General features: G+C 42.8%; 2 protein-coding genes and 3 long non-coding RNA genes across 7 annotated transcripts in view; 2 read left to right on the top strand and 3 right to left on the bottom strand.

Annotated features, from left to right (window-relative positions):
• Positions 1-4,627: 4,627 nt before the first annotated feature.
• LOC120095016 (uncharacterized) lies at positions 4,628-6,357 on the bottom strand. The gene is made up of 2 exons (XR_015631406.1): positions 6,286-6,357; positions 4,628-4,909 (listed from the first exon to the last, which is right to left on the bottom strand). It is a non-coding gene; the product is annotated as an uncharacterized LOC120095016 (long non-coding RNA).
• A 206-nt stretch (positions 6,358-6,563) lies between these two features.
• On the top strand, positions 6,564-41,345 carry Gspt1 (G1 to S phase transition 1). 2 transcript variants are annotated; one of them, NM_001003978.2, is made up of 15 exons: positions 6,564-7,245; positions 20,469-20,507; positions 20,609-20,650; positions 21,657-21,887; positions 23,734-23,767; positions 25,638-25,715; positions 27,898-28,078; positions 29,443-29,597; positions 29,774-29,914; positions 32,557-32,650; positions 33,731-33,811; positions 36,868-37,041; positions 38,514-38,603; positions 39,053-39,221; positions 40,853-41,345. In NM_001003978.2, exons 1-15 carry the CDS (start codon positions 6,897-6,899, stop codon positions 40,903-40,905), a joined length of 1,911 nt encoding a protein of 636 aa, NP_001003978.1. In that variant the 5' UTR covers positions 6,564-6,896; the 3' UTR covers positions 40,906-41,345. The 2 variants fall into 2 exon arrangements, with proteins under 2 accessions (NP_001003978.1, NP_001416816.1); NM_001429887.1 differs by having other exon boundaries at positions 21,660-21,887.
• A 4,475-nt stretch (positions 41,346-45,820) lies between these two features.
• LOC148002747 (uncharacterized) lies at positions 45,821-52,450 on the bottom strand. Of its 2 annotated transcripts, none has more exons than XR_015631404.1 (3): positions 52,264-52,450; positions 49,440-49,579; positions 45,821-46,091 (listed from the first exon to the last, which is right to left on the bottom strand). It is a non-coding gene; the product is annotated as an uncharacterized LOC148002747 (long non-coding RNA). The 2 variants fall into 2 exon arrangements; XR_015631405.1 differs by lacking the exon at positions 52,264-52,450 and adding an exon at positions 50,382-51,315.
• A 5,600-nt stretch (positions 52,451-58,050) lies between these two features.
• Positions 58,051-68,945, bottom strand: LOC100911627 (uncharacterized). Its single transcript, NR_131094.1, has 2 exons — positions 68,562-68,945; positions 58,051-60,536 (listed from the first exon to the last, which is right to left on the bottom strand). It is a non-coding gene; the product is annotated as an uncharacterized LOC100911627 (long non-coding RNA).
• A 52-nt stretch (positions 68,946-68,997) lies between these two features.
• Rsl1d1 (ribosomal L1 domain containing 1) overlaps positions 68,998-70,784 on the top strand; it is an 11,885-nt gene continuing 10,098 nt past the window's right edge. The window contains exons 1-3 of the mRNA NM_001329198.1: positions 68,998-69,153; positions 69,862-69,998; positions 70,749-70,784. The exon at positions 70,749-70,784 is cut by the window's right edge and continues 100 nt beyond it. Coding sequence (NP_001316127.1) covers positions 69,049-69,153; positions 69,862-69,998; positions 70,749-70,784 — 278 coding nt within the window. The 5' untranslated portion in view covers positions 68,998-69,048. The remainder of the gene's footprint in view (positions 69,154-69,861; positions 69,999-70,748) is intronic.

The raw sequence follows: 70,784 nt of genomic DNA on the forward strand, positions 1-70,784 counted from the left end.
ACCAGGATTGCTTTGAATGCACAGAGATCTGTCTGTCTTTGCTTCCTGATGAGTGCTGAGATCAAAGGTATGCACAGCCATGCCTGGCAATGCTTCTTTTGTTTGTTTTTTGTTTTTCAAGATAGGGCTTCTGTATAGCTCTGGCTATTCTGCAACTCTCTTTGTAGACCAGGCTGGCCTTGAACTCACAGAGTCTCTGCTTCCCAAGTGCTGGGATTAGAGATGTGTGACACCAGGCCCAGCACTTGGCAATGCTTCTTTACAATAATAAATATACAACCTATGATTCATCAATTCTATTTCTACATAGATACTTCAAGAATTGAAAGCAGGGCTGAAGGTACGGCTCAGTAGGTTAAGGACACTTAACTGCTTTTCCAGAGAACCAGAGTTCGACTCTCAGAATCCATGCTGTGTGGCTTATAACCACCTTCATCTCCATCTCCGGGGGATCCAAGTCTCCAGCCTTTGCAGGCACCTGATATACTGGTAGGAATGGCTCTGATGCTAAGGTCCTGTTCCCCAATTGGTTCTTGATCTATCAGTAAAGAAGCCATGGGGGCAATTGCTGGGTGGAAGGAATAGGTGGGACTTCTTGGTCCCCACAGGCAAGACGGATGCAGGAGAGAGGGAGAATTCACCATGCTTTGGAGAGAGAAAAGTCAAGCAGCTACGTGAGATCTCAGATGGAGTGACCACTTCCACAGACAGAAGGAAGGTTGGAGGTGCTGAGTTGGGACTAAATGTAACTGAGCAACTAAAGTTGAGGGCAGGAGGGAGGTGTGGAGCTAAGAGTATAGATGAGGGCACACTTCTCCAGGCAGAGACAAGGAACGCCCAGCAACTGTGCCAAGAAGGCAAGTTGAACTTGAACAACTGTGTGTGTCTGTGTTTTTCATCCACAGATGCAATATTCTTTGGGTAGAGACTGGTAGCAGGGTCCATTCCTAGAGCTTAGGCAGGGGTTACAAAGCCACACGTAACACATACCCATACACAGACACACGTCAGGCAAGATGGTTAAGTGAATAAAGGCATTTGCCACCATTCCCGACCACTGAGTTTGATCCCTGAGACCCACTTAAAGGTAGGAGAGAACTGACTCTCAAAGGTATGCATGCATTCATATGTTTGCTCACAAACACGCTAAATAAGCAAACGGTAAAGTAAATTTATGTATAAAAAAAGATAACAATTGTTTTCAGTAAAGACAAATCTCATGATGGAGAAATGGCTCACCAGTTAAGAGCACTAACTGCTTTTCCAGAGGACCCAGGTTTGATTCCCAGCACCCACATGATGGCTCACAACTACCTGTAACTCTAGTTCCAGGTGATTCCATGTGTAAAGCCCTGGGTTTGATCCCCACTTTCACACAAGACAAATAAAAACCGAAAAGAACAATTCAGATAAATTTTTTTTTCTTTTTCTTATTTTCGGAGCTGGGGACTGAACCCAGGGCCTTGCGCTTGCTAGGCAAGCGCTCTACCACTGAGCTAAATCCCCAACCCCCCAGATAAATTTTTATATGCATATGTATATATGCATATTAATATGTATATGTATATTATTAAAAATTTAAAAGTATAGCCAACAAAATGACTGGATAAATAATGTGGTATATAAATGCAATAGGATTATCTTTTTTTAAAAAAGATATATTTATTATTTATATGAATACACTGTAGCTGTCTTCAGACACACCAGAAGAGGGCATCGGATCCCATTACAGATGGTTGTGAGCCACCATGTGGTTGCTGGGATTTGAACTCAGGACCTCTGGAAGAGCAGTCAGTGCTCTTTTTTTTCTTCTTTTCTCTTCTCTTCTTTCCTTTTTTCTTTTCTTTGCTTTTCTTTTTTTCGGAGCTGGGGACTGAACCCAGGACCTTGCGGTTGCTAGGCAAGCGCTCTACCACTGAGCTAAATCCCCAACCCCGCAGTCAGTGCTCTTAATGACTGAGCCATCTCTCCAGCCCTGGAAATCTCTTTCAAAAGAAAATGCTGACACATCTGACTTGCAGATGATCAGAAGGACCTCATGCTTGGTGAAGGTAAAGCCAGTCAGTAAAGATCAGTCCTGTCTGACTTCCCTTTCAGGAGATTCCTACAAGAGTCATTTGTACAGACAGCAAGCAGAAGGGCACTTGCCAGTGTGCTTGGAGAAGGGCTATGAGGTATTAATATGGTGAGACACCTTTCAGCAAAGATAGACCTGAAAGTCCTGATGTGGGATAACAGGGAAGGTTGCAGAACAATGCAAACAGTTGTCAGGATGTATGCAATTTAGTGGATAGAATACCTGTCCAACATTGCTTGATGGGAGATGCTGTAGGCCTGTAATACCAGCAATTGGGAGGTAGGGCAGGAGGACTGATGGTCATCTTCCTCTTCACTGAGTTTGAACTTGTTTTGGGATCAAAAAGGCAAAATAGTAGGTTTGTTTCTGATTGTAAAACATGAAACAAAGTATCAAGGGCTATAAAAAAAAAAAATGGCAACCTTGAGATTCCAGGCAAAGTATGAGCATTTGTGGTTCTCTGTGTTGTCCTTTATTTCTAACAGTCTCAATTCTGCCCCAAACAATTTTCCTTAGGAAAACCAATAAGACCCTTTGGTAAAGACTTGGGAAGCCAGGATGCAGCCTACTTTTATATGGGCTCCAAGTGTTCACAAAACATGTCTTTTTGCTAATATGAAAGTTTTCAACCTTTTTCACTTTGCATTTTGAAGTGCACCAGCCATACTACAGGCAAAACTACTTTAGAACTCCAGTGGACTTACTACCTAGTGCTCAAGAAGTCCATGTCAGGGACTTCCAGATCTGACTTGGGAGCAATGCACTTAACTAGATCATATTGCACTGGAGTTTATCCACTTAACTTCTTTTTGCTCAAAACCAAACCAAAACAATTTACCATATAGTTGAATTAAAAGAATACGTTTGGAAACCCTGACTTAGTTTTGAAATACAATGGTATTTTATGGAGAATAAAAAAGACCAAAAAAAAAAAATGGACTAGAGGTGCATGGCTCACTGGTAGAGTGTGTGCCTAGCATGTGCAAGATCCTAGGCTCAATGTTCTAGCATCAAATTGGGTGGGGGAGAGTAAAAGAATTGCTAGCAATGACAGCTGGTGAAATTTACAGAGGAAAATAGAAATTCTCTGTTGTAGTGCAGTTCAAGCCTTGAAGCAGCTTAGCTTTGCTAGGGAACAGGCCATTACACACATGCTAGCAAACAGCAGTGAGTCTTTGGAAAAACTGGCTCTTCAACCAGAGAGATGGCTCGGTGTATAAAGGTACTTGCCATACAAGTCTAATGCCCTGAGTTTGATCCCCCAAAACAAGATATTTTAGTCAATGTTCTATTGTTGTGAAGAGACACATGGTCATGACAGCTCTTATAAAGAAAAGCATTTAGTTGGGGCTGGCTTACAGTTCAGAGGATCTGTCCATTACCATCCTGGCAGGAGCATGGCAGCATGCAGGCAGACATGGCGCTGGAGAATACCTGAGAGTTCTACATCTGGACCCACAGGTACCAGGTAGAGTATGACACTGGGCCTGGCTTGAGCTTTTGAAACCTCAAAGCCCATCCCCAGTGACATACGTTCTCCAACAAGGCCGAACCACCTAAGCACTGTCAAATAGTGCCACTCCCTAATGACCAAGCATTCAAACATGTAAGCTTATGGGGCCATCCCTATTCAAACCACTACACCAAATGAAAAAAGCTGGATATGGAACTGGAGAGATGGCTCAGTGGTCAAGAGCAATGGTTGTTCTTCTAGAGTACTGGGGTTCAATTCCCATACCTACTTGGTGGCTCACAACATCTGTAGGTGTTGTAGGGGATCCAGTGCCCTCATCTGGCCTCTTTGTGCACAGACATATAAGCACTCAGACTCACACAAACAACAACAACAACAACAACAACAACAACAGAGCTTGATGTGGTGATATGATTCTGTAATCCCAGTGTTCCTACATCACATTCATCACAGAAGAATGGCACAGAAGCTTTCCAGTCAGCTAGTCTGGAGGACACGGCATTGCAAGACCAAGACCTTGCCTCAACAACAGGAAAGGGGAGAATAATTCTAAAGTTGTGCTGTGATCTCCATGTGTGTGCTGTCTCACTCACACGTGCGCTCTCGCACTCACACGTGCACTCGCGCATGCGCACACACACACACACACACACACACACACACACACACACACGTAAATGAGTTATTGCTCTGTACCTCAAAAGTCCTACATGCTTATGAAGGACAGTAGCATCGCTTCACACTTACTACTTGCATCTACTTGCCTAGCTTTATACTAGGTGGCACCAACCAAGACAACAGTCTTCAGGTTGCTCACTTTTAGCACAACAGGGGTGGTTGCTAACACTTTCTTATTTCCCTGTTGAAGCTTGTTCTGGTAGGCCAATGCCTCTGAAAACCAAAGCATGTCAGCATTGTGGTACATCTATAATTCCAACACAGGGGGTTACAGACATTGATCCCAGATTAAATAATAGCTAATCTTGAATCTTAGGGATCTTCCTGCTTTAGTCCTCCTTGTTTACAGAGTTGAATCAACATATTGGGCTCATCAAAGACTTTTCCGGACAACAGCTTTTAGTGATTTCTGACACTGTGTCTGTTTTTAATGGACACCATGAACAAAGAAGCTGCTCATTCCCCTGGCTGGGAAACGTTGGCGTTCTCACAGTGTGAGCACCCAGAGTCCTGGGCTTGCTGAGCTGGTTCAGGCTAGCTGCACGCAGATGCTGTGCTGTCTCTGGGCTGGGCTGGACGTCTCCTGGGAGGTATGGACTTATTACAGATTGAAAGATGGACACCATGATGCTGGACAGGTTCCAGCAGCTTAGACCAGAGGATCTTGAGTACAAGTCAGTCTGGTTCATACAAAGAGAACTTGTCTTAAAACACATGCAAGAAAAGAGTCATTTACAAAATACCAGTTAAAGTCGAGCATGGCGGTACACATGCAGAGTTCCAGCATTTGGAAAGTGAGATACAAGGATCAGAGTTCAGGGCCAGCCTGGGCTTCATTTGTTTCTGATTAACCAACCAACCAAAAACCTAACTAACCAACCATAAAAAAAAGGAAAAAAAAAACCTAGTTTGAAACCTTGCTTTAAAAAGTAAATGATGTGGTTGGGGATTTGGCTCAGTGGTAGAGCTCTTGCCTAGGAAGCGCAAGGTCCTGGGTTCGGTCCCCATCCCCGGGGGGGGGGGGGGGGGAAGTAAATGATAACTTTGTGGTTTACTTGTCTCCTTAGGCCAAATTCTCACTTGTTATCTCTATAATACAGATATATAAAGTCAGCATTCCAATTTAGATATCTTAGATCTAGATTTAAAAAAAAAAATAACCACTGAACACTTCAGACACACCAGAAGAGGGCATCAGATCTCTTTACAGATGGCTGTGAGCCACCATGTGGTTGCTGGGAATTGAACTCAGGACCTCTGGAAGAGCAGTCAGTGCTGTTAACTGCTGAGCCATCTCTCCAGCCTTTTTTTTTTTTTTTCCACTGAACACTTTTTAACATGTTATTTTGTAATTTCCAAGTAGGTTAGTTGCATTCTGTCTAGGCTCCTTTCAAAAGAAGTAAAATTAACAGTATATTTTTGTCTTGGTATCCATGGGTGAATTACAGAATTTAACAGGTATTTAGAACAGATCTTCCTACTTCGTGCAGTAATGAGTGTGAGATACACTCATTATTAAAGGACTGTGAAAAAAAAAAAAAAGGACTGTGAGAATAGCTGACAGATGCGGCCTTTCAAAAGGAAACCACTTTACCTAATGGCACCTAAGGAACTGGAAGCACCAAAATAACCCATTAGGGACCGCTGGGTACACTAAAAAATATGGCAATCGTGATTAATTTGTAAATCTCCTGGCAGGGATGAGGAAAGGTTAGAAAAAAAGTTTAAGGGAGGGCTTTTAATGACTGGTCAAACATGAGTCACTGAAAGTTTCCAGTTAAGGCTCCCTTTACCGGACATCACTGGCCCAGTTCTTTATGAGCCACACGCAGTTTCAGCTGTAACATCTCACGGTTTTACTGCCTCTTCCACAAATGAATACATAAAAGGAAAGACGCTTCCCACTGGCTTTGAAATGTAGGGCAAACTCTGGCGGGGCGGTGGAGAGAAAGAGAACAAGGTATATAGACTGGGAGACAGAGAAGGCAGAAAAGGCGCTGAAAAGGGAGAAAAAAACCTTTCCTCTAGGTTAGGCCTGCGAACTGTGTGTGCTCACAGGCTGGGATGGATCGTCGCTGCGGAAGGGCACGGCCCACAGCCCTGCCCGAGCTGAGTACAGCCTGCCCCTGCCCCCACTCAGCGACAGATGGGCCACCAGACCTCAGCCTCCTCGCGCTGCCTGCCGGGAGCTCCAGCCGCTTCCGGTGACGCTTGATCGCTGAACTCCGACTCCCGTCAGCCCCCGAGAAAACCGCACCAGGTCTACGGGAGTGCTGTCGGAACTTGTAGTTTAGCTATAGGCTGCGCTTCGTTGGCGGGAACGCAGGCAGACGCAGACGAGAACTACCGAGGCGAAGGTACGGGTGGTAGCAAGAGGTCAATTCTCGCTAGACGTGGGGTTGGCGGTGAGGCCGGCGGCGGTAGTTGGGGTTGGGTGGGAGGAGATCCTTTCCGCACACACGAGGAAGGTTGAGCCGCTGTCGCCCCGGTCGCGAGTGCTCAGTCTGGACTGTAGCTGCTGCCCAGGACGCCGGCGAGTGAGTCGTTGGTCTCCAGCTCCCCAGTCTTGCCACCTTCCCTGGGTCATTGCGGCCTGCTCCTCCCCGGTCGGCCGCCCCCGCCTCCATTTCCCGCCCTCTCTTCACCACACACACGGCCCCCCCGATCATGGATCCCAGCAGCGGAGGTGGTGGCGGAGGCGGCGGCGGCGGCGGCGGGAGCAGCAGCAGCAGTAGCGACTCTGCGCCCGACTGCTGGGACCAGACCGATATGGAGGCTCCCGGGCCGGGGCCTTGCGGCGGTGGCTCCATGGCCGCGGTGGCCGAGGCCCAGCGTGAGAACCTCAGCGCGGCTTTCAGCCGGCAACTCAACGTCAACGCCAAGCCCTTCGTCCCCAACGTCCACGCCGCGGAATTCGTGCCGTCTTTCCTGCGAGGTCCGGCCCAGCCGCCGCTATCCCCGGCTGGCGCGGCCGGCGGTGACCACGGAGCGGGCAGCAGCGCGGGAGGCCCTTCGGGTAAATTGCGGGGCTGGATATCCCCAAGGCATGAGCGGCGGGCTGGGGCCGGAGTTCCGCGGTGGGGTGGATGGAGAGGACGCGCGGCCAGGTCGGCCCGCACGTGGGGTGCTGACAGCGGCGCCGGCTGGTCTGGGTGGGGCGCCTCCAGTCTGGGAGCTGCCTGGCTTGGGGCGCTCGGGCCGGGAGGAGCAGAGATCAGGAGACCCGGGGACGCTTGCCCCGCCGCGGAAGGACGCGGTTCACCCCCTAGACATAGGAACCGTATGGGACCGGGCCAGCCCTGGGCCAGTCAGTGTGCCACGAGGCCCAGAAGTGGGGCCCGATAGGGCCTGAAGTTCGGCAGGAGGACGGTGTGAAAGCCTAGGGGTCGGGACAAGACTTGCTCTTCGCCTGGCCCAGGGAGCTGCCCCTACTGCAGTTTCTACTATTGGAACTGTAATTGCGTTTTAAATATCTGTGGTACTAAACCGACCTGAAGGAATCCCAAGATGCATTGCAGGCTTGTGATCCGCCAGAAACTGTTGGCTGTCAATACAAAGACCTTTTTTCACCCTTAACATTTTAAATACTTAAAAAGTTTTTTAAAATATCAGAAAGATTCCTCAGTAGTAACTGAGGAGGAAGTGGTAGGAAACCTCATTGATTTATGTGCGCTTTAAAGCAGGATTTAAAACTTTTCTTCAGAGTGGCACGTTTAGACCCTAGTTTGCGTTCGTGTATTAGTAGTCCAGTCTGTTACTTGAATACTTCTGATAACTTAATAGTTGTCACATGAAGTAGCTACTAGATGCACGTTTCTGTCGTGTCTTTAAACATCTTTTTACAAACCGGCTGTATATTTGGTAGTCTGCTTTCAGGTACTGATTTTGTAGCAGTGTTGCTGAGTGAACTTAAGTATTGCCTTCATGCTGATGGTTATTTGAGTAAATATGGCATTGTCTTTTTTCTTTTTTTCGGAGCTGGGGACCGAACCCAGGGCCTTGAGCTTCCTAGGCAAGCGCTCTACCACTGAGCTAAATCCCCAACCCCCACTGAGCCAAATCCCCAACCCCGCATTGTCTTAAAATAAAAGAAACAGGGAGGGAAAAGGCCGAGTCTGATTATTTAATGAGGACATTGGTGGGCCAGATAATTTAAGCTCATTTCAAGTGAGAATATATTGTTAATTTCTGTTTTAAGTTCTGGACTTAGGCCTGGTGTGGTGGTACGCTAACTAGTTAATGCCTATAGTCCTAGACCTCTGGAGGCTGAGATAGGGGGATAGGAAGAAAGAGAGAAAACGAATGGCATTAATCACTTCGCCTCGCTCTCCCAGGTGAGGCGCACTGTCTGCAACCCCGGGACTCAGGAAGTGAGGGCAGTGCAATCTTTAGGTGAAGGCTGCCCGGACTGTCCGGCAAAATCCTGCCCCACAAACAATAAGTAAATTCTTGGAATTTAGTTTCTTGGAAAACTTGCTTCACTTTGCTTTTTAGAAGTGAGAGGGTGTTAGAGTGTTTAGGGAAATGGTTTTGTGAGGAACGTATGTTTTGTTTTAGAGTGGCTTTTTGGAGGGGCAATGAACTTTGGGGCTTTATTGTGCCGGAGGGATTTGACATACTCACCTGCCCACCTTCAAACCTGGGGACTTGACTGTTTTATTGACTGGCATTTCTTTTATTTGTGTGCAGTTGATATTTTTCCTTTCAAACAAGGAAATCCAACTTTTAATTCTTTTAGACATTCAGCTACTTGTTAGCTTCCTTACAAATTGCTAAAAGTACTTGTTTCTACGTTATCTTATAGCTTCCATGTCTCAGCCATTTTCTTTCTGGGCTCTCCGTCCTTCCTCTGAACTACCAGCTTCGAGTGGACTGGAGCCTGGATTTACAGGCACTGACCAGATTTTAAAGGGATAGGCACCCACAAGGTCATGATTTGGAGTGGCCACTATGCCTAGTGGACTAGGCATTATGTGGTGTGCAGGAGTTTTTTTTATCTATAACTTGCTAGCTTGTGGTTTTACTAAGTTTGAGGATATGTTTGTCAGAAAGTTCCTTAATTATAGTATGTTTGACTTTTTTTTAACCAAAAATGGTCTTACTGATTTTACCAATTGTTTCTATAAAGTGTGTTTGTGTGTGTGTGTGTGTGTGTGTGTGTGTGTGTGTGTGTGTGTATTTCCTGCGCTCCCTCCCCCACAAGACAGTCTCACTATGTACGTATCTCGTATCTCTGGCTGTCCTGGAACTCAAACTCACAAGAGATCCACTGGACTGTCTTCTGAATGCTAGGATCGAGGGTCTGTGCCATCACCATCCAGCTTAAATTTTGTTGTATGACTGAAACAGTTGAGAAACTGAGGTCAGCATGGGCTAGAGTAAGAACTTACATTTTTAAGAAGAAAGAATAATAATACTGTAATATTCTGTGTGTGATATCTGAATGTTGCCTAAGTAGAATTCTAGAGCTATATGGGAAAAGTTTGGGATCTTTGGGTCCATAAATGCTGCCATCATTCTTACTAGGGGAAGCAGGAAAACAAACAGCAAGAGCATCTAGCCTGTAACTGGCTGAGGGGAATCCAGATGTTTTTGATGGTGAGGAAATGGTCCGTAAGATATGTGACCTGTTGTTTCCTTTGTTGTTATCCAGAATGTGGTGGAGAGCTGTGGAAGGGCGGTGATAAGGGGCTCTGGACTAACCTTTAAGGACATGTGTGCTAGATTCTCCTTTCTCCTGGAAACAGAATGATTTGCTTTTTGTTTTGTCTTGTTTTGTTTTGTTTCTTTGAAATACTGTGCTGCCTAGAGCAGCCAGCAGAGGAAGGGCTTTGGTGGCCTGAATCTTCACAGATGTGCCTGTGTCCAGCCATCTCAAGTCAGACTGGGGAACTGGTTCTTGACCCTGTTCTCTTTGAAAATGTAAAACACCAAATTCCAAACAATGGTTAAATAGAACTCATCTAAGCGTAATTAAGCATAATCTATTTAAATTCAGCTTTCTATAAAGCCAACTAAACTGGGCTAGTGATTATCAATGAAAATAGAAGTCTTAAAAATGACTGAAATTTTTACTTAAGTTTTAATAAATTCTCAAGGTTAAGCATCTATTATTACTTGGTTGACTTTTATTTTATTTTTATTTTATTTTTCTTGAAGATAAGGTCACATTCCCTAGGCTGGTCTCCCATTGCTACATAGCCAAGACTTTTCAGGTTCTCTCTTATTCTTTTTTTTTTCCTTTTTTTCGGAGCTGGGGACCGAACCCAGGGCCTTGCGCTTGCTAGGCAAGCGCTCTACCACTGACCTAAATCCCCAACCCCTCTTTGTGCCTCTACCTCCCAAGTACTGAGATTACAGGCTTGCATCACCACAGACAGTTACACGCTGTGTATGATGTTGGGACTCAGGCATACAAACTTAGATCTTGAGTCTTGTTTTGGACTCTTTTTGTTTTTTAAAGATAGGTCTCACTATATAGGGCAGGCTGTCTTCTTAGTCTTCCACCTCCCAGAACAGTCACTGATGCTTGCTAATGCCTGGCTGGCTTTCTGGTCCCAGAATAGTTTTAAAAGTTACTTTAGGAAAGAAGATTGGAGGCTATCCAAAATCGAAGTAGTAGTTATTTGTGTAGAAACGTTTATACTTTACTTATGTTAACCAGTTCCTGTTGAAGACTGAATAGATAGTCTTATTTAATGGTGCTGATGGTGAAACCCTGAGCCTTTTGTACATGCTAGGCTAGGATTCTACCGTCTAGCCACATCTTCCCCCAGACTAAGATGGGGTGTAGGTGTGGGTAAGTGTGTGTTGCCTGTGTGGGGTTCATGGAAACTAGAGGGAGACGCAGAGTGTCTTAACTTTATTACTCTCGGCCATACTCCCTAAAGATAGGATCTTTTATGAGCCCGGAGCTAGGCTGGCAGTCAAAAAACCCAGCAATGTTCTTGTCTCTGTACCCTACAGCACATAGGTTACATGCACCTGTACCCATAGTGCTACACTACCTTTTAAAGTGAGTGCTAGGCATTTGAACTCAGGTCTTTTTTGTTTGTTTTCTGTTTTTCGGTTCTTTTTTTTTTTTTTTTTTTTTCTTTTTTTTTCAGAGCTGGGGACCGAACCCAGGGCCTTGCGCTTCCTAGGCAAGCGCTCTACCACTGAGCTAAATCCCCAACCCCGTTTTCTGTTTTTCAAGACAGACCAGACTGGCCTCACTTAGAGACCCACCTACATTTGCCTCCCAAGTTCTGGGACTAAAAGGTGTATGTGTACTCCCGGGCTCCCCCTGAGGATGGAGATATCTCTGTCTGTCTGTCTGTCTGTCTGTCTGTCTGTCTGTCTCAAGCCTTCCATATCCTGAACCATCCTTCTGCTTGCCCTGCCTCCCAAGCTATGTGTTTTCTTTGGACTTTGTTTCACAATTTCAATGCCTACAGGAGTAAATGTGTGAGCCTCTCACAGGCCTCCCTGGAATGCTGAGCAGAGAGGACAGTGGGGAGAGCATGCATCACTAGATGCCTCAAGGAAGGAGGAGTGTTAGATCTGGTTCTCAGGTCAGTTCGAGGGGCGGCTTGAATGGAGGATTTAGGGAGCACTGCCTAGTATTAGGATGAGCAGCTGTGTAAACAGGAATTTGCCTGGAAAAAGCCTTTGGAGGGTGTTTTATTTGGTGATATCAATAAACAGTTTATTGCACTGCTGTGTTCTTTATATTTCACCTTGTTGAAATTGCACTCCGTGGACAGAGCAGGCAATGGCTTAGTAGGTAAAAGAACGTGCCAGGCAAGCCTGCCGGCCTGAGCTCCATTCCTGGAACCCATATAGATTAGTGAAAGAGAGAACCAACTCCACACACAGACCTATGCCCTATGACCTTCCTACACACACACACACACACACACACACACACACACACACACACACACACACACAGTAATGGCAATAAACAATTTTGAAAATAAAATCTTGCCTAGTAAACAAAAGGCCCTGAGTTAGATTTAGATCCTTGGCACTGTAAGGAGACAATGTCCAAATTCCTCCAGACAGGGAAATGCTGTAGAAAACAAATACAAGTCTCGATTTGCTTTTGTCTGTCAGGGAAGAAATAGCTTAAAGCTGCTAAAAATAGAATTATCTTTCTGGTTGAAGAGAAAGGAATGAAAAAACTTTAAACTTTTGGGGTGAGTTAACATATTAGAATGGAATTTTTTGAAGTGGAATTTTTTGTTCAGATATCCATTCTAGAAGTGTATGTAGGATGCTTGGTAAGGCACTGAAAGGAGGCCCTCGTAGGAGCTTAGTATAGTGAATTACGGTCTTTGAAAGAGTCTAAAAGGAGCCAATTAAGTTTACAGTAGTGGAAGGCTGCAAATGTGCAAAGACGTTCAAAGGATGTGGAGATGGGGGAAGACTCAGGATTCCTCAGTAAATGCTTTCAACCTTGTCACTCCAGTCATTAACAACTAAAGGCATCTGGTTTCTGCCAGGGGTCCTTTATGAATGCCTTGTTTTTGTTCTAAGGCTGGGTGTCACTGCATTTCCTAGGTTGGACTGGATTTCACCTCTTCATGCCTCAGCCTCCCAAGTGGTAGGATTACTTTTAACTTTTCCAGGAATTTGGCAAAGTAGAACATTATTCTTCTTACTACTTGGTTCATTCTCAATTAAACATCATTGGGTTTGGGGACCTAAATGTTTTGTTGTTGTTTTCTGTAGATTTTAAGAAGGTCTGGAGCTTCAGTAGATGTAGTTTGCATATTCATAAATAGCTTTGTTCTAAAGAGGACTCATTACTGCTCCCCATTGTAATTCTTCTCCAAATGGAAAAGAAGCAGTCAGAGTTCTCTAAGCATTGCCATCACTGTAGTTTAGGACTGGTTATGTGTGCTTCTTAAATAGGTACCAACTACATGATTGTCTTTTACTTGAAGGAAAGAAAAAAGCAAGTGTGTTTTACTGAGCACTCTGTGTCTATCTTTGGGTAGTTCATTTCAGTGGTAGGACAATATTTTCTATTTTTGTATATTATTGACACTATCTGAAATGGCTTTGGTATGTATTTTAATATACTTTTGTTTTTGAAGTAGATGAGAGATGAGACATAAATCGTAAATACGACCTTAGGATTACATAAAATGTTGTGGAGTTTTTGTTGTGCTACAGAAAACCATATCAGGTTGATGTGTGGTGTTGCTTTAATGATATACTGAATGTCACAGCTAGAAATGACTCCAGCCAAAGGACAACCTAGTTTTGGATAAAGAACTTGAAGCATAAGCATGCTAAGTGGTGGGTTGGGGATTTAGCTCAGTGGTAGAGCGCTTAGGCCCTGGGTTTGGTCCCCAGCTCTGAAAAAAAGAAAAAAAAAAAAGCATGCTAAGTGGTTGTGTGACTCCTAGAGTTAATGAAACAGTTGACTCTGGAATCTTGATTTGCTAGATGAGCTGATAGTTTAGGTCTCTTTCTACCATGCCATGCTTTTGAACAGTGGAAGAAGGAAATGCCTTAAGTACAGGACTGAAATGCTTGTAGGCTATGGAGCAGTTACTGCAGCTTACCACTTAGCCTTCATAGTACTTTTTAGATGCTTGGATACTACTAACCCGTTTTATAGATGCAGGAGTTTCAGGTTAGAAAAGCTGAACACCTTAGTAAGATTATGCCCACACTAAATGGAGGAGTGGGCTCTGGTTTCAAAGCTTATTTTAATGACAGCAGCTCCTAACCAACAGGAAAGCTCCTTGTAACCAGTTTCCCAAACTGGCCCTTCAGATGTGTTGTTGACACCATCATCTATCTCAGGAGCAGCAGCAGCAGCATGCCAGGCTCGGCTCTAGGTTCAAGAGTTGCCTCTTCTTGGTGTAGATGGCTTTGAACCGCTTCATTGCCTTTATACCTTTGTTCTCTTCCTCCCCTTCTTTCTTCACTGACCTTGAGTCTTTCCCTGGAGTCTCGGGTTCGAGTGATCCGTGCTTGTACTTCACATTCTGACACCTTGGGTCCAGGCGCTTCAGACTGCATTGGTTTGTCTACGGGCTCTTGCTGTGGCAGCCTTGTTGCCCTGAACTCAGCAGGATTTCCAGACCGACCTCAGATTCAGTGATCCTCCTCCTCCTGAGTGAGCACAGGCATGCTACAGTATGTACCTGCCTTTTCATGTTCAGAACATTCGACGTGTTCAAGGCAAACCACTGGCATTTTTATATGCTCAACAGACTTTCTTCTGTTGTCTCCTTACACTGTTTTCCAGTATTGCTTGTGGGAGAAAGAAAGAGATCTCAACATGGAATTTTGGTGAGAGAGTTTGGTCTCCTGGGTGCTTCTGAAAACCTCACTAAGAAAGCTGGCACATTCAAAATGGTTTTTACTGTAGTCAATCGTAGTGAAAATTCAGTGAATCCATGGTGTTGGGGGAGGAAAAGTACAGAAAATCAGTATGAAACTAGGTCTGGAAGTACATGCCTATAGTCCAGGCAGGAAGATTGCCACCAGGGCAAAGCTAGCCTGGGCTACATTGTAAGTTCAAGGTCAATCTGAACTCCAAAGTGAGACCTTATCTTTAAAAAAAAAAAAAAAAAAGGAAGTGAGCCAAGTGTCACCTCAGCTCAGTAGGTCAAAACAAAATAAAGCACTTGCTACATAAACATGACAACCTGAGTTTGACTCCTAGAACCAATGTTAAATCAGGACGTGGTGCTATGTATCCAATGGCAAAATGAGAGGCCAAGACCAAAGAGTCACCCCAAAACTCATGGGCCTGGAGAGCTTGGGGTACATAGTGCAACAGATGCAAGAGAAACCCTGCCCCCAATAACATGCAAGGCAAGAATCAACTCTTAAACACATTGTTCTTTGGTCTCCATGGGTATTGCCACTATAGCATCTGCTTGTGCATTCTCGGTTTTACACATACACATTAGATACACACAAAATCAACCAATTAATACATACATATAGGCAGATTTCTGTGAGCTCAAGGCCAGGCAGAGTTAAGAAAGTTGGGGGTGGAAGAGAGAGAAAGTTAAGTTAATTCATTAAAGATTAAATGTTCTGGTCTGGAGAGATGGCTCAGTGGTTAAGAGCACTGACTTCTTTTCCAGAGGTTCTGAGTTCAGTTCCAGTCAACTACATGGTGACTCACAACCATCTATAATGGGATTTGATGCCCTTTTCTGGTGTCTGAAGAGAGAGAGTAATGGCATATTCACATATATAAAATAAATAAATAGGGCTGGAGAGATGGCTCAGCGGTTAAGAGCACTGACTACTCTTCCAGAGGTCCTGAGTTCAATTCCCAGCAACCACATGGTGGCTCACAAGCATCAGTAAAGAGATCTGATCCCCTCTTCTGGTGTATCTGAAGACAGCTACAGTGTACTTATATATAATAAATGAATAAATCTTAAAAACATAAATAAATTAATCTTTTTAAAAAAAATTAAATGTTCTGGCCGGCTGATGATGATGCACACTTTTAATCTCAGCACTCAGGAGGCAAAGGCAGGCAGATAGATCTCTGAGTTCAAAGATAGCCTGGGCTGCACCCAGAAACCCTGTCTCAGAAAAACCATGCTATACCAAAGCAGTATTAATTTAAATAGCAAATTCATTAAATGTGTGGACTATGAACTTTAATGTGCTTTAATCCAGAACCTCCTGAGTGCAATGTATTGCCATTGAGACACTCACACCCCAGCCCTTTTGGTTGTTGTTTTGGGGGTGGTATATAACTAGCACTATCTTAATTATAAACTGTTTTCACTACCTGGAAAGGAAACCTGTTTTCTTTAAGTGATAAGCACTACTTGCTAGTCCTTTCTTTTCCAGTCTGTATTAGTGAAGTCATACAATATGTAACCCTGGGATTTTTTGTTTGTTTGTTTTTAAGGCACCTTTTTTTGTGTGTAGCCTTGGCTGTCCTCTGTGGACCATACTATCCTCAAACTCAGAGATCCATCTGCCTCTGCCTCCCAAGTGCTGGGCTTAAAGGCCACCCTTCCCTGATGGTTTTTAAATATGGCTTATTTTTTTTGTGTTAAGTCTGACACAAGGTCTTTTAAAAGTCTTGTTACATAGCCTTGGCTGGTCTGGCCATTTTTTTTTATTTTTTTTTTTCTCGGAGCTGGGGACCGAACCCAGGGCCTTCCGCTTGCTAGGCAAGTGCTCTACCACTGAGCTAAATCCCCAACCCCTTTAATTTTGTTTTATTTATTGCATTTATTGGTGGGTGCAGTCCATGGCGTATGTGTGACAATCAGAGGACAACTTTTGGGAGTTGGTCGTCTTCCTTCTGCCATCTGAGTCCTGGGGACTGAACTTAGACAGTGTGGTTGGTGGCAAAAGCCTTTACCCATTGAGCCATCTCACCACCAAGATCTTTCCACAGTTTCTTTAAAGACTTGTTTTTATTTATTTATTTTTAAAGATTTATTTATTTTATATAAGTACACCATAGCTGACTTCAGATACACAAGAAGAGGGCATCAGATCTCATTACAGATGGCTGTGAGCCACCATGTGGTTGCTGGGATTTGAACTCAGAACCTCTGGAAGAGCAGTCGGTGCTCTTAACCACTGAGCCATCTCTCCAGCCCAGACTTGTTTTTATTTTAAACACTTGTATGAGTGTCTGCCTCATGTTCGTATCTGTACTGTGTGTGAGTCTGGTAACACTGAAGACCAGAAACGGGTGTTGGATCCCTAGAACCAAAGCTCTAGGTGGTTGTGAGCTGCTGTGTGGGTGCTGGAAGCTGGACTTAGGTCCTCTGTAAGAGCAGCTTACCTTTGGAGCCATGTTTTCCAGCCCCTTTCCACTTACTTTGTTTTAGGATTTGTGACAATAGATCTAATGTTAGAGCTAGTTCTTTGTTCCTTGTCTTACATAAAATCTGCGTGTGTCCGTGCCTCCTGCACACGTGTTTGTGTACATGTGTATGGAGGGTAGAGGTCAAATGTCTTCCTTGGTTGGTCTCCTGGGGTTTGTTTTTTGAAGATTGGTTTAACTTTATATGCAGTGCCCTACAGTGGGGAGAGGGAACCTGTTGAGCTCACCTCTAGCAGAAAGACAGGGCATCAAGTGAGGGATAGAGTTGCTGCTATCACACAGTCAAAATTCTGACCCATAGTTCTTCCTGTCTGAAAGAAAAGCACAGATGGAAATGGAGAAGATCCTGTAGAAAAGAAGGTCCAGCGACAGGCCCAAAGTGGAATCCAGCTCAAGGGGAGGTCCCAAGACCTGACACCATTACTGAAGCTATGGGGCATTCACAAAAAGGGACCTATCATGACTGCTCTCCAAAAGACCCAACAAGCAGCTGAAAGAGTCAGATGCAGATATGTGCACCCAACCAATGAACAGAAGCTGCTGACCCCTCTGGTTGAATTAGAGAAAAGCTGGAGGAAGCTAAGGAGGAGTGTGACCCTGTAGGAGGATCAGCAGTCTCAAGTAACCTGAACCCCCGAGATCTCTCAGACACCATACACCAGCTGAGATGAGGCCCCCAACACACATACAGCAGAGGACTCCAGGGTCTGGGTTCAGGCAGAGAAGATGCACCTAACCTTCAAGGGACTGGAGGCCCCAGGAGGTTTAGATGTCTGGTGGGTTGGGTAGGGTGGGGGCATCCTTGTGTGGGGGGGATTGGTGGGATGGCTTTGGAGGGGGTGGTATGGGATGTAGAACAGTCAGGGGGTGGACCCGGAGGGAAATAAAATCTAGAGTGTAAACAAATTAAAAAAAGAATTACATAGAATAAATCCTATAGACATTAGTGAAAGAAAAAGATTTGTTTTACTTTATATGTAAGTGTTTTTAACTGTGAACCTGGGGTACAGTGATTCGATTCCCATTCTCATGGGACTAGGGATATGGCTCAGTCTGAAAAACACTTGCTGCTCAAGTCTGAGGGCCTAAGGTCAACCCCATGTGCACACATAGAAAGCTCAGTGTGGTGGCACATGCTGGTAATCCCAGCCATGGGAAGGGCAGAGAATGGGCTTGCTGGTTTAGCCAGTCTAGTCTAATCAGTGAACCCCAGGTTCAGTGAAGAGACCCTGTCTCAAAAAGAAGAGGCTGGAGAGACGGCTCAGTGGCGAAGAGTCTTCCAGAGGACCCAGGTTTGATTGCCTGCAGCCATTTGCTGGCTCACAACCCTCTGTAACCCCAGTTCCAGGAAATCCAGCAGTCACGCATGTGGTGCATATAGGGAACCTTAAAGTCAGCTCAAGACATCCCAAGACCAAATTCTCAGCACAGAAAGATTTATTGCACCAGAGAGTCAGAGTGCAGGGATAAGAGACAAAGACAGGGGGTTGGGAATTTAGCTCAGCCTAGCGAGCGCAAGGCCCTGGGTTCCGTCCCCAGCTCCGGAAAAAAAAAAAAAAAAGAGAGAGAGACAAAGACAGGAGACAGAGGAAGTAGGAAAGGGGGAAAGGAATGAGGAGGAAGGGGAAAGGAGTATTTATCTTAGAGAGGAGGCAGACGTGGCCCACAGGCAAATGGCAGTTTATAGAGGTAAAAAGGGAAACCCCATGTTAGGATGAGGTGTTTTATTTTGACTGGGCATGCTAATTGGGTGAGCCAAAGGGGCTTTTGATTGCTGGACTTCAGGACTTTGTTAGCTGGATCTTGGTGGTCAGCCTCAGGAGGAGGAAATGGCCAAATAGAGGAATGGACCTAGCTAGCTAGCATTAGGAAATGTAGTCTAACGGAGAGGACAAGGGTCCCTTGAGTGCGCATGCATACATGCAGGCAGAGCATTGACCCAGATGCTCTAGGCTTGGTTTTGTCTCCAGTGCTGACAAACAGCAACAGTTGTAGTGGTGATGATGATAAACTGACCGCTCTTTGTCAGGAACAGAGATTATTTTCTTGAGCATTTTGATGGTATTGAAAGTGTATTGTTTGTTTGTTTTTCAAGCACAATCTCATATAACCAGGCTGGCTTTACATTTGCTTATTAGCTGAACTGATCCTTCTGCTTCTGGGATTACAGGCCTGTGCTGCCAAACCCATTTCACTGTGTTGATTCTTTTTCTTTTTTTCGGAGCTGGGGACCGAACCCAGGGCCTTGTGCTCCCTAGGCAAGCGCTCTACCGCTGAGCTAAATCCCCAACCCCTTCACTGTGTTGATTCTTGTAGGTGTTAATATGTCTGGGCAATGGTTTTAAAGATGAAATTTGTAAGTTACAGACTCAATATTTGTTGTCATATGACTTCAAATTCTTAGGAGTGTTTCTGCATCTTGGAAAACCTTTAGCAGTGTCATCTGTGCTTTTGGGGATAAAGAAATGAAACCCACACACTTGGATAGCAGAGTACATCTCTCCTCTGGCTCTACAGGGTTGCCATAAGCAGATTTGCAGTTTGATAATTGCAAACCAACCTGTTGTTTGATCTTTGAGTTCTAGAATAGGACCAAATTGGCTTCATCAGAATCACTTTTTAAAAAATAATAATTTGAGACAGAGTTTCTCTGTGTAGCTCTGTCTGAAAGTCGCTGTTAGCCCGTGGTTGCCTTAAACCCAGAGAGCAGCCTGCCTCTTGCTTTCTGAGTGTTGATCAAATCCCAGCAGGAGTCATCTTTTCTGGACATGTGGATATGTATTCCAGAGGCTTCACATGGTGGCCCTTTCTGTCAGGACTCGGGGATCTGCTACCTTCGCAGCTGCAACCTTCTTGGGTTGGAGGAGGAGGAGTGGAGGAGATGCGCTGCATAACTTCAATCCAGTTAACTTGTGTTAGATTTTTAATATCTGTGTAGGAAAGATTTAGAAATCCTATTTTTAAAACATTTATTTCCATTATTGAAAGCTGGCTGTTGTCTGTAGTTTTTTAATTAATCATTTTGTATAAGTGCAGGTGTGAATATGCTATGGCCTGAGTGTAGAGGCCAGAAGACGGCTCTGTGGAGTTGTCCTTCCATCCTTTTTGAATGCCAGTATTAAAAGTGCATCACCACAGCCTGGCTTCTTCGATGGTTCCGTGGCTCAGGCATTGAACTCGGGTTGTCAGGTGGAGAGCTTTCCCTGCTGAGCCGTCTTGCTGGTACCCAGATTTCTTTTAGTTGTCTGCAGTTGGTAGAGTTCATGAAAGTAGGCTAAACAGAGTTCTGATTTGAAACCCACTTAGCAGCCATTGCTGAGACCTGTGATGTCATTAAATGTCTGCTTTTATTATGTTAAAAGATAAGCAAAGAAGATACAGCTTCATTTCTAATAACACTCATTTTTCTTAACCAGAACCTGTGGAGTCCTCTCAAGAGCAGTCATTGTGTGAAGGTAAGTTTTTAAATGTCTAGCTAAGAAAACATTTGTCTGTGGTATATGTGTAAAATTATATACTTTTTATGAATATGTATTGTTTTAATTTTTTCCTCTAGGTTCAAATTCTACTGTTAGCATGGAACTTTCAGAACCTGTTGGTAAGAATTTCTGACCTTATTAATACAGTAATATGAAACTCTTTCACTCTCCAGATTTAAGATTCAAATGTAAGTGTTCTGATGACTGAAATGTCTGTGCTTAAGTCACACTAATTTTTTGCTATTAGAATTTAGAAGGTATAACAAATTGAGCATTAACACAGTCTTGACAAATTAGTAACTGCAAATGGAACCGAGTAGAGGAGTTCTCGCTAATTTAAAAGGTTATACTTGTTCCTTTGACTTTTTTGTTTCTTTCTTGTGGGGAAAGGTCCCCCCCCCCCCCCCCCGCCCCAGACAGGGTTTTTCTGTTTCCCTGGCTGTCTTGGAACTCCCTGGGTAGACCAGGTTGGCCTGGAACTCAGAGTGCTGGGATGTACACCACCATGCCCAGCTTCTTTGTCATTTCCTGAAACTGAGTGTGTGTAGCCTAGACTAGCAAACTTGGCAAGTTCGCCTTGAACTACCGAACCTATTGCTTCTGCTTGGAGAACACTGGGATTACAGGCACACCCCCATTATGCCAAGCTCTAACATTTCATCAAATATTTTTATCCTTTTAAAAATAACTTTATTACTCTTATAATTTTCCAGTTTCAAAGGTGACTATTAAAGTTAATGCCATATAGTTATTTACATAGAAAATTGGTCTCTTAAATTCTTTCACATTCTTTATTCTAGTTTTTATATTTTCCTTTTCTCCCCATCTGTCAGGACATCTTGACATTGCAATAGCTGGCGTTGGGCGTAATGGCTCTCTTATTTACATGTAGTCTACTCTTAGGAAGTGACACTATGCTAGGAGAGCACAGTATGTCCTGGTATCAGTTCTGGGATGTGGCTATGCGCTGTCAGCACCTAGACCAGCTCGAAAACCTCATCTCTGCCTGTGTCATGGGTGTCAGGAGAGGGACCTAAGTGACTTGTATTTGCTCCTTTAAAGCCTGTGTGGTTAAAATGCAGGCAGGTCATTTTCAAGATAATGAATTAAAATACCTTCCTTCAGTAGAAAATGGAGAGACAGAAATGTCCCCAGAAGAATCATGGGAGCACAAAGAAGAAATAAGTGAAGCCGAGCCAGCAGGTGGTGGTTCCTCAGGAGATGGAAGGCCACCAGAGGAAAGCACCCAAGAAATGATGGAGGAGGAAGAAGAAATACCAAAACCTAAGTCAGTGGTGGCACCACCAGGCGCTCCTAAGAAAGAGCATGTAAATGTAGTGTTCATCGGGCATGTGGGTAAGTTGTCCTCAGAGAACTCACAAGTCATGACCAGAGTTATGGAGACTCAAGAGTGGAGAGCATCCTGTTTAGCTACTTGGAGATGTGAAGTAATCCTCGACTGCAGTAAAGCGCTGTGTGCGTGTGTGTGTGTGTGTGTGTGCGCGCGTGCGTGCGTGCGTGCGTGCCTGCCTGCGTGCCTGCGTGCCTGCGTGCCTGTCTGTGTTTTCTTCGATAGGGTTTCTCTGTAGCCCCAGCCGTCCTGGACTAGATCTGTAGACCAGGTTAGCCTCAGGCTCACAGAACTCTGCCTGCTTTCAGATTTCTGGAGTTAAAGGTGTGTGTCGCCACTGGCTGGTTATTTTTTTGTTGTCTTGTTTTTGAAGTTAAGGTAGAGGAACTATTTTATAGTGGTATAGGGGTTAGAAGAAAATGAGCTTCAGGGTGTATATAAGGAATAGTTAATTAGTCTGTAGTTCACTGGTAATATTCTTGTGTTATCTTTAGTTGATATGTTTCTTTTAGTGGGGTAATTAACATTATTACTATTCAGTTTAATTTTGTATGAAATGAGAAATTGTTAATTTAGAGTAACTTCTGGGTGCTTGTTAAAAACTGATTTAGCCAAAGGAACAAGACCTTATTTTATGTTTTCTGACTGAATCAAGTTATAAGGAAAGTAGTGAATTCTGTACTATCCCTTATCTTGAGACAAGGACTCACTATGCAATTCCGTCTGGCCCTCAACCGAGGCTCTTCCTGTGCTTCAGCCTCCCGAGTATAGGAGGCTGCAGACAGGCCGGCTCAGCATGCTTGACTCCTCCCCTCCCTCCCGTACAGAAGACTATCTCTGAAATCCTCTGAAATCTGAGGGAGTGCCTATTCTGTTTCCTCAGGTGAAAGGAGGAGCACTCATGGCCTGCCATGGAGGTGCATGCCTGTAATCTTGGCATTCAGGAGACTGAGGCAGGAGAATTAGGTTCAAGGTTGACCTGGGCTGTTAACACAATTTCTTTAGCGTATTTTGGTATATTCTAAGGCTGTCTGGGGAATGTGTATTCAGATAATGTGCTGCTAGCTGAAGGTTCACAACAATCTTTTTTAAAAATTATTTCTTCGGGGCTGGAGAGGTGGCTCAGTGGTTAAGAGCACAGACTGGGGCTGGAGAGGTGGCTCAGTGGTTAGGAGCACTGACTGGTCTTCCAGAGGTCCTGAGTTCAAATCCCAGCAACCACATGGTGGCTCACAACCATCTGTAATGAGATCTGATACCCTCTTCTGGTGTGTCTGAAGACAGCTACAGTGTACTTACATATAAATAAGTAAATAAATAAATAAATATTTAAAAAAAAAAAAAAGAGCACAGACTGCTCTTCCAAAAGGTCTGAGTTCAAGTCCCAGCAACCACATGGTGGCTCACAAACTGTCTGTAATAGAATCTGACGCCCTCTTCTGGTGTGTCTGAACTGAAGACAGCTACAGTGTACTCACATACATAAAATAAATAAATTTTTTTTGTTGTTGTTCTTTTGTTTTCGGAGCTGGGGACCGAACCCAGGGCCTTGCACTTCCTAGGCAAGCGCTCTACCACTGAGCTAAATCCCCAACCCCATAAAATAAATAAATCTTAAAAATAATTATTTCTTTTTCATCAGGTAAGTATTTCTCAGTCATCATATTGGGAATCAGCCCCATTTAATACGTGGGAAGGGTCCCTATAATTTAATCCCCAAATTCTATTACACGTTCACTTGCTTTTGCAAGACTAGATTATACCTGATTTAAAAAAATCACTGATGTTGTATTTATATATATTGGCTACTGTTTTTAACCTATGTTCCAATATTTTTGCTGTTCCTTTTAGATGCTGGCAAGTCAACCATTGGAGGACAAATAATGTAAGTCTCTCTTTTACCTAATGATAGAGTTAATTTGACTGAATACATTTCAGGCATTGTTTTAAGTGATCATGTGGCTGTGCAATTACGATAAAATTGGTCACTACCTCAAGTTAGAAATTTTAAGACAAATGTTAAAGTATTTTGTTGTCATTGAATTTTTAATCACTGCCAGACTCATGGAACACTGTGTTTCTGAAAAACTGTTAAAAAAACAAAACAAAAAGTGGGGTGTGTGTGTGTGTGTGTGTGTGTGTGTGTGTGTGTGTGTTTGTGATGTCTACACATGAATATATTGGTGCACACATCTGTGTATCCATACATGTAAAGACCATAGCTGAACACCATGTGTCTTGCTGTTGCTGTCTCTGTACACTGCCTTGAGATGGGTCTCTGACTTAACTGCAGGCCACCTGGCTTCTGGAATCTGCCTGTGTCTGTCCCATCCCACCCCTCAGTGCGGAGCTCACAGCTACAGGAAGCCATGCCCAGCTCTGGGTTTGTGTGTTTTATTTTGAGACAGGGCTATGTGCCACAAATCCATCTTCATGCACCGCTTTCTATGGAGATGTTGGGGTTTGAACGTATTCCTCATGCTTGCAGAACAGGCAAGAATGGCTCATGATCTCCCCGTTCCAGCTTTTTAAAAAAATGTTTTTTCCTCTTCTTTTTGAAAATATTTTAGGTACAATGGTGTATTGCCTGCTGTATGTGTGTGAGGGTGTCAGATTCCCTGGAACTGGAGTTGCAAATGTGAATTGCCATGTGGGTGGTGGGAGTTGAACCCAGACCCTCTGGAAGAGCAGTCGGTGCTTTTAACCACTGAGATTTTGGGGGGGCTGGGGGTAGAGTAGGCATGGCATGTAGTGCCACACACCTTTTAATTAATCCTAGCGTTTGGGAGACAGAAGCTTGTCGTTACAGGCAGGAGTAGCTCCCATGTAGGTGCTGGGTCCTCTGCAAATACTCTTTAAGTGCTGAGCCATCTTTCCAGTCCCTCCTTTTACAGTGTATGTATGGATGGAGTGTTGCCTCTCCTAGGGCTGGAGTGACAGGTGGTTGAGAGCTGCCTGGCGAGAGTGCTGGGAACTGAACTCATGTCTTCAGAAGCACAGCAAAGCCTCCTAACTGCTGAGCATGCTCCAGCCCGACTTTAGTCATTGAAAGAATTTGAACTGGCTATTTCATGTTTTGCAGTTTGGATATGACTGATACTTTCTCGAATTAAGAATATCACAGAAGTTGGGCACTGATGACACACGCCTTTAATCCCAGCACTCGGGAGGCAGAGGCAGGCAGATCTCTGAGTTCAGGGCCAACCATGGTCTACAGAGTGAGTTCCAGGACAAAAAAACCAAAAGAATAAAAGAAAAAGAAATACTGTATTTTATGTCCTGTGGGGAATTGTCAAGAATGTTTTACATATTCAATCTGTTTTATAAAGTACTGACAAAGTGAGCTCAGGATACTTTGGTACTAAGGTACAAACTGTGGGTTCTCATTATGAAGTACCTCTGTTTTTATCTAGTAATTCGAAATGATACACATATTCTTTTTATATTCAAACTAGCTTAGAGACAGTGCATTTACTTTAAAAGTGCCAGGGGTTTGGGCTAGTGAGAAGGAAGGCCTAGTGGGCAAAGGCCTCCAAAGCTGACTGCATGAACTCATTCCCGGGACCTCATGGTAGATGAGGAGGGGTGACTGCCTCATGGACACCATACTTGCACATGCACAAAATAAATAAAAAAAATTCTATTTTTAAGTAGCTGTTTGTCTTGAGTGTAGGGTCCCTTCAAGTGCTCTAACCCCGTCCTTATTTACTGAGTGATTAACCATGCCCTTCTTTTCTGTCTTTAACCATTTTCAGGTATTTGACTGGAATGGTCGACAAAAGAACACTTGAGAAATATGAACGAGAAGCTAAAGAAAAAAACAGAGAAACTTGGTATAGTAAACTTTAATGATACTATGAGTTACTTTCTAAGGAAACATTTTCGCAATCTGTTCAAATACGTATTTCCAGCCAAGCCCAGTGCTGTATGCCTATGGTCCCATTACTCTGGATGTTTGAGGCCAGAAATCTGAGGCCAACCTGGGTAACAATAGTGAGGCCCTGTCGCAGTACAATGATTTTAAACACATTTTTCTGTTTAAAAATTAGATAATAAAGATAAGTTCTTTTTTTCACCTCATACATAGAGACCTGCTCCTGATGGTTTATTAATTTACACAAAGGAAATGTGGGAGTCATTTAAACATCTAGTAGTAAGAGAATTGTTTAATAAATTATAAGTCATCCATTTAATTGAATGATTGTGTAACCATTAAAAGATTATATTGCGGGTTGGGGATTTAGCTCAGTGGTAGAGCGCTTGCCTAGGAAGCGCAAGGCCCTGGGTTCGGTCCCCAGCTCCGAAAAAAAGAACCAAAAAAAAAAAAAAAAGGATTATATTGCTAGGCAGTGAAGGCTCACACCTTTCTTTCTAGCACCTGGGGGACTGAAGCAGGCAGATCTCTGGGAATTCTAGGACAGCCAGGTCTACACAGAGAGATCCTGTCTTAAAACCAAAGGGGGAAAAGAGATTATATTTATAAAATTTAAAATAAACAGAAATGGAACTTAATGTTGCAGTGGCATTTGGAGAGAAAAGAAGTATAATTGTACATAGGATTTGTGATAATAACGCATAGTGTAAATAAGGACTGGAAGGAAATGGGGAGTTAGTGATAGTTATTACCTTTCAGTAGTGTGTGTGTGTGTGTGTGTGTGTGTGTGTGTGTGTGTGTGTGTGTGTGTGTGCGCGCGCGCGCGCAAGCTGTGTAACCTTACTTACTCTGATTTTAAACTTTATGGACCTGGAGTACAGGTCCTAGTAGAGTGATGTCTGGCTGAGAGAGAAGCTTGGGTTCAGTGCCTAGTACTTGAGCAGAGAGAAGGTTGCAGCCCTTACCTCATTGAGACACCTGTGTTCCAGGAAGGACCACAATTCTCTATTTGATTATTGTTGTTACTGAGACAAAAGTCTATGTAGCTCTAGTTGGCCTGGAATTCACTATATAGAGCAGGCTGCTTTGAATTCAGAGATCTACCTGTCTGTGTCCCAAGTGCTGGGATTGAAGGGGTGTCCACCACAACTGGCAAGTGGAAGTAGTCTTAATTAGTATTAGACAAAAAAGATTACACACTATTACCATGGGCTTTGAACCAATTTATATGTAATTAATTCTTACACAGTGAAATAATATCAGTGATTTTAAATTAGTATCCACTGTCCTAACATGATGTGAATGGTGGGCTCATGGGGAAAAATGTGCTTTTGTTTACTGTATTAGGATACAGATAAGACCCACTCTGCCTGGCTTTAGTACTCTTGTTTTTGCAGTGATCATATTCTGTCATATAGTTAGAAAAGGAAGAAAGAACGATTATCTCAGTCTGTGATTTGGGTTTTAAAATTAGTTGTATTATTAATTATTTTCCTCTTGCTGTGATTAAACACCATGACCAGAAGCAGCTTATTGAAGGAAGAGTTATTTGGGCTATGGGTCTAGAGGGATACAAATCCACTGTGGCTGAGGGCTTTCACAGCCATTGTGACTAGAACAGCAAGCTGAGAGCAAACCAGAAGCAGTGGAAAGCTTTCGATTCTCCAAGCCAGTCTTCAGTGACATTTCTCTTCTGACTCCGCCATACCCTCTAAGCGTCGCTAAACAGCATTACTGTGGACCAAATAGTCCATGCCCACGACTGAGGGAGACATTTCATTCAAAGCAGGGTGTTAGCTAGCACTGTGCCTCATCTTTGCTTTTCCATTTTTCTGTCACCTTCCTTACAGATTTGATGTGTAGCCCAGGACGGTCTCAAACATTCAGTATCCTCCTACCTCTGTCTCCCTGATACTGGGATTAATCATGCCCAACACTTTTGCCTTTATGAATAATGTTCGCTTATAGACTAGTTGACTATGGAGATGCTCTCTTCAACTCATTGAATTCTCTTGTTTTTATTTTACTAATATTATGACACATGAATAGTGGACATAAAACTGGTTGTCACATTTAATTACATGTTTAATGTTAGAGGAGTATTTTTAAAGATAATCATATTCTTTTAAAAATCCTTCTAGGTACTTGTCTTGGGCCTTAGACACAAATCAGGAAGAGCGAGACAAGGGTAAAACAGTAGAGGTGGGCCGTGCCTATTTTGAAACGGAAAAAAAGCATTTTACAATCCTAGATGCTCCTGGCCATAAGAGTTTTGTCCCAAATATGATTGGTGGTGCCTCTCAAGCTGACTTGGCTGTACTGGTAAGAAAGACATTTTTTATTCTGTACACATTTATTAATAGCCCAGGTTTGGGCTTGACCCAATGGTCTTCGCATATTGCTATATAAGTTTTTTATTACCATCTACCTCTGGCTGGCCTGGTCAGAGATCTGCTTGCCTCTAATTGAAGGTGTGCTCTACGACCCTAACTTTCATATCCTAAGCACTTTCCAAAAGTTGTATTGCATTATAACATATACATTAATCACAGTATCCATTTCTGTCACTCTTATCTGCCCAAGAACTATTTATAATTTACTTATTAAAAATACATTAAACATTTTCTTGTTGCTGTTATCCATGTATGCAAATTTTAGTGTTTTCTTGAATGCTAACCCCAGTCTTCCATTTCCCCTTTCCTTTTCCTCCTTGGTGGTACATGCTCCCCTCAAACTCATTATCCACTTCAGACTCCCAAATGCTAGGATTACAAGTATGCATTAGCATACACTCTTACAGTTTGTTTGCTTTATTTTGTTTGTAGTATTGGAGATTAAATCCAGTCGTGGCAGGAGAGATGGCTTAGTAGGTAATAGCTCATTACTGCTCTTTCAGAGGACCGGAGTTTGATTCTCAGCATCCGTGTTGAATAGTTCACAATTGCTTGAAACTCAGGATCCAAGGGTATCTGATACTTCTGGCCTCAGCAGGAACCTACACACATACTAGAGACTGGACTCGGGTCCCCGAAATTACTAAATACATATTTTATCTCATCCTTAGCCTCAAACATTTGACGTATATGCACATGTATCCTAGATTTAGGAAATTTGCAGGGTTAGAAAAAGCATGTATATTTGTTTTGATATTTTGGTACAGCACATGGAAATAACTCTTTTTTTTTTTTTTTTTTTTTTTTTTCCCTTCTTTTTTTTCGGAGCTGGGGACCAAACCCAGGGCCTTGCGCTCGCTAGGCAAGCGCTCTATCACTGAGCTAAATCCCCAACCCCTGGAAATAACTCTTAACAATGAGCCATACCCACTCATCCACAACCCTCCTTTTTGTTTTGTTTTGAGACAGGGTTTTTCTATAGTTCTAGCTGTTGTCCTGGAACTCAATCTGTTGACCCAACTGGCCTCGAACTCAGAGATCTGCCTACCTCTGCCTCCTGGGTACTGGGATAGAAGGTTCTTGCCATCACCACCACTGCAGCCACCAGACATTAAATCCTTAAATCTCTGAGTCACTCAGACACCATGTGATCAGATGTGCCCATCATAATACATGTACTCATGCTTTTTGGAAAGCTTTCTTATAGAAGTTAAGGTGTAGATGTTTTAGATTTGGTGTAGGGTGGACATGACCTGAATGTCTAAGAATAAATTACTTGCTTTCTTGGAATAGGTAATCTCAGCCCGGAAAGGAGAGTTTGAAACTGGATTTGAAAAAGGAGGACAGACAAGAGAACATGCGATGTTGGCAAAGACAGCAGGTGTCAAACACTTAATCGTGCTTATTAATAAGATGGATGATCCAACAGTAAACTGGAGCAATGAGAGGTACGCTCAGATGCTCTGCTCACTTTTCTTTACTCCTTACAGACGTCAGTGAAGTAAAGACTGGTTTTGTTATTGTTTGCATTGTTTCTTCCAGTTTTTCTAAGCTTTCTTTACTGATGAAACTAGACTTTGTCTAGTTGGCATAGTTGACTTATTTTATTTCTAAATATTCATAGATATGAAGAATGCAAAGAGAAATTAATACCATTTTTAAAGAAAGTTGGCTTCAATCCCAAAAAGGACATTCATTTTATGCCCTGCTCAGGACTGACAGGAGCAAATCTTAAAGAGCAATCAGATTTCTGTCCTTGGTACATGTAAGTAACCTTTCTGACTTTTTTTTTTTTTTTTAAGGGAGGACGAATATATCTTAATAATAATTGAAAAAGAGGTTTTGGCTAAAGTCTTGGTTTTAAAAGAACTATGGCCTTTCTCTTCTAAAAAATACTTTGTGGTCCATCAATCGATCGATCGATCGATTGATTGATGTGGGTATATGCTTATATGTGCAATGTGAAGTTGCTTGCCCATGTTTGTGTTTGTGCAGCCTAGAGGTTGACAGTAGGAGTTTTAAGACAGTTTTTCCCTGAACCTAAAACTGACTAGGCTCCACTGACAAGCTAGTAAGTCCTGTATCATTCTGTTCTCCCTGGTGCTGGAATTACAGATGGATGCTTTAACATGGGTGTTGGGGCCAGGCTTATCTCTGCTTGCACAGCAGGCACTTAACTCACTGAGCCACCTCCCCAGCCCTGTGTAGTCTTTCTTGAGTAATAGGAATTCTTTATGGGGCTTTGGCCTATATTGTTAGTAGCTTACTTGCCTTATTAAACATGAGGCCCCTGGCATTCAATTTCCCAGATCTACTTACTCAAGCACACAAAAACCCAAACTAGGTAAATGATGAGTACTTAGCAAGTGTTTTTTCCATCCTATATTAAATTTCTTCATAGCTTCCCTTTCTGTCATTCATATTTGTTTATGTTGGATAGACTCGAGACTCTTGCCCACACCGAGTGTGTCCAGGTCACTTGACACCCTCAACCCCCCTATTTTTCATTGTGCGTACAAGCGCAGATACGGCATGTGGTATAGGGCCAAGGCACACGTTGCTTCTCTCTCCCCTTCCTGCTTAGCTTCTCAACTTCTGCTGCTTCACTCTACTCCCACTGGCCTATGACATCCATGTGATTCTCCAGTCTGCCTCCTGTCTTCCTTTAGCAGTCCTGGGATTACAAATGTGTGTCAGCAAATCCATGCTTTGTTTTGTTTTTAAAATGTATCTAGTGAGATGGCTCAGCATATTAGTGTCTGCTGCTAAGCCTGGTGACCTCATGGTAGAAAAGAAAACAAACTCTTGCAAGTTGTGCTATGAGCTACGCAGGGCCACCATGCACCATGGCGCACTACAGACACACGCACACACACACACACACAATGAATGAATGCATGAATGGATGAATGATCAATTCAAGGTCACAAAGATATAGCCCCTACAGAAGAGGATAAGGCCAGTCTAGTTTCTAAAGTAATTAAATGTTAAGATTTTAGGTTTTCAGGGCTGGAGAGACGATCACTCAGTGGTTAAGAGCACTCGCTGCTCTGAGGTATGACCTAGAAATGTTCCTAGCACCCACATGGCAGCTCACACCATCTGCAACTTGGGTTCCAGGGGATCTGATGGTCTCTTACTTCCTCAGATAGCAGGCATGCAGATGATACACGTTCATAAAGAAATACAGACAGCACACTGACGACACATAAGAGAACGCGAGGCAGGCCTAAAGTGACAACCCCTTTCCTTTATCTTTAGCCGTCAGGTCAGTTCTTTGTGAAAGGCTTATGGTCTTTACCTCGCTAAGCTCATTTTGTTTGATACATGGGTATTTAATTCTGGTACAATTTCTCTGTAATTATCACTCTTAATTAGAAATCAAATAGCCATAAATGTTGAGGGTTTTTTCCCCTCTCTTAGATCTCTTCTGTTCAACTGGTTATCTTTGTCTTACTTCTTTCCTCCCCTCCTCCCCTTTTTTTTTGCTTTTGTGAATTGTGAGTCTCTTGAAGTTCCACACATATTTTAGGTTTAGTTTGTAATTACTGTAAAGCAGATATAGAACCATGGTTTTAAATTTTACAATGCATGAAATTTGGTAATAGAAAGTAAAAATAGACTATAGGCATTTGGTACATGCCTATAATCCCAGCACTTGAAGCAGGAGAATTAAGCTTGAGGCAAGTCTAAAAGACATAGCAAAATCTTACGTTCCCTGTCCTTATGTAGTTAATATTACAATGTAGGCTGTTGCAAAATATTTCTAAGTTAATGTAAATTTATGGGGAACCTGGGCCAGGTCAGCTCAGCCTGTCAAAGTGCTTGCCGCCAAGCTTAATGGCTTTAGTTCTTGCCCAGGGCCCAGACCATTAAAGGAGATAACCAATTCTTGCAGACTGTCCTCTCGTCCAGAGAGGTTCTGTGTGTGTTTGTAGTTGTGTTTTGTTGTGTTCTATTTTGAGGCAGTACTCTCACTATGTAGCTCAGGTTAGCCTTGAACTTACATTAACCTCTTATCTCAGTGTCCCAAGTGCTGGGACAGCCTAGGGAGCTTTGTAAAAGTAAGATATTTTGTTTTATTTTTTTCGCTTTTTTTTTTTTTTTGGTTTTTTTTTTTTTTGTTTTTTTGTTTTTTTGTTTTTTTTTTTGGAGCTGGGGACCGAACCCAGGGCCTTGCGCTTCCTAGGTAAGCGCTCTACCACTGAGCTAAATCCCCAGCCCCAGATATTTTGTTTTATTTTAGTTTTCTGAGGTATAGGTTTCATGAAATAGAAATATATTAAATGAAAAAAATGTACATGGGAAAAATGGTCTTTTGTTTGTTTAAATTATAGTAATGTAACTTCTTAGATTTTTAAAAATTATTGTGTCAACTTTCTTTAATTATAACTGTTCTGTTCTCAGTGGCTTACCATTTATTCCATATCTGGATAATTTGCCAAACTTCAATAGATCAGTTGATGGACCAATCAGGCTGCCAATTGTGGATAAGTACAAGGTACCTCAAATATTAAAGTTACTGTGTTTCAGGGGAGATGAAATCATTGTGTTTTGTTATGTTATAGAAAAAATTACTAATAACTTTCTTATCCATTTGAATGTTTGTTTATATAAGGCTATGGATTTCAGCTTAGCTGGCATATTATCATTAAGTTATTTTTTAGCTGAAATGATAATACAATGAAAAGGCTGTTGTGAAAGATTTTTCACATAAAAGTGGTAGCTACTGCTAAGTAGCCTTGGAAGAAGAAGAGTGCATTTAGTTATTATAGGGTCAGAACCTGAGGGCTTTTGTAGTCAGAGTGAGGGCATTGCGTGTGGTGGTGCATACAGGTAATTTCACCACTTGGGAGGCAGAGATAGGTGGGTCTTTTAACTCAGGGCCACACAGAGAGACCCTGTCTCCACAAAAGCAATTCCACACATCTCAACGCCTACAAACAAATTTGCTTCTCTGTTTTCAGTTGGATTTTCAGCTGTTTCTAGTACAGAGGTTTGAGCGAGCAGCGCATCAGGCAAGCTGTCTGCACTGACTACATCCCAAAGCCCTCAGCTCAGTCTTTAGATTGCGACAGTAACAATTCATGCCATGTTTTACTCACTTTTGATAAAAGTCTTTATCCTTTGACTAACTCTATTAAGTTTACAAATAAGTAGTTTTCCTAATTTGTACAAATAATTCAGATCTTCCAACATAAAATTCTGTGCTGTTTTCTGCACGAAGCTTTCTTTTTGAACCTTAGGCATTCTTTGTTATTTAATATAAGTGTACTTAGGCCTAAGTTACAAATTATTATGGAGTATTTGTTACCTTCTCTGTGTTTAAGAACAGTTGGAAGCATTCAACTAAGCTAAATATTTTTCCTTTATAGATAATTCCAATAGAATTTCATTTTGGGTTATTCATGTGCTATAATCAGCAGTAAAAGTCTTGAAAGTTGGGGTTGGGGATTTAGCTCAGTGGTAGAGCGCTTGCCTAGCAAGCGCAAGGCCCTGGGTTCGGTCCCCAGCTTCGAAAAAAAGAAAAAAAAAAGTCTTTGAAAGTTCTTACTGTTTTTTTAATCCTGAATTTGAATAGGATATGGGGACTGTGGTCCTGGGAAAGCTGGAATCTGGATCCATCTGTAAAGGCCAGCAGCTCGTAATGATGCCCAATAAGGTAAGCCTTAGCTTGTGTTACAGCAGCTCGGTCTCCTAGATGTGCACAAGCCCACACTTCAAACACTTAGGAATTTCCAGGAAGACAAATGGGCTTTATATGTAATCATTATTTTATTAATTCTTAGGTGAAATTAAAGAACAAACAGAGGCTGGGCAGTGGAGGTACACCTTTAATCCCAGCATTCACAACTCAGAGCTTGATCTGTAGAGTTCCAGGACACCCAGGAACCATCTAAAAATGATTAAAAAATAAACAAAACCCAGAGGGGGTTTTTGTTTTGTCTTGTTTTGTTTTTTAAAGGGTTAGCCGACCCTGTTAGAAGGTACAACATGGGGCTGGAGAGATGGCTCAGAGGTTAAGAGCACTGACTGCTTTTCCAGAGGTCCTGAGTTCAAATCCCAGCAACCACAGGATGGCTCACAACCACCTGTAATGGGATGGATCATACACCCTCTTCTGGTGTGTCTGAAGACAGCAACAGTGTCCTCACATACGATAAATCTTTAAAAAAAAAAAAAAAAGGTACAACACGAAGGTTTGAAACTATCAGCAGGGGCAGGTAAAATAAGGGATTCTCAGTGGTTAAGTAACTGCTTTGGTTAACAATACAAATTAAGTGAGCCAAGGAAGAAAACTTAGGCTCTATCTATCCTAGTGTGTCTCTGTGTCTGTGGTCTTTTTCATTCAGATGCCACAGAACAGTATGTCTACAACTGTACTTCCAGGGATTTATCAGTATTGTCATCATCATCATCATCATCATCATCATCATCATCATCATCTTACTCTTTTGGGGTGTTATTGTTAGTGGTTAAAATCTCCCAGCCCCAAGCCAAGGACTTATTCTGGCTAGTTAGGCACTTTAGCATTGACCTAAATCCCCAAGCCCCAAAGATCATTTTGTAGTCTGTTACTGGAGAAGTTTTTCTGAACCTGTACTGTAACTATGCTCATAGTAGCACTGCTCCCAAATGGCCAAAAGGTGGATACACAATGGGGCGTATATATACAGCAGAAACTTACTGAGCTATGCACCGGAATACATGGCAGTCCATTTGGGACCCTTCTCATTAGCTGAGAACTTTCTTTGCTCTGTCTTACACTTAATAGAATTCTTGCTACTTCAGGGCTAGAAATAGCTCAGCATTTTCAGAAGACCCGAGTTCTATTCCCAGCACTCATGTGAGGTGGCTCACAACCATCTGTAAAAGATTAAAAACTAAGCTCACAATCCTTTGAAGAAAAGAAAGCTGTAACATCACCAACATGGATGAACTTAAGAAGACATTATATAAAGACATTGTGAAAACCAATCACAAAAAGTCAGATATGATCAGTGTTTATATTTGTGGTGCTGGAAGTTGAACCAAGGGCTTGTATGTGCTGAGCAGGCATTCTGACACTGATATAGTCCCAGCCCGACAAGGACTTATGTATCTATGTGAGAGCCCTAGAAATAATGGTGAAGCGCTTAGTGTGTTGTTTATTGAGTATGTGTAATTTCACACATGCACCATGAGTAGAGTCCAGGTTTGAAGTTCGATTGCTTCACAGTATTAACTTTACTCATTTATGAACTTAGCAATACCAGCTTTATGTTTAGAGATAGTAAATTGTAGGGGTTCAGGGGTTAGTCTAGTGACGTAGTGCCTGTTGCTGTTGCAGAGTACCGGGATTTAGTTCTAGCAGTTTGGGCAGCTTACAGATCTCCTTGTCTCTGTTCTATAATGTTTCCTGGACTTCTGCACATCTGTACTCACTTGGTATACACACCAATATATGTAAAACGTTTTTTAAAAATTTATTTTGTAATTAAATATTTCAAAGCTGGGTGTGGTAGTGCAAATCTGTAATCTCAGTACTTGGGAGATATAGGGAGGAGATTCTGGAGTTCAAGGTCATAATAAGTTATATAGAGCTTTGAAATACCTTAGGTAACTTTAAAAAATTAACATAAAAATTAAGTCAGAGGTGGCGGTACATGCCTTTAATCCCAGTAGTCAGGAGGCAGAGGCAGGCTGATCTTTGAGTTTGAGCCTTGCTTGGTCTACAGAGTGAGTTCTAGAACTATACAGAAAAACCCTGTCTCCAAAACAAAAAAGGTATTTACCCAGAAAGCACTAAAAATATCAATTTGTTTCTTGGTATAATTGGTATACTTGTTTCTTTGTATAATAAATACAAAGAAAAAGTATTTAAGGACTGGCAGGGTGGCTCAGATAAAGACTTGACCTTTGACACCTAGACCCCACATAAAGGGAAAAGGAGAGAAATACTCCACAGAGCTGTCCTCTGACCTCTTCCAAATGTGTTATGCACACCAACAGCCACCCACACCCAAACCAGATACATGATTAAAAACAGACAAATCTTGTTGGGTTTAAAGCTAGATTTGGTGATATTTACTTTGAGGTATTACAAAGTTATACCAAGAAACAAATTGATATTTTTAGTGCTTTCTAGGTAAATAGCTTTTGTTAATATATGTAATGCTATTGTCTGTATCACTCCTCCATCACCCAGGGCCATGACCACAGCAGCACATGTCTGTCGGGTTCTTACTTTGTGTATATGAATGCTGTGCCTGCATCTTTGCGTCATGTATATATGCCTGGTGCCCACAGCAGCCAGAGAGCATTGGCTTTCCTGGGAGTGGAACTATAAGTAGTTGTGAGCTAGCAGTTGGGTGCTGGGAATTGATGTTGGGCCTTCTGGGAGAGCAGCAAATGCTCTCAGAGCTGTGCCATCTTTCTAGCCCACACAATACTTTTTTATTTCTAAGATTCATTTGTTTATTATATTTACGTACTGTAGCTGTCTTCAGACACACACCAGAACAGGGCATTGGATCCCATTACAGATGGCTGTGAGCCACCATGTGGTTGCTGGGATTTGAACTCAGGACATCTGGAAGAGCGATCAGTGCTCTTAACCACAGGGCCATCTCTCTAGCTCGGCAATTTGTAGCTTCTTAACAAAATGAAATCAAGGTCATTTTATATCTTATAAAATGTGCATGTGTCATAAACCTCCAGCTTTGATTTCTCTTTTAGCACAACGTGGAGGTCCTTGGAATACTTTCTGATGATGTAGAGACGGACTCTGTAGCTCCAGGTGAAAACCTCAAAATCAGACTGAAAGGGATTGAAGAGGAAGAGATTCTTCCAGGATTCATCCTCTGTGATCTTAATAATCTTTGTCATTCTGGACGCACATTCGATGCCCAGGTAAAGACCTTACTGCCTTCATGTTCATGGTTGTTAAAACTTAATGTGAGTGCCTTTGTCCTGAGTATTTGTGACATGCACATACCCAGTAATAGAGGAGCTCACTTGTACAGAACAGCCATAGCATCTCACAGTTTCTAGATGCTGTAAGAATTTACCAGGTATGGGGCTGGGGATTTAGCTCAGTGGTAGAGCGCTTGCCTAGGAAGCGCAAGGCCCTGGGTTCGGTCCCCAGCTCCGAAAAAAAGAGGAAAAAAAAAAAAGGAAAAAAAAAAAGAATTTACTAGGTACTAGTTTTTGTAAGTTTTGTTGGTAAAATTTAAGTAATGTTCACTTTGTAACAGCAGACCGTGCTATATCATCAGTAAATGTTTATCTTAAAATCTCCTTGATTTGACTGGAGCAGCCCACAGCCAGTGTGGTTTTAGACTTGGGTTACACTTGCATTTAACCTGCCCTACTTGGGAGAGTAAGAACAGTGACTGGTAGCAACTCTTTAAAGATTTATTCATTTATTATATATAAGTACTCTGTAGCTGTCTTCAGATACACCAGAAGAGGGCATCGGATCTCTTTACAGATGGTTGTGAGCCACCATGTGGTTGCTGGGAATTGAACTGAGGACCTCTAGAGTTGCAGTCAGGTGCTCTTAACCGCTGAGCCATCTCTCTAGCCCCCGGTAGCAACTCTTAATGCTGTTAAACTAGAGCTGGAGAGGGATCAGTGCTTAAGAGTTCTTGCTGCTCTCATCGAGGTTCCAAGTGCCTGCAGGTTAGAACTGCCTCTAAGTCCAATTCCATGGCACCCAGCACTTTTTTCTGACCTTCTTGTACACCAGGCGTGCAGGTGGTACACAGACAAAACATGTAGGCAAGACTCATAAACTCAAATAAATCTTAATCCTTCCCCCCAAAATGTATGACTAAGTTTTTGTTTGTTTTTAATGCCAAATACATTCTCTTGTTTCCTGTGCCTTGAGCATTGAGACATGGGTAAGCTAGGGAGGGTTGCATCTAGGTAGTGTGTTCCTTTATTCCATGGGTGACACACAGAGAAGGCTTCTTAGAAAGTCTGCCCTTGAACTGACATCAGCCAGGCCCTTGCCCATTGCTCTGCAGGGCAGCGTTTATGGTAGAGCTGAGGTGAGCAACTGCACTGATCCTATCAACAAAACAGCAAGGTGCAGTGCAGTGAAGAGTGATCAGTGCAGTGAAGAGTGATCAGTGCAGTGAAGAGTGATCAGTGCAGTGAAGAGTGATCAGTGCAGTGAAGAGTGATCAGTGCAGTGAAGAGTGATCAGTGCAGTGAAGAGTGATCAGTGCAGTGAAGAGTGATCAGTGCAGTGAAGAGTGATCAGTGCAGTGAAGAGTGATCAGTGCAGTGAAGAGTGACCCGTTACTTCTTGGGGTAGAGTGCCTTTCAAACACTGAAGATAAATTCGTGGGGACTTTGTTTTGTTTTTAACTTGACAGATAGTGATTATAGAGCACAAGTCCATCATCTGCCCAGGGTATAATGCGGTGCTGCACATTCACACCTGTATCGAGGAAGTCGAGATAACGGTGAGTCCGGGTTCAGGATAACGAACGCCTTTGTTCATTTAGTTTTGAAGGATGTTGTGTCCTGATGACGTCTGACTAGCAGTATTTACAGTTATTCTTTTCCACTCTGGGAGGAGGGGTGTGGTGTATGTGTAAAGGTCAGAGGACAACTTTTTGGAGTCATTTGTTTTCTTCCACTTTGGTGACCAAACTCAGGTCAAGAGACTTACGTGGCATGTGCTTTTTTTTTTTTTTTACCTGAGCTACCAAGTTGTCTGTCTTTGTTATTGTGAGACAGGGTCCCACTGGTAGCTCAGACTTGCTTGGAGCTCATCTTCCTGCTTTAGCTTCTCAAGTATTAGGATTACAGGTATTCAGTATCATGTCCAGGTTACATTTTTTATATTTTTAGAGTTACTTACATTTAACATTTTAATTTTTTTTCTTGTCCTTTTTTTATTCTTGGCTAGGCCTTAATCTGCTTGGTAGACAAAAAATCAGGAGAAAAAAGTAAGACTCGACCCCGTTTTGTAAAGCAAGATCAAGTATGCATTGCTCGTTTAAGGACAGCAGGAACCATCTGCCTGGAGACCTTTAAGGACTTCCCTCAGATGGGACGTTTTACCTTAAGAGATGAAGGTAAGAGTTCCTCAGTCTCTGAAGGCAGGCTTTAGTTGTCAGCATCATCTAAGGATTGTTCTTATTGCTGTGGATTTAAAGAAAACCCAGATCTGTGTTCTGTTCTTGAATAAACAACAATTACCATACACTACCAGTAATGCTCTAAGTAGAATAGCTTTAATATTTTGTAATAGTGCAGTTGGAAAAAATTAAATTTACTAAGACAATTTTATAATGAAGACTTTTATAGTAAATATGAAGAATACAAGTTATATGTCTTGATTTTTTTTAATATGTAAATTCACATTCTGGAGGGCATCCATTTCTACACTACCTTTGATGCAGAATAGATGTAATTTTCTTCTAATGATCCAAACATTCTTGATATGAAAATGAAATGATTGTTCTGGAACATTCCCTTGTGGTCTAATGTTTCTAAAACTTTGTTGTTGTTGGTTTTGTTTTGTTTTTTAAATGAGGTCTCAAGTAGTATAAGCTGTCCTCAAATTTGCTGTGTGGTCTCTGATGAGCCTGAACTTCTGATCCTCCTGCCTCTGCGTTGCAAGTTCTGGGAGTCATACATGCTGTGCAGCTTCCCTAGCCCATACTGTATCCCCAGTCTCGTGTGTTCTTTTGAGGCAGGCTCTCATAGTGGAGCCTGTGCTGGCCTCCGACTGACTCATCACAGTCCCGCTGCCTTAGTTTCTTGAGTGCTGGGATTACAAGTGTGAGGCCCCATGTGTGGCAACTGGAAAACTGCATAAAACTCCGTGGTTAACCAGGAAATGCAGATGGTGACCATTTAATAGTAAACTGCGGTAGAGAACACACTATAAAACTCGTGATGTTACTGTTCCCCAAACACTTGACTACGTATAGCTTCACTTTAAACACTGTTTCTTTCAAACTTGTTGATAGTGACATTTTTATACTTAATAGTTTAGCAGGTTTTTTTTTTTTTTTTTTTTTTTTGGTTCTTTTTTTTCGGAGCTGGGAACCGAACCCAGGGCCTTGCGCTTCCTAGGCAAGCGCTCTACCACTGAGCTAAATCCCCAACCCAGGTTTTTATTTCTTTTTGAAACATCCTATGTAAGGCCCAGCTAGCCTTGAACTCAAGATTCCAAGTGCTAGAATTAGAGGTTATTTGCGTTGTGCCCAGTTCTGAGCCTGACAAAATGTTAACAGGAATAAGAAAAGAAAGTAAGGACGCAGGAGGATAACAGTGTTGAGTCCTAAATCTGAGTCATGAGTGTGACCTGTTCGTCCCCCGTTGGTTAGTCCACAGGCATGCTCCTGAGAGGTTTGCACTGAGTCACATGCTGTGCCTCTAATCACATAGGGAGAGCTTTCCAGTTTCAGTTGCTATGCAGATATATCTGACCCTTTTGTTTTGTTTTCTTTAGTCATGTTATTGAATGCTATAATTTATTAATTTTATCATCAAGTGGTATTCTGTCGTGGTAGGCCACTTCCCAGTAAAACTCATTTAAAATGACCTAACCAAATACCATGGTTTGGGTAAACAAAGGTATTAAATCAGGAATTTGCACAATGACAAAATTTCCTTTTGGCTAATAATCTTAATGTATTGCATAAACTTGCTGCTAACTACTGAAAGACATTTTTTTCCTTCCAAATTTCATTTCTAGGTAAGACCATTGCAATTGGAAAAGTTCTGAAACTGGTTCCAGAGAAAGACTAAGCATTTCCTTGATGACCCTGCACAATACTGTGAGGAAAATTGACTGCAAAAGCCTACTTCACACCGCCTTCTCTTACTTTCTGCCCATTGACAAACCTCTCCCCATATTTTGCAAAGAAAATTCCCAGCAAAAGTCCACATCATGTCAGCTTTCTCATATTGAGAGCTTGGCTATGCCAGTTTGACTTCCCCAAGAGTTTGCCCCACAAACTTTGCTTCCTTGGACACATTTGGCAATAGCTTTGTAAGTGATGTGGACATGATTGCCTACAATAAGGAAACCTACAGGAAGTTTTTTATTTTTCATTTTCCCCTTAGGCATAGTTAGTCTTTTTCTCCCCAGGCAGATCATTCTGAGTGTGCAAGTGTGTGTGCACATGTTAAAAAGACAACTACCATGTTAATAAAATATTCAATTTGAAACCCTTTCGGTATTTGAATTGCTTTTGAATACTGTTTTTTATCTGAATGTAACATTGTTCCATTAGCTTTTTAACTGCCAAGTAATTGAATACATTTTATTACTTGGATTTTTCTAAACTCTCCCCACTCACTTTAAATGGAGCATTTACAACCACTGCTCAAGTTTGTATTAAAGGAAAGGTTTTGTTTGACCCCTTAAATTGATGGTTAATGCATACATACGCACCTTTATGCAACTGTAACCCTGCTTTACTAACTCGGTCTATTGGTTATTTTCTGCCAATTTATATTTTAGTATGAATTCTTAAACACAGTAAGCTGTTTGGAAATTTAAAAACAGCATCACTGTCAGCTTTATAAATAAAGCTTAATGAACCTCTATCCCTACAGGCACCTCTATTAGCTGACAGTAAAAGCAGTTGAGACTGGCACCCCCTTGGTTTCTCTAAGAGCTGCATGCATCTACTATGGAAGCCTATCAGTCCACTGCACTGCAGTCCCACAGGTTCCTCACATTGTCAGTAACGGTGAAGGACAAAGAGCCTCACTGCTCCCCGCCATTCTCATTCCAGTGACTAAATGGACAGATTTAGTCGTCACAAACTGCTCACACTCACATGAACAGGAATAAATAGAGCCAAGCACAGGACGGTTTTACCTCAGTTTTCCTTCACTGTAGGCTGGAATCTGCTAACCATGATTTATTTGGTGAACCGTAGTCAGCGTTGTGGTGTGGTGGTTTCAGCTGGAGGGTAACTTTCTACTAGAGCTGCCATCCATGCCTGCAATGTTTCTGGAGGATGAATGGGGAGTGGAAGAGGTTTGTCAGGGGCCTCCTTTGCGTAGAATGTGGGCTTCCGTGTGTGAGCTTTGGCCTCTTTCACAATATGATTCCTGAGATAAGTTCTAATGATGTGCGCCATGGTGTGGTTCACCCCTGTAATCTTGTTCTGCACTTCCAGTCACAAAACAAAATACAGTGAAATGCCAACTGCAGAGATGATGAGTTGCTGTCTCAAGGTCAGGGCTAAGGTCATACCTACAGCTTCTTTGAACTACACATATGGCTATTAAATTGCATGAAATTTAAATTTAGGATGTCTGCAAATATCTGGGCTTTGATTCGTCTGTGATATATGTCCATGCTAGTAAGTAAATGTATAAGCAAATGCTGAAGTCTGAATGATCTTTAGAACTTTTGAGTCACTAAAATTATTTCCAAAGAGTTCCCTTTTGAAATTAAACATATTTTTAAAGACAAGTTATATCCGTTATTAAAACACACTGTAAAGAATGTTGTGTGCATGTTGTCGAGATTCTTAAGTGAGGTGACTTGGCCAGCACCTCTGAAAGGCCTACCTCTCCACAGTAATGTAAGGACAGGGTAATTCTAAAACATTTTCATTGGAATTCTATCAACAGGATTCATCAACACCACACATTTTAGGGACTTTGAAGTTTGAAGGACTATGTATGTATCTCCATTTAGACCATCCATTTTAAAGTGGTGGCTATATATCAGATTGTCATTTCAATAAGGAGATGGAATGTCCTATGAAACGTGACCTATGTGCAGATGTTATATTTTTAAAGAGCAATGCAGTTTTTTGCTATCATTCTGCCTTCTGCAAATGTAAACTGTTTCTGTGGTTGACAATTCGAATAGGATAACCACACGTCGTGGGTTCTGAAGGTCTTGTGTTCTCGCTGTATCAACACAGGCCTGTTAGTCAGCATCATGACTGCTTTGCCCCATTTTATAATAAAATCGTCATACAACTTTTCTGCTAAGTTATTTAATCTTTCAAGTAAATTGGAGTTTAAGAGATGGTATTTTAAAACATTGTCATTGTCATCTTTTTCTTACTGTGGAAGAGGAAATGCTGCATTTTTTGTTGTTGATTATACATAATTTGCTATCCAGTGGGCGGCGTTATATAAAACCAAACCGTAAGAAGTTGAACTGAATGTATACTGCCTGGAATTTAATGACAAAGCAACTTGTTTGTAAATGATTAAACACACTTTCTCCTTGTTTTTAATTATAAAAAATCTTGAAATACATGGTAATTGTATGTACAAAAAAGCAAAAACCCTGTAAGCTGAAGTACAAGCTCTTCTCTGTAACGAGGTAATCCATGCTTGTCTGCTGATTCTCAAGCCACCAGCACTACTTTTACATGTGGGACTTTGACAGTTTGGTTGGACAATTCCTGCCGTCAGTTGAAGTGTTGCAAATATTTTGGCTTATACTTGCAACCAGATGCAATTTTACAACTTAGGGACCCATGGGGAACATTTAAGAAAAAAGTCACCCAAACTCCTTGACCATCTCCAGGAATACTAGTAATTCCTCCATGATCGTGGATGAGTGTTTACGTGACAGCACACTAGCACCTTTGCTCGCTGGCATGGACTTGCTCACCGACTGCTGCTTCACTGGATGATCCATTCATTCAGTGGAGTCAGTAGTCAAGGGGCAAAGCTGTAGCTTTTAATGTTAGGCAACTTCCAATTTTTAGAACATTTGTGAAAATTAGGGTTACAGAACTATAACTGATGTAGAATGGTTAGATGCTAGAATCATTGTTGGCCTACTTTCTTAGAATAGGCTGTTCAGTCAATCCTCTCACAGACCTATATGTAAAGTAGATAGGTAGCAGTCCACTGTATTTGGGAATTATCTCCAAATCCTTATTTATTTATTCCAGCTACTGTTTCAGCGATTGTGACAGATGCCATTAATTATTCATTATCATGTTCCTTACGAGATCTTGCCACGGCAGCACCTTGGTAATCAAGTATAATTACATATGCACAACTCAATTAATAGGTTTAGCGATTATTAAATTAGATTTTGTAGTATGCAGAGTAGAAAGTGTTATTTTCTAGTAGTAATTTAGTTAATTACATTTGAACCAATTTTATTGCCAGAATTCAGATAGGGTCGATTTGATACTTGATGGTTCGGTTCTGGGATATTCTTAACTTCTAGAATCCTAGAACTTAATGAGTCTTCCTTTCAGTGAATACACTTAGCACATACCTCTAATCCTATGCTTCCTTGAAACAATAATGTGCTGGCCAAGTTGTTTACCAAGGAGAACTATGAGGGTGTGGAGGTACTGGGAGGGGGAGAGACCGAAAGCTTGTTCTCCAGTGCAAGGGGAAAGTAAAGAGGCACTAAGCCTGAACAGGCAGGAGACACAGATTTCTGAAGTCACCTGAAAAAGTATTGCTTTTTCTGCCTTCTCACATATGCCACTGTGCCCTTTAAGTCTTGACCTGGAAACCTCAGGTGTGTGCACTGCATAGCTGAATGGCATTTTGTGCTTCCTGAAGCTCCCCTTCGTGCCGCAGATGGCAGCCTGAGTCCTTGCTGCCTCCGTTCGCTGCCCAGGGAAGGGTCTGTGCTGGAGCTGGGTGGCGCTCTGGCCCTCCTCAGGTGATGGTCTTCACCTCCATTTCTTCTGCATGTATCAGGTGGAACTGATGTCTGAGCCTGCAAGTCTGCATTTTAAGGGACACGTTGGGATCTCAGAAATGCACACGCTTCTTAACTAGTTTTAAAGGAGAAATGTGGCTCTCTCAGGCCAGGACTTAGTGACTAATTTTTACTTACCTGGTTAATACCTAGAGCCATTTTAAAAGAGAAGATTGAGAGCTGGCTTAGTATGATGGGTTGTTAGCCTGATTCCAAAGAGGGTTCTAGGTAGGAAAGAAACCCTTTCCTTATGATTTGAAGCTACCTGCTGTGCCTGACTTGGTGCCTGTGTGAGGATGAAGCCCTTAGTCTGCTCTTGCAATTACTCAAATGACTGAAATTTAAAATTTTTGTTTTGTAACAATAAAACTTATCATCTTTCCTTTGATGTGCTTGTGTGTTTATAATTACATGGCTGTACTCTGTCCTACTTTATAATGCTTCTGGGTCAGATATTGGAAATATCTAACAGACTTGTTGGATGGACCTAATAGGCTGTTACCTCAGAATTTAAAACATGTTTGCTTGGTGTGTGAGGCTTTCGTGTGATGGTATAAGGACCTTAGAGGATAAAGACAACCCTCCACGAGGGCTTATGAAGATACTTGATAAAAATAGCATCACTGTATGATTTTCAGTGAGCAGTAGAATTGGACAGATTAGTGATTATTCTGTCCAAACTATGAAGCCCTAGAAATTCAGGATTTTTTTTTTTCTTTTCCTTTTCTTTTTTTCGGAGCTGGGGACCGAACCCAGGGCCTTGCGCTTGCTAGGCAAGTGCTCTACCACTGAGCCAAATCCCCAACCCTGAAATTCAGGATTTTTAATGAATACCAAGAGACCAAATGGCTGAGCGGTTAAGAGCGCTGACTGCTCTTCCAGAGGTCCTTAGTTCAGATCCCAGCAACCACATGGTGGCTCACAACCATCTGTAATAGGGATCTGATGCCCTCTTCTGGTGTGTCTGAAGACAGCTATAGTGTACTGGTACATGTAAAATAACAGAGAAAGATCAAATGGCATGTTCTTTTGTACAAGGGTGAGTGCAGAACTAGTACATACAGTGGTTAACAGAGTGGCAGCAATGTGTTTCGTATACACTCATCTTTGCTGAGGGAAGTTGAGACAATCTCCTTGTTTAGAATATGCTAGCATAAAAACTTGAGGCAACCTTCCAGCTTCTGCTTCCTTAGTGCTGGTTACAGGTGTGTGCCGTGGACCACCACAGCTTGACTTGCACATGGAGTTCATATCTTGAGACAGTGAATTGCTGCTTCAGCTGTGAAAGGCAGAATTTTGTGATAAGTGGTGTTAAACCACTCATAGCTGAAACAAAACTTATAAGGTGAGTGTGATAAGCAGGGCTCCTAAAAATTCTACGTCGGGGCTACAGAGATTGCTCATCAACTACAAGCACTTGCTTTAAAGGACCCTAGAGTTTGTTTCCACCAAATCAGACCAGTCAGGATGGCCTTTTACTCCAGTTCCAGGGGATTGACACCTCAGACTCCTCAGACACCCAAGAGCATGTGGCATTGGCATTACACATTATTAGAAAGTTTGTAAGAAATAATGTGACATTTCACAGCAATTATATTTTTCTTTTTGTTTTGGGGACAGGGTCTTACTATGTATCCTTAGCTGGAATGGAATTTGCTGTGAAGATCAGGCTGTTCTTTTTTTTTTTTTTTTGGTTCTTTTTTTCGGAGCTGGGGACCGAACCCAGGGCCTTGCGCTTCCTAGGCAAGCGCTCTACCACTGAGCTAAATCCCCAACCCGATCAGGCTGTTCTTGAACCCAGGTTTATCTTGCTCAACTTCCCAAGTAACAGGAATTGAGGTTTTTGTTTGTTTTATTCTTAAAAAAAAACAAAACAAAAAACAATGTCATGTGTTCTAGCCTGGCCTTGAATCCTCCTGTCTCTACTTCCTAAATGCTGGGATTACAAGCATGTACCACTGCTATTCAAGGGATCAAATTCTATATGCTAAAATACTCTGCCAACAGCTGTGGTGTTTTATGTCACCCTGTGGTTTTCTATCAAATGACGAGGCTTTCAACACTATCAGGACATATTTATATCTTGTCCTTTGGGTACTGTATGTAGTAGGTAAAAGACTTGGGAGAGTTTTGTAGCAAGTGGCATATGGTACTTATTTTAGACAAATTCAAAGCCAAAACATAGATGAGTTGTTGGGACAATTTTCTAGTAAAGGGTTGTGGAATCTCCCAAACTAGAACGAATGATGACCACACAGTAAAGGTAAAGTTTAGGGAACATGAAAAGCATTTTAACAATGATGTATCAGTTTATCATCTATAGTTATGTGGGGGAAAAAGTCTCAGAAGGTTTTCATTTGCTGTCCAGATGGTTTTAATCCTTTTTTGACCATTTTAATGATGCATAATGAAATTTACTCGTTGTATTGACATCCTTGTTTCCTTACATGTAGTCTGTAGAACTGATTCAACATGCCAACCTTAAATATGGAGAATTTACTATTGTGGATACAGCTTTTGATATTTTGATGACTAAATTTATTTGCATGAATTTTCTACTAGAAACAAGATATGAGCTGAAACAAGAAAACATCCTGTAGCTGAGAAGTACTTTGTTTTAAAATTACATTTAACATGTATGGATATATGTGGGAGTGTGATTTCCCCCACTATGTACAATTAATGAATGTACAATTAATAGGGGATTCTCCCCCACTATCTGTGTCCCAGAAAACTAGTGATCAGGTTTGCTGCAAGCTCCTGTCTGAGATACAATCCTATTGCTGTGAAGGGGCACCATAACCGAGGCAACTAATAAAGAATTTAATGGGGGGCCTGGAGGTTGCTCAGTTTCAGGGCTGAGTTCGTCATCGTGCCAGAGAGGCAGCAGACAGGCATGTTGTTGGGGCAGTAGCTGAACGCTTACACCTCATCTTCAAGATGAAGGCAGAGCCAGCTAGAATGGGGCTGGCAGTCTCCCCCATGACACAGCCCCTCCGTCATGGCAACACCTCCTACTCTAGCAATGTACCAACGAAGAACCAGACTTTCAAACAGGAGTTTATGGGGCCATTCATCCACATTGCATTTTGCTGCTTCACTGGCTCCAAGAGTACTTTCTGGTAATTTGTGATATCCTGTTTAAAAATCAGGATTGGGACTGGAAAGTGCTTAAAAAAACCCACGTCACACCACAATTACCAGACCCCCAAAGGCATGTGGACACAGGTGAGCATACCCACTTTTTAAAAAATTAGGCTAAAACCTAGGAAGCGCAAGGCCCTGGGTTCGGTCCCCAGCTCTGAAAAAAAGAACCAAAAAAAAAAAAAATAGGCTAAAATTTCTCTTCAAATGCATCAAGTAAAATTTAGCAGCTGTATATATTTTGTATGTGCATTAATTTTTTGGCTGCATATTTTTATGTGCACCATGTACATGCCTGTTGCCTACAAGGGTCAGAAGAGGACTTTAGGTCCTCTGGAACTGAAGTTAATTGATGTTTGTGAATGTTCATGTGGGTGCTGGTTATCAAACCCAGGTCCTCTGACTCCTTTTTTATTCAAGCCAGTGACCAAGAGCAGGCTTCCATCACAAAACTCTTGACTGTAGGATTTATAAAACCCAAAACCACAAGTACAGAACACCAGCTGTAGGCTGGGTCTGTCAGTGTATATGGTAGCTTTACCTGCTATGGGTCGAGTGTGCCTACCACTCAGGGAGAGAGAGCATTGCATCTCTTGGAACTGGAGTTACCACTGACAGTTGTAAACATGTGGATGCTGGGAATGGAACCTGGGTCCTCAGGGAGCAACAAATGCCCTTAACTGCTGAGTTATCAATCTAGTCGTGGCTTTTATTTTTTCATAAGCATCATCTAAAGGAAAGAACACTTTGATCTGTTAATCATCTTATGAACATTTCTCACAAGGAAAAACCTTGGGTTCTGCAAAGCAAAACATGGTTCCAGTGGAGAAGTGTGGGGTTAGGATAAGCTGACCTCTCCTGGACCACTTGATTTCCCCCACCTTATTCTAGTTACTTCCAAGTTTGTGACTTATTAGATGAGTAATACTGGATCCTTAGGTCATTACTTAACTGAGGCACCCTTTGTTTTACAGAACTTGTACAGCAGTTGGTTTTGTAAGGTTTCCCTCTGAGCCCTATGAAGAGAGGCAGCAATGATCCTGAAAGGCCAATGAAGAGGGTTGTGAGCCAGAGAGTCCAAACATTTTATGGTACCAGAAAATACTGGACTCTGTCTTTGACCCAGACTGTCTCTAAATTGTGTCTCTAAATTTTATTAATTTTTTAAAAAAGATTTGTTTTTACATGCATTGGTGATGTGTCTGCATATGTGTGCAAGAATGTCAATTCCTCTGGAACTTAATTTACAGACAGTTGTGAGCTGCCATGTGAGTGAGTGCTGGGAAATGAACTCTGGTCTTCTGGAAGAGCAGCCAGTGCTCTTAATCCCTAAGCCATCTCTCCATCCCTGGGTTTCTTGTATAATACTTGATTGATTAGCACAGAAATAGGACTCTCCCAGAGCCATGTATAGACCTTGAGAAAGAAAAACTGAGTCTTGACCTTATTGGTTTGGGAGAACCATTTTTGCAAGGGGATCTACCTGGGCACGGATGTCTTTGGAAAACTGGAGATGTTTGATATCAGCAGCTGTGTTGAGTCACCTGTGACAAGCCTCTTTCCTTTAACTAGGTCATGTTTAGAGCAACTAATCCTGCCATGCTCAGTTGGTGGTGGGGTGGCCTGAGAGGAAACATAAGACAGGTTACCTCTGGGACTGTGTAGACATACACCTGTGTAGAACATGGATAATAATAATACATAAGACATAATAATGAAGTTAACTTCTCTGGCAAGTGGACCACCTTTATTCCCAGCTCTCAAGAGACAAAGGCAGGGCCAGTCTGGATCAGCCAGGGCTACTCAAGAGAAACCCTGTCTCAAAAAACCCCACATTAATCCTCTAAGGTCATAGAATGGGTGAGTCCATTATCTGAGTCAATGGCACATGCATCTTGAATCGATCAAGAACCTGTAAGACTCGACTACCGCCAGGGCATTTTCTTCCTGAGTATAGCAAAGCCTTCGCTCATCCTACAAATAAAAAGATTCCTACAAATACCTGTAGACATTTGTATCCTGTGTGAGGATGCTTCATCTCAGTGAAGTCAACCTTTCATCTCTCTCCAGGAGTTGGTCCCCTCAGGTGGACCTGGGGTACCTTTCATTCCATATTGGATTCCAACTTGACACAAGCTACAGTCCACTGAGTGGAGGGATCCACAATTAAATAAAGGCCTTGAAATCTCAGCACTCGGGGGCGGCGGCGGGGACAGATATCTCTGTGAGTCTGAGCTAACCTGATCTATAGATGGGGCTCACACATCCTGTCTCAAAAACAATCCACCTACCTCTGCACCATGTTTTTCTCATCCTTATTTTTAAAGTTTGGTTGTTTGGTTTGGTTTGGTTTGGTTTGGTTTGGTTTGGTTTGGTTTGGTTTGGTAAATCATGGCATGAACATTGAAGGCTGGCAAAGGCATACCTGCTGTTGGTATAGGTGGTTACCCACTTGTCCCTTCCCCACAGCAGAGGCTAGTAGAGCACGATCAGTTCTGCATTTTGGAACAACTGTCCTGGACCTCTGGATTCTGTGAACAAGACTGCATTTATCTGTGAAGAGGTCAATGTCTGCCCTGGCAAGGGAAGATCCTGGAAATCCAGGCAGCTGGCCTGGGAGAAGCCATTAGGTCCTCGTAGCAATGGAGGAAGATCCTCAGGTCATTGGCATTAATGTTGCTGAGTTGAGGCTCCGGATGGTAGTGAAGGTGCAGTGAGCTGGCACAGCGGCAGGCCGTGACATTGATACAGGTCTTTGACATACATAGGTCATCTGCCCCAGCAGGAGGGTCTCTGCAGCATTAGGGGGCTATCAAGGTCTTGGCGAGAGGTGAGCTTGTCAGCCTCTTTTACCAACATAAAGGGCCTGGCTTGTTTTGATTTAAATAGTTAATGGACCCCATAGACTCATGATTTTGAATGTGTAGCCCACGGGGAAGTAGCACTGGGGAGTTAAGAGTGTGACCTTGCGGGGCTGGGGATTTAGCTCAGTGGTAGGGCGCTTGCCTAGGAAGCGCAAGGCCCTGGGTTCGGTCCCCAGCTCCGGGGGAAAAAAAAAAAGAACCAAGGAAAAACAAAACAAAACAAAACAAAAAAAGAGTGTGACCTTGTCGGAGGAAGTGTGTCACTGAGGGGCAGGGAGCTTTGAGGTCTCCTGTGCTCTCAAGCTATGCCCAATGTGGCAGTTTCCTTCTGTTGCCTGCAAAACTCTCAAGGGACTCCAGCACCATGTCTGCCTGGATGCTGCCATGCTTCTTGTCATGATGATAATGGACTGAACCTCTGAACTGTAAGCCAGCCCCAATTAAATGTTTGCCTTTATAAGAGTTGCTGTGATCATGGTGTCTCTGCACAGCACTAAAACCCCAAGACATGGCTATAGAACCTAAGGAGGCTATTGTGAGGTCACTGGGTCCAGGTGCTTCTCTAGGTATGCCAGGAGTCTGCACCAGGGTCCAGTGTCTGAGTCAAGATACCCTTCCCAATGGGTTTCAAAGATGAAAAAGTGGAGTGGATAAATGATATCAGGTCAAGCCAAAGCTTGGAGTTAGGGCCCACATTGAGTCTTGGAAAGCCCATTCCTCCACCTTTGTCTAATTGAAGAGCTAGAACCCACCATGGTTGAACAGATGGAATGAACTATTTTAGCAAATCCTGAAATTGATAGGCAGCAGTATGCTCCTGCTCCCAAGAATTCACAAACTTTTCATGATCTGAGGTGTGGTGATCCAGAGGAGAGCTCCCTTTTGAGAGGCAAAGAACGCTTTTTTTTACCTTGGGTGAGCTCATAAGCCAGAAAGGAGACCTCCAGTTTACAAAGTTGAGGCTGTTCATTTGAGACATTTTTCCAGTGTCTGAAGTTACGTGAGTGCCTTTAAGCAGCTGGTGGAGTCAGGCCAGGTGAAGGTCATCCATGTATAGGAACAAGGTTGAATTCAGATAACATACCCAGAAGTGAAGTTGTGACAGCGGGGGTGGAGGGTAGGTAGGATGATCCTCTCACAGGGATTGTCTATCAATATCCAAATATCAGTTTATTCACTTTCACGGGGATTGTATATCAATATCTGAATACCAGATTATTCATCATTATTCAGATTATGATGCATAACAGTAGTGAAGTTAGGTATGAAGTAGCAAAAAAAATTTATGGTGGGGGGTGACCCAACATGAGGAACTATATTAAAGGTTTGCAGCATTCAGAAGGTTGAAAACCACCACATTAAGTCCTTTGAGAGGGCTTCTCCTAGTATTGCCAGGGAATTTCTAAACCCTTAGTGTAATCATGTCCAGGCTAACTAGCTTACCTGACCAGGCACTGGATCCGTCTACTCAAAGGCAAACATGAACTGGCTCACTGCTGCCAGGGTAATGGAGGTGGTATTTTCCTTTAGGTGCAGGACCTGATGATCTGCTGGGAGGAAGCTAAGCAGTATACAGGTTAGGAAGAGTTGGATGGCCTCAATATGATTCTTCATGATCCAGTGATCCTGGGTCAGCAGCTAATCTGGGTTCTCTGGCTTGTGGACTGAGAGGATGTGTTCCCAGGGCAACTGGCATGGAGTGAGGATGTCTGATTCTAACAACCTTGATATGAAGAGCCATCCCTAAACCCAGCCTTTGGCTCACAGAATACTGCTGATTGTTGTGGCTATAGCCAGGGGGCTTACCATGGCAAGTAGATGGTGCGTTCCCAAGCTCAGAGGGTTTGTTCTTTCCCATAAACTTTACAAAATGTTGTAGATCCTAGAGCAAGTTGCTCTAGGGAATCAGAGGTTGCTTCCACTGTGGGATCTAGAAAGGCTAGGAGATATTTTTCAGACAGGGCAGTTCATAAGCAGGTACAAATAAGATTTAAGTCTCTAGAGGTGTAAAGGTGACACTCAACTTCCATAGGATGTCGTAATCTATGGGCAAAGCACCCCAGGACTTTCACGAAGAAGTGGGTCAAATGTCTGTGAAGCATATTGTCTTTTCTAGTGTAGGGTGTGGTGATCGTTCATGACCACACTAGTGACCTCCAGAACTGGCACTTTTGTTTGCAACTGGACTCAACTGAGTTTTTTTTTTAAAGATTTATTTATTTTTATTTATATGCGTACACTGCAGACACACACCAGAAGAGTGCACAGTATCCCTTTACAGATGGTTGTGAGCCACCATGTGGTTGCTGGGAATTGAACTCAGGACCTCCGGAAGACCAGTCAGTGCTCTTTACCACTGAGCCATCTCTCCAGCCCTCAACTGAGTTCTTAAAACAGATATCTACCCTAGTAACCACCACAGACTAGTAGGTGGCCTCCCAGTAGTGCTGTGACCAATGGCTCACAGAGACTTAAGAGAGTAGAGACCACCCCTGTCATTTTGAGTCACTTTTGTCATTTTGAGTCACTATTACTTTTCCCTGCAGCCCAGAAGTACCTTCTTTGGCTTGGAGCCTCTAGGAACTCCATTTCTCCAATGTTTCTTTATTTACAGTAAGCACACTCGTCCTTTTCTAACAGAGGCCTCTCCATCTTCACCAAGTTTTGCATTACAGGCTTGACATGGTCAGTTGAAGGGTCAAGTCTAGCTGACTGGAGTGTGGCCTTCATGTTATTGGCCTATTGACAAGTGGCTTAGTTGGTGGCCTGGCATCCTATCCCTTTCTTCACGAGTCTCGATTATTAAAGACCTTTTGGGCTACTTCTAGGAGCTGTAAACATCCATGCCTGAAAAGCACTCGAGGCTTGGAGCTTTTTTCTAATGTCAGGAGCAGATTCAGGAACAAAGTCAAATGTAAACAAATCCTTAGCATTTTCTGGGTATAAAAGGCTGTAAGGGCAGTTCTCAAAGACACAGGCAGACATTCAGTGAACACGTCAGGGTTCCTCTGGCTCTTAGAGAACCTCAGTGGTCTTTCCAAAGTTTTTGGTTTTGGTTTTAAAAAGTAGAGTATCATTGTGTACCCATGGTTGTCCAAGAACTTACTATATAGACTAGATTTAAAGTCGAGAGATCCACCTGCTCCTGCCTCTCTAGAGTCAGGATTAAAGATGGGTACCACTACGCCCATGTTTTTACGGTCTGTATTTCTGTTTTGTTGTTTGACATGGATTCACATAGTTCTGCCTCTATCTACCAATGGCTTATATGACACACTATACGATTAAGCAGTTACAACAAACTTAGCTTAAGGCATTTTTGTTAAAAAGAAAATTGTTTACCAGGTGGTGGTGGCCTACACCCTTATCCCAGCATTTAGGAGGCAGAGGCCATGGGATCTGTAGTTTGCAGCCAGTCAGGTCTACAGGACAGCCAGGGCTACACAGAGAAACCCCGTCTCCAAAAAAAAGAATTTAAACTTAGTCATGAGTTGGGCTACTGATAATGGAAGTAATATAATGTAACGATAAATGACATATCTGGAAGGGCACAACTATGAAATGTCACAATTGTTTGGTATCGTCAAAAAATATTTAGGTTGAAATTTTTTTTTTTCCGGAGCTGGGGACCGAACCCAGGGCCTTGCGCTTCCTAGGCAAGCGCTCTACCACTGAGCTAAATCCCCAACCTAGGTTGAAATTTTATAAGATTTCACCTTAGTTTTTTTTTCTCCCCAAGAAAGGATCTCACTATGTATCTCTGGCTGTCCTGGAAATCTATGTAACCAGACTGGCTTTCCACTCATAGATTCAACGGCCTCTGGCTCCTGAGTGCTGGGATTAAGAGCATGCACCATCACACGTGGCAAAGTTTTGCTTTTAGCAAAGCCTTGTTTTATTTGTCTGTGTAATGATACCCCTGTTTCTACCTCCTAAGTGCTGGGATGAAATGAAAATTTCTGAATGAAAAGGTGTAGAATCAACATCAATTTTAAAGTTTTTTTTTTTTTTTTTTCGGAGCTGGGGACCGAACCCAGGGCCTTGCGCTTCCTAGGTAAGCGCTCTACCACTGAGCTAAATCCCCAGCCCCCAATTTTAAAGTTTTATGGGACTGGAGACATGGCTCAGTGGTTAACAGCATGTACTCCTCTTGTAGAGGACCTGAGTTCAGTTCTCAGCACCTACATCAGGTGGCACACAAATGCCTGTAACTCTAGGTAGCTCTCTTTGTGTCTGTGTGCGTGTGTGCGTGTGTGTGTGTGCGCGCGCGCGCGCGCGTGTGTGTGTGTGTGTGTGTGTGTGTGTGTGTACACCACCACCTGTCCCACTCACAAATAAGTAGTAATTAAAAGAGAAAAAAAGAGAATGTTTCTTTGTTGAGAAAGAAAATTAGGAAGGGAAGGAGGGAAAGAAAAAAAAAAGACAATTTTTGGTCAGTTATGGTACCATAAGTCTTTAATCCAGACACTCCAGAGACAGGGAGATCTTTGAGCTTGAGGCCAACTTTGTCTACATACAATGAATTCCAGGCCAGCTAGGGATATACGGTAAGGCACACTTTGAGAGAGGGTGGGGGGAAGAGGGTGCGAAGAAGGAAGAAGGAGAAGAGAGGGAGAGAATGAGAAGACATAGGCCTTGGCCCTGGGTCATAGGGTCAAGGTTTACCCATCCTGTGCCTGCTGCAGCCAGGTAAGCTCTGAATTAACACTTGACACCCTCCTCCCCAGACTTATACCCCTTCCTCTGGGAACATTCCTTAGAATATTACCCAACCCTGTCCTTGGAACTTGAAATCAAGATGCATCTCTTTGCTTTTTTTAAACTGCTTGCCCACTATTCATCTGTAGCTGCCAACCAGTGCATGGTGTTTTGTTTTTTTGTTTTTTGCTTTTTTTGCCTTTAAAAGCTCCCTGCAGAAGACAGGTATGGTGGCACATGCCTTTAATCCCAGCACTTGTGAGGCAGAGCAAGTGAATCTGACTTCAAGTCCAGTGTAGTTTACAGAGTGAATTCCAGGACAGCAAGGGATATTTCAGAGAAATTCTGTCTTTTTTTTTTTTTTTAAATAAGGTGTTCTTCTTCTTTTTTTTTTTTTTGATTTATTTTATTTATTATATATCTAAGTACACTGTAGCTGTCTTCAGATACACCAGAAGAGGGCATAAGATCTCTTTACAGATGGTTGTGAGCCACCATGTGGTTGCTGGGAATTGAACTCATGACCTCTGGAAGAGCAGTTGGGTGCTCTTAACCGCTGAGCCATCTCTCCAGCCCGAGAAATTCTGTCTTGATCGATCAATAGATCAACACACACACACACACACACACACACACACTGAAAGAGCAAACAAGCAAGCTCCCTTCCAGCAGAAAGCAGTTGGAGTTGTTCTCAGAGAACTGTTTCTCTGCTGGTCTACAGAGTGAATTCCAGAGTGTAGCCAGAGCTATATAAAGAAACCCTATCACTAGCAAGCAAGCAAGCAAGCTCCATGGAAGGTAGTTGGAGTTGTTCTTTGAAAACTGTTTCTCTCTGAGCATTTGATGGCTGGCTTAATGAGAACTCTCAAATTTGGAATCATTTTTTTCTATTTTTTAAAAAAATTTGGGGTTGGGGATTTAGCTCAGTGGTAGAGTGGTTGCCTAGCAAGCGCAAGGCCCTGGGTTCGGTCCCCAGCTCTGAAAAAAAGAAAAAAAAAAAACCAAAAAACCCCAAAAAATTTATTATTTTTGTTTATATGAGCACACTGTAGCTGACTTCAGACACACCAGAAGAGGGCGCTGGATCCCGTTCCAGATGGTTGTGAGCCACCATGTGGTTACTGGGATTTGAACTCAGGACCTTGGGAAGAGCGGTTAGTGCTCTTAACCACTGAGCCATCTCTCCAGCCTGGAAACTGTTTTTAATGCGTGATGGACCTTGGAGAGTCTGCTCCATGACAGCTCAGTTTGTAGCGACTGCCTACGATGCAGGAGGCCTTAGGTTAAATTCTATCATCGAAAACAAACACACACAATTTAAGTTATCTAGGATTTTTTTTTTTTACTTTTCAGGGTTTTTAATAGTCACATGCAGGTCTGGTTCATTTCAGCTCCTTCACTGCCAAACCTGAGGGTAGGGACTGCTTCAGCTCTCTGCCTTCTCCTGTCTGTGACAACCAGGGTGTGGAGATACTGCTACTGCGGCCTTGACCTTCATGTTATCCTTGTTCCTAACCTTGACAGATCTGGCATCCTTCCCCGGGCTGTGAGTAGAAAGTCCTTGATTTCTTCATTTTCAGAGGCATGGTGCTTGGCTCTGGTCAAGTTATATAGTTCTTGATAAGTGCTTCCCTCAGATTACTTGCATTATTTTAAAAACATAGATTAATTTAAGGTTTGTCCTAAAATATTAACCAGTGGAAAAAATATTTTCCCTAGTAAATTCAAAGGTACAGCACACACACACACACACACACACACACACACACACACACACACACACCAGTAATTTTCTATATACTACCTAGATTTAAAACTAGTCTTCCTGTAGGGTGGTGGTGCATGTCTTTAGTCCAAGCATTAGGGAGGCACAGACAGGTGAACTCTGAGTCTGAGGTCAGCCTGGTCTACCCAGTGAGTTCCAGGACAGCCAGGGCTACCCAGAGAAACCCTGACTCAAAACAAACAAACAAACAAACAAACAAACAAAAAAAACCCCCCAAAAACCTCAAAATAAATAAATAATAAATAAATAATCCACCCACCAGTCCTAACAGGCATAGAAATTTAAGGGTCAACAAATCCCTTGGGGAAACATAAGAATAGTTTCAAATTCAACAATCTCTGGACTTACTGGATAAGCCCTTATCTCAGTACTTTGAAACAGTATCAGTAATTCAAGGTTAGCCCCAGGTAACCCAGATCAAGTTCTGAACCAGCCAGGTTCTGACCCTGTTTTAACTGCAACTCCAAAACAAAAATAAAACCAGACTTTGATGAGTTCAGAAAAATTGAAATCATTTTCAAGAATTTTACTACAGAAAGACTTGCCGCACAAGGATTAAGACCTTGGAGTTCAGGGGCTGGGGATTTAGCTCAGTGGTAGAGCGCTTACCTAGGAAGCGCAAGGCCCTGGGTTCGGTCCCCAGCTCCGAAAAAAAGAACCAAAAAAAAAAAAAAAAAAAAAGACCTTGGAGTTCATGCTGGGCTGTTATGAAGTTTGAGATCACTAGGAAAGGATCACAGACTCAATCCAGTTACAATTAGATAAATTTATTAAAACTGCTAGCTGGGTGGCAGTCTTAAAGTCAAATCAAAAGCATACCACTCAGGAGGGGTTGAGAGAAGGATTTTTAAACCAAAAACCACAATTACTTAATTTTTCGGTAGATTTGCAACTATATGAGAAACTTCCCTGCATACAGCTCTAAGCAAGTTACAAAAGCCTGTGCCAGCAGCTAATCATTTCACAGTTACACCGTTTTGGGGAGGGAGACAGGACGTCAGGAGTTTATCTTTCAAGAATTAAAGTCAGAGGACAAAGCCTAAAATCAGTACTGGGTACAGAATGGAATCCAGTCATTGATCTGTGTTGGAGGACAGATTGGTACCAAGCCTGCAGGGCTCCTAGAGCAGAGTCGGTTCTACTTTTAATGCACACCAGTCACCAATTTAAAATGCAAGGCTGACTGGGATGACAAGGAATAAATAGTAAAAGACTGGGCCCAGTGTGGGTGTTAAAGATGGGGGTGGTAACCCATGAGGACCAAGAAAAGAGAGACTGGTAGTGAAGCCTCAGCTCACTCCTTTGCCCTTCAAGCTTTTCCTGAGACATGTTTCCCATAAACTCCTGAGCTACTGACATAGAAGCACTTTTCACCTAAGGCAGTACAACATATGTCCTCCCTTCACAATTAAAATCTAGTCCTCAATGGTTCTGTAAAACCATTTCTGCTAGGGAAACTGCTTGTTTTTCAAGTTGCCTGATGGAGTCCTTTAGGTGCTGCATGTCTTTGTCTACTTTGTTACTGAGCATTTTAATCCTGGTCTTGCATAACCAGGGCTGACATCCCAAGGCAGCCACACCAGTGACTCTTGCTTTCAGGAGGAGGGGCTAACTCTATAGCTGGAATTGCTATTCTCTTTTATCTGGACCTCACAATGGGAACTTCCTTTATATGTAGGCAAAAGTTTTCTACCCTTCTCTCCAGCATACATGCCAACTTGGGAGAGGGTATTTCCTTGGGAGAGATTAACTTTCTGGGGCCAAAATTCAAGGTGCATAGCTGTTACATATCTAGCAAGCTCAGGCCCACCATGTCTAGTGCAATGCTAATAGGCGCTGGAGGTGCATGCTGATGTGCTCAGACCAGTGACGTATAGCTGAGTACTCAGGCTTTGCTAGAACGGGAAGCTAGCTGATTACAAACTGAAGAAGAGATTAACCTTTTCCTTGGAAATCTCCCAGGGTGAGTCTAGTTTCTTTGTTTTACTATTTACATTTTCTAGTTGGGATAACAGATCGACCTCTATCTCTACATAAAAGAGAAGCCTGGGACCTTGACAAAACCAATAATCTCTCCCAAGGCTGGGGGCGGGTATGATTTATCCAATTATATAATAACTTTAAGTCTTAAGCTCGGGAATCACTAGGGGATGAAACTTTAAGTGTGTTCTGGAATAGGGTTGAAGCTGCTGTCTATTACTGTAGCCCCTTGACCATGACTGTGGATAGATTTACTACCATAGGTGAAATGGCCTGAGGAGTGAGGAGAGAGAAAGGATACAACCTAATCCCTGGTTGAGGCAACCAGCTCTTTTCAGGACCTATGGGATTGGCTTGGTAGTATGGAACCTTTTTCTGTATAGTGAATTCTACCCCAGGACTATTTCCATAATTCTTAAATTTAAGTACAAATCCCCAGGTCCGGCCTGTAAGCCAATTTTTGGCATTCAATCCATTCCAGGCCACAACCTTTAAAGTAAAGGGATTACAGGTCCCAGGTTTGCAATCCCGGGAAGGATATACCCGTTGAATGGAGATGTATGGGTCTTTATGGCCACCGTGGTCAGACTCAGTCTCGCAGCCTGGGGTGGAGCAATGATAATCCTTTTCCCACCTGTGACAATGTGTAGGCCCATCAGCTGGGCATGCATAAAATGGTGATGACCAAAAGGATATTTCCTGCATTTTGGTCCCACACCCCGGGTGAACTAGACTATAAATTCCCCATTCAGCTATAAGTTCATTGTTATCAAAGAAATCACACAGGTCAAATTTAAACACAGGTTGGGAGTTGACACTCCTGAAAACACCTATTATTTTCCTATCTGAGGTTCGAGACAGATCCCAATCCCAGGCTTCAACATTTTTAACTGGCTGGGAGTGACCTATAAAGATTCCCAAAATTAGCGCCAGTCTGAGTTCAAGGTGCACATGAGCCACACCTTTAGAGGGCACTGGGGATATTGCGTTACCCTTCATTCTGTCACCTTTCTTCTGGTGGCTGTGTCTGCCTTTAGATGGATGTGGTAGTTCCAAGCTGCAGTCCCTGCCACCTTGATGGTCCTTGGTGTTGTCAGGATCACAGGGTATGGTCCCTTCCAGGAAGGTTCCAGAGTCTTGCTAGCTAAGCGGTAAGTCTCCAAGTTGAAACCTGTATGCTGTTCAGTCAAGGGTGGTGGGCGTAACAGACGGCTCTGGATTCTCTAGTTGTCTGCTGCAGTGCCTGTAAAGACTTGAAGGAATGATTAGACATGTCAATAATCTGTGGCCTTCCCTTGACAGGAATAAGTGGATGCAGTTGGCCAAATATTTCAAATAGTATCAACTTGTCCTCGTAGGGGACAGGGAGCACCTGATCTTAAAAAATAATGGCAGCTTTGACACTTTGGGCCCAGAATTTAATTAATCTTTAACAGTTCTATTATTTCTACCTGTCCCGAACCCTGTGACCTGAGGCACAGTGTAATCTGCAGCACATTCCTAATGTTTTAGCTAAGTGTTGAGACATTTTGGCCATGAAAGCCAGGTCTCTATCAGACCCCCAAAAGGAAGAAATGTCAAACTGGGGAATGATCTCCAATAGTAACTTCTTAGTAATGAAAGTAGCTTTTTTCTGACTTGGTAAGAAAGGCTTCTGCCCACCCTGAAAAAGTATCTATAAAACTAGCAAATACTGGGAGCCAAACATTGCTGGAGCAAATGCAGTAGAGGTCAATTCCTAGTGGTAACCAGGTTAAGCCCTCTTTTGCGAAGATCCACAGGTGCTGGTTTTTCTCCTCTGAGATCCACCTGGGTGCAGACATTACAGTGGCACGTGATTTGTTCAACTCTTTCATCCAGATAGTGTAGAAAGTACCGGTTCCTAACTAACTTCTAATTTGGTCAATCCAAGGTGTATAATCAATGAATTAGTGAGAAGAGATGGGCCAGGGCTTCTGGCAGGATAGTATCCATCTGGAAGAACTTACCAGTCTGCTGTCAGTGAACCCATGTTGTTTGGTTCAATTTTCTTTCTCTATAGTATACACAGGCTATTCTAGCAGGTTTGGCTCAGGCAGGAGGGTGAGAGTTGAGGAGGATGTAATATTTGTAGTGGTCCTACTGGCTCTGTGGCCACTCTTTTTGAAATGGCATCAACAAATCTGTTGCTTCATGCTTCAGCTGAGTTGCCGTTCAGGTGTACTGGACAATGAATACCAACAAGCTTTCCCAGCTGCCAAACAGCCGCTAGAAGAGCTGAGAGCAGAAAGGTGAGAATCTGATCCTGAGTGCATCCAAAAGGAAAGCCTGATGATGGGTGAGGCATGTGTTTGACACCAGTCCTAAGAGGCTTCCTGAAGGAGTATTTCAACAGACTGAGGAGTAGTGACAACCAACTCCTGTCCTATAATGGTCAGTTCATCAGTTTCCTGTAGCAACAGTGTGGTGGCATCAATGGCCTGGATGCTGGATGGCCATCCTGCTGCAATCAGGTCTAGGCGTTCACACAGATGGGGCACAGGCCACTTCCATGGTCCCAAAGTCTGAATCAATACACCTTTCCCCACTCAATTACGTTTCTCCAGAAACAAGTAGCAGCATCAGGTACTCTGAGCACTGGGGCTGACACCAGAGATTCCTTCAGACTTTAGAAGGCCTCCTTTTCCTAGCTTCCAGCTCAAGGGGCTATTTCATTCTAGGCTCTGGTACAGTAGTTTTGCTACTTCTGCAAAGTTAGGTATCCATAGTCTACACTGAGGAATTCTCTCACCTGTCTTTTATCCTGTGGCTCAGGAATATTCAAGATAACTTGGATTCTGCTTAAGGATGGTCCAGCTGCTTCCCTCCAAGCAATATCCCACATTAGTTACCTTATTAAAGCACAACTGGGATTGTTTTCACAGACATTCAGTATCCTAGCTGCTGGAGTATTTCAAGCAATTCCTTGGTCACTTGGCACTGTTTCATGATTCAGTATGAGATCATCCACATACTACAAGAGAGTAATGTTCAGGTGCCCTTGTGGGTATTCAAACAGGTCCTCACTAAGAGCCTCATTAAACAGAACGGGGGAGTTCTTAGACCTCTGTGGTAGTAGATCCAGTTCAGTTGGCTATTGAACCTTGACTTGAGATCTGTCAATTCAAAAGGCACCAGACAGAGAAAAGGGAATCCTTCAGGTCTAAGACAGTAGAAATAGTTTCTCCTGGAGCCAATAGGCTGAGAAAAGTATGTCAGGTAAATAGTTTCTACTCTATAATTTACATTTAAATCCTGAACAGTGGTTTTGGGTGCCTGGCTAAACAACAGGGGTTGGTGGACAGCTCCAAGGTGAATTACAGGGGAACAAAATTCCTGCATCTCTAAAGTGGTTCATATGTTTTCTAGAGCCAGCTTGGGTTTCTTGCAAGTATTGTTTAACTCTTACAGGCGAAGCTGAGCTCAAGAGAGTAATAACTAGTAGCTACAGTGAGACCACTCTGGGATTACTGGTCTGTATGCCTGCTGCAGACAGCTTAAACAGTAATTCTGTTAGGAGTGGGCAGCCAGCTCCTAATTTTTCAGTATGCATTTCTACCATTTTATATTCTTCTAATAAGGGAAAATTTGCCAGAATCATTGAGTATGGACTCATTGGGTCCAGAACAGCTTTAACATGGTGATGGTGGCACAAAGTTTTAACAACAATTCTCTACTAATTAAGGGATATGAACAATTTGGCATAACAAGAAAAGAATGAGTCACAGTACCTTGTCCACGGTTAACTTCTTGGTTGTTGCTCCAGAGGTAAATTTAGTTTCTATAGTCCTTTGAACTGTGGCTCTCTCCTTAATGATGGGGCCCACGGGTCAAGTCAGCCCTGAACAGGCTTTATCCCTATTTATCAGGAACCAGAGTTTCATCGTCTATTTTCTTGTGACCATGGGCTCCTAGGGACTCATTGGTATAGTGCCCTGGCCCCATCAATCTGATCCAGTGAGATTTAAGATCAGTTTTCTTTTTCCTTGTCCATAAAGTTTTAGGCATTTGATTTTCTAGTGTCCTTTTTCTCTTACAGTAGGCACACTGGTCCTTCTTCACCCTGGCTCAGGGCTGATATGGTTGTCTGAGGTACTCTGAGCTTCCCTCAGGCCCTTCTCTGAATATGGCTGTCACTGTCCTGGCCAGCCTGTGTCTTTCTTCTCATCTTGATCTCCACTGTTAAAAGGTCTTCTGAGCTATCTCTAATGGCTGTGACCTATTCACTTCTTCAAATCCTTCAAACTTCTATAACTTGAGTATCTGGGGCTGACTGAGCAATGGAACCAGTGTTACCAGACCACCGGTTTTCTGTGACATCTACATCAATGGGAGTAGATTCCCAAAGCCTTTTGGAGATGCTCCAGGAACCCAGATTCCTGGTTTTCCCAAGTTATCTCAGATATTTTGGGAGATGAAATGGTGTTCTGGCCACTGCTCTCACTCTGGTCAGCAGTGCGTGGTGATAGGTATCAAGAGCCCCTCTCCCTTGATCAGTGTTGGGATTCCAGCCTGATAAGGATGAGGGCAATATTCACTCAGCTCTTTTCTTTATCTAACCCTGTGGCCCCTGGGCCCATAAAGGCCTTCCTGCCTCAGTCGTGATCTAATCCCTTTAATCAGTGGTAAAAAGGGCACTTAAAAGCTGCTTACAATCAGCCTGTGGGGCGAGAGCCAGCCAGATGGCGGTAAGGACAAATCAGGATAAACTCTTGGGACTGTAGGTGTAGAGTTCCCTTCAGATATAGTCAGGTCCTGGGCTAGCTCAAAGTGTGGGAATATCCTCCTCCTCTGTGGGTGCTAGAACAGAGTCCAGCATTTTACTAACGTTTTAATCACTCCTCCATGGCCTGTTTCAGCTCCTGCCTCCTGGTCCCTGCCCTGCCCTGACAATGATATGGAAGCACAGGAAAAATAAACCTTTTCTTCCTAAGTTCCTTTGATCAGGATATTTCGTAACAGCAATAGTAACCTTAACTAAAAGACACTTTGTCCAAAATTGTAAACTACAAAGGGGAAGTGCAAAGGGGACGTTACTGATTTAAAGATGAGGTCACCTTGAAAGGTTCATTTTGAGCATGGCAGTGAAGGCTTTTAATCCCAGCACTCAAGAGGCAGAGCAGGAACATCTTTGTGAGTTCAAGTCTAACCTGGCCTACGTAGTGAGTCCCTAGGACATCCAAGGCTATAAAAAAGAGACCTTGTCTAGAAAGACAGAGGGAATGAAAGAATGAAAGAAAGAAATTAATTTTTTTCTGGGCAAAGTGCTTATAAATAATTCAGTAAATGCTATATAAAGGACTCAGTAGGTATAATGCTTGCTGTGTTTGTATTTGGATTCTCAGTACTCACGTAAAGACACGATAGTGTATGTCTTTAACTCCAGAGCTGGGAAACTGAGACAGGTGGATGGCAAGTCCTTGCTGGCTAGTCAGTCTAGATGAAACAGCAAACTTTCAGTCAGAAACCCTATCTGAAAAAGTAAGATGAGGAAGCAATGGAGGAAGACATCTGTCTTTAATTTTTACTGCTATGATAAAACACTGACCAAAATACATGGAGGCGGGGTTAATTTCATTTCCAGGTAATATTCCATCACTGGGGTAAATCAGTGCGAGACCTGAAGGCAGGAACTTGAAGGGAGGACCTGAAGCAGAGACCATGGAGGAACACTGCTTACTGACTTGTTTCTCTCACCTTCTAATACAACTCAGACCCACTTGCCTGCCCAAGGGTACCATCACCAAGAGTGGGCTGAGTCCATCCACACATCATTAATCCAAAAAATGTTCTATAGACTTCCCTACAAGCCAATTCCATTGATGGAGGTATTTCCTCAACTGAGATTTCCTCCTCCTAGATGACTCTAGCTTGCATCAAGTTGAAAACTATGGAACTGTCAATGTTTTATTTCTGTGAAGAGACACCATGACCAATACAACTCTCTTTTTTTTTTAAGGGGTTATTTATTCATTTTATTTATATGAGTACACCATAGCTGTCTTCAGGTACACCAGAAGAGGGCAATAGATCACATTACAGATGGTTGTGAGCCACCATGTGGCTGCTGGTATTTGAACTCAGGACCTCAGGAAGAACAGTCAGTGGTCTTAACCGCCAAGCCATCTCTCCAGCCCCCAATACAACTCTTATAAAGGAAAACATTTAATTGGGGCTTGCTTACAGTTTCAGAGGGTTATCAGTCCATCATCATAGCAGGAAGTAGGGCAGCATGCAAGCAGATATGGTGCTGGAGAAGTACCACATCCAGATCCACAGGCAGCAAGAAGAGTGAGACTCTAGCCTGTTGAGCTTTTGAAACCTCAGAACTCATCTTCAGTGATACATCTCCTCCAAGGCCATTACCGCCCAACCATTTCTAATAGTGCTGCTCCTAGCTGATCCATCAATTAAGAAGTATTCCAAGGGGCTGGGGATTTAGCTCAGTGGTAGAGCGCTTACCTAGGAAGCGCAAGGCCCTGGGTTCGGTCCCCAGCTCCGGAAAAAAAGAACCAAAAAAAAAAAAAAAAAAAAAAAAAAGAAGTATTCCAAATGTGAGGAGATATTTAAGGAGGTTGATATGGGATATTGTGCTAGTGTGGTATTTTGGATGAGAATGGCTATTCTTATGCTGGATCTGTGCTCCCCACCCACATTTTCTTTTCTTTTCCTTAGCTCTCTCCTCTTCTAATCCACAATTAAAGATTTCATGATGGCTCTGTTTTGGCTCTGTATTTCTCATCTATTTCCATATTTCCATAGCTGTAACCATCCCTATGAAGATGATGTCTAAGCTTTCTTCTTTACTCAGAAACATCTTTTTCTGCATCCCAGAATTACCTAGATAGAGCTTCTAAATCTGTTCCTTTTTCTTCATTTTAAATCCTATTAATTATTAGTATTATCCATTTGTCCAATAATTCATGCTCAGAAATTTGTGGATTATCTAGGTTTCCATGTATCTCCACAGTTTTGTTTGTAGATGGTTTCATGTAGCTTAGACTGGCCTTAAACATGCCAGGTATCTAAGGCTTACTTTGAAATTCCTAATTCTATAATTCGAAGCCCTGGTGTTAGGGATGTGAGCCACCAAATCCACATTGCAAACTACTATTCATCAAATTGAGGGATGAGGAGAAAAGACTTAAAAATAATTCAATTTGTCTTAGAAGTACTCAATACCGAGAAAGGAAATACATGGGAAGCAAGTTGAGGGGATCATATGAGTTCATGGTAAATCTTGGTAAATGTGAGATACAAAAATGCAAATATTGATTACACAGTTGAATATGTACATGGGAGGACTATAAATTTCTATCAAACACCAATTGATAGAGAACAAATCACCCCCTTTGGTAGCTAAAATTAACAAAGGCTTCTTCAGTGTTTATGAGAAAGCTGGAGCAGCATAGCTGGCTGCTTCTGACTTGGAGTCTCTCGTGTCTGCAGAGAAGGCTTTGCTCCCACCTTCATGCATGTGGTGGCTAGCTGGTTGACAAAGTAGCCTCACAGCATATCGTCTCGTCTGGCTTCCCTCTCTCTAGGGCCACCTTACAAATGAGTGAATGAGAGGGAGTTGTAAAGACAAAACTTACATGCATGATAGTAATCACACTAACGTCAGAACTGACACTGGGGTGAGAGTACTGCTCTGCAGCCAAGCATGGCTTAGAAGTCACGGCAATCCCTCTGTAAAAGGCCGCTCAGGCCATGTTTGACATCTTATGTTTCCAATACACTAGTAGGAAGAACCAAGTCACTATCAGCTCACGGTGAAAATGTGGGGTGTGTATGTTGAAGCCCCATTACTTGAAAGTAAGATTACCAAAGAGTTCTAGATCTTTCTTCTTGCAATACCACAGCCAGACCAACTTTACCAACTACACTAAAGGTGTAATTCATCACTTTTCCTTTGCTACTAGTACTTTTTCTTTCACGTGTAACTGCAGTTTGATAACTAGTTCCTTTGTCAGTTTTAATAGCCTCATATCCATCTCTTTTGCAATTCTTTGGCTCTAGTCACTTATTGTTTCCAAACGCCTCCAGGATCTACCATCTGAATTTGTGTAATTTCCTTGGCCCAAAAGTCTGGTGCTTGGGACTTGAGTACTGCTTGCTCTCCCAAAAGACTACAGTTTTGACTCTTAGCATCCACGTGGTGGTTTCTAACCATCTGTAATTCCAGTTCTAGGATGATCTAAGACTCTCTTCTGGCCTCCACCAGCACTGCTCACATGTGGTGCACAGACATACATGCAAGTAAAACATCCACACATAAAATAAAAATAATAAATCTCTTGGAACAAACCAACAACAACAGCAACAAAAAAGTCTAATCCCAGCACCTGGGCAACAGAGGCAGGCAGATTTCTATGAGTTTAAGACCAGCCTGGCCTACAAGGAGAGATCCTGGACAGCCAAGGCTGTTCACAGAGAAATTCTGTCTTCAAAAACCAAAAAAGTCTGGTTCTCAAACTTGAATACAGGTAAGAGAACATCTAAGACCACTAATGCTCTTTGGAGTATGTCAGGAAGACTGCATGCCTCAAGCCCAACTCATTGCAATATGCTAAAAGTCCGTCCTATACCAGATTCTCAAAGAGACAAGTAGAAGCAGGTGCCAATGACTTTTCTAAAAGTGCATTCTACAAGTTAAATTAAGACAAAGTCCTCAGCAGACACTAGCAGAGTATGATTTTTCAAGGAGCACTTTTGGAAAACTGACAATGGAGAGAGAACATTTTATTCCCACACAGCTAGCTGAGGGGGGCCTGTCACTATCCTTAACATCCACGTAAAAGTTCCTAAATAAATTATGTCTCTGTGCGGGTACAAGTTGGAGGATAGGGATTTGCTCACCATTGTAAATCTAGCTTGTGAGAGGTAGGGAAGGAGGCTCACTTAGGTAATCCTGGCTATATAGGAAAATCCTGACTTAAGTGGGGGAGTATTGGTAGATGCTTTTAATCCTAGCACTCTGCAACCTGAAGCAGGAGGATCTCAGTGAGTTCGAGGTCAGACTGGTATACACAGAGAATTCCAGAACAGCCAGAACTGCCATAGTAGAGACCCTGTCTCGAACCAAACGAAAATAAAAACTGGTGGTACCACTCTGAGCGCCTTGTACTGACTGAGAACAACCTCAAATACACTGTATTACGCGAAACCAGCACAGTGGGTATGCTTGGTAACTAACCACTCTTAAAACGTTCTGACAGTATTCTACGAGTTATCCCTTCATACTCACTTAGGGTCTTACCTGGGCCGAAACTCCTGAAAGACCGACTCATTTTTTCGTTTCTCGCGCAGCATCACGCGCCTAGTGTTGGCGGTTCCTCTTTATTTCATGGGAACACCACCAATTTGGGGAAACCGACGCCTGAAGTCACAACAAGGTGGGAAGCCACGGCTTCCCGCTCTTCGGAAGACTGCACGGGATCGAAGACAGGGCTCTGGCCTCTCCTTAGGGCGCTCTCTCAGTGTTCTCCGGAGAGGAGCGACAGGGTTTGCGAGGCCTGGAGCCTCAGAAAGAGCCGGACGCAAGGGAGACTTTTCCACTGGAATACTCTAGGCACCGCTTCAGTCCTCAACAACTAGTTCCGAGGACAGCCACAGCATCTAATTACGCTGCCTTACCGGAAATGACACCACTGGTCTCCTGCAGTCCCACCCTCTGCCTTCCGGTTCCGGGTTTGGGGGCTTCGCGTGCGCAGGCATTCTGACTCCTGAATTCCACACGAGGCGGCATGAAGTGCTTAGCGTCCGAGTCTCCCGATGCCTCGGCCGCTACGGCGACCACCACCGAGGTGCAAGCGGAACCGACCGCTCTTGAACAGCTGGACAGAGAGCAGGCGAGTGGCTTTCGGGGACAACGAGTCGGAAGCAGGGTGGTGCAGGGTGTGGGGCAAGAGGCCAGGAAATCAAGTGGGCCCACGACTGCGTTGGCTTCCAGGAGCTCGAGGCAGGCCTCTGAAAACGCACCCCAGCAGTCTCGCTTTTCCCACACTTACGGCCTGTTTGCCTCCTGTTGAAAGTGGGCTTCTGCGCTCCGTCCTGCAGCATTACGGGTCATATGTACGTGCACAAAGTGTTTTTAGCAGCCCTGAGCACATGACGCACAATAAATGCTCCTAGCACTATTCGCTTTTCCTGATCGTTTCCTTTCCCGTAGAGGGCAGGAGAAGCTTCTGAATAGCTTTTTCTCTTACGTAGAAAAGACAACTTGTAAACAGATCCAAGGTACTTAGATGTTTTAAATGCATTCTTAAGTTGCACTGGGTACAAATTGTAAGATCCTAATAAGCTGATGGAATTTGCTTAATAGAAAGAGGAGCGCCAGGCGTAGCGGTACATGCCTTTAATCCCAGCCCTCCGGAGACAGGCAGGCGAATCTTTTCAGTAGGATGCCAGCCTGAACTATATTCCAGGACAGTCAAAGATATACAGAAAAGTCCTCTCTTGAAACCTTAGCCCCCCAAAGGAGCAAAGGAAACAAATATATCTGTATGGAAGCAATTAACATAGATTGAGGAAATTAATCGATTTTTCTGTCTCTGCAGATAAGAAAGGCAGTAGAAGTTCTGTTTGATAACTCCAAGTCCAGAAAAAATAATGAATTGCTGTTGAATGGGAGTGAAAATCTGTTTTTAATGGTGATACTATGGAAAATTCCAAAGAAAGAACTTAGGATCAGAGTGTAAGTAATTTATCTGTTTGTTTCATTGTTTTGTTTCATTTGTTTTTCCGCTGGTTTGGTTGTTACTAAGGCTTGCCTGGCTCCAAACTCACAGTAATATATATGCCTCTCCCTCTTGAGTGCTGGGGTTAAAGTTAAAACTCACTCAGAGTGTGTCTGAGTATAAGAATGTGGGCCACATGTGTCCAGTGCTTGCAGAAGCCAAAAGAGGGTGTCAGATCACCTGGGACTGCAGAAACAAGAGGTCATGAGCAGCCCAGTGTGGGTACAGGCGACAGAAATCAGATTTCCTGGGAAAGAAGCAAATGCTCTTAACTACTGAATGTGTGGATTCCTGCATTTGGTCTCTCTAGCCCATTGTTTTCTTTTTAGAGCCAGAAGTGACAGAGGCAGGGAGATCTCTTTAGCTGGAAGTCAGCCTTGTCTTCAGAGATAGTCCCAAGATAGCCAGGGATGCCATGAAAATAGATAAATTAAAATATTTTTAAACTGCATTTATTTCTGTTCGTGTGTTTGTCTATCTGTCTGGAGGGTTAGGTGCACACATATGGGAGTGAATCAGTATCATTTCTCTCCCTCCATGTTGGTCCTGGAGTTTGAGCTCTGGTTGTTGGGCATGGCATTGAGCATGTGTTTTCACCCACTGATTCATCTGGCCTGCCTGTATGTATTGAATGTTCTCGTTAGCTCTCAGTGAGGATAAACATGTTCTGGAATAACACTTTGCTCCTTGTTTGTCATGTTTTGTAGGTCTTTGCCTCATAGCATCCTCTCAGAATCCTCAGA

This window comes from Rattus norvegicus, chromosome 10 (genome assembly GCF_021556685.1).
Source record: "Rattus norvegicus strain SHRSP/BbbUtx chromosome 10, alternate assembly SHRSP_T2T, whole genome shotgun sequence".
NCBI lineage: Eukaryota > Metazoa > Chordata > Mammalia > Rodentia > Muridae > Rattus > Rattus norvegicus.

Bases quoted from the DNA above. Each gene is read 5' to 3' on its own strand.
- Gspt1 (NM_001003978.2), top strand. From the start codon at position 6,897: ATGGATCCCAGCAGCGGAGGTGGTGGCGGAGGCGGCGGCGGCGGCGGC. The intron at 23,768-25,637 runs GTAAGTCTCTCT...AACCATTTTCAG, and splicing joins ACCATTGGAGGACAAATAAT to GTATTTGACTGGAATGGTCG. The intron at 33,812-36,867 runs GTAAGCCTTAGC...TTTCTCTTTTAG, and splicing joins TCGTAATGATGCCCAATAAG to CACAACGTGGAGGTCCTTGG.